The 72089-nt window shown below is 39.9% G+C and overlaps 2 protein-coding genes across 2 annotated transcripts in view; one reads left to right on the plus strand and one right to left on the minus strand.

Annotated features, from left to right (window-relative positions):
• The first annotated feature begins 40204 nt into the window (after positions 1 to 40204).
• lfng (LFNG O-fucosylpeptide 3-beta-N-acetylglucosaminyltransferase) lies at positions 40205 to 49019 on the plus strand. Its single transcript, XM_053612323.1, has 8 exons — positions 40205 to 40753; positions 45139 to 45187; positions 45464 to 45566; positions 45651 to 45804; positions 45891 to 45976; positions 46510 to 46675; positions 46763 to 46848; positions 46949 to 49019. The coding sequence occupies exons 1-8, from the start codon at positions 40307 to 40309 to the stop codon at positions 47013 to 47015; spliced, it is 1158 nt and encodes a 385-aa protein (XP_053468298.1). The 5' UTR covers positions 40205 to 40306; the 3' UTR covers positions 47016 to 49019.
• A 20508-nt stretch (positions 49020 to 69527) lies between these two features.
• Positions 69528 to 72089, minus strand: part of ttyh3a (tweety family member 3a) — a 62473-nt gene continuing 59911 nt past the window's right edge. Inside the window, exon 14 of the mRNA XM_053612320.1 lies at positions 69528 to 70774. Coding sequence (XP_053468295.1) covers positions 70700 to 70774 — 75 coding nt within the window. The 3' untranslated portion in view covers positions 69528 to 70699. The remainder of the gene's footprint in view (positions 70775 to 72089) is intronic.

Raw genomic sequence — 72089 nt, forward strand, 5'->3', positions numbered from 1 at the left:
TGCATGTCAGATCCGATCATACACATACGACAGAGAGATGTTGCATACCTTAGCTGGCCTGATCCCTTGCTTCCCTTATCATTCCCAACATGCACACTGTCCTAAATCCCTCTGCTCAACCCACACACTTTAATCCTCACGTGGAATGCAGCTGACCCTTGCCTGTTGCCTGAAATGTGCCCCAATGATGGTCGGGTCAGATGCTACAGTTCAAGTTAATGTTTCACACATACGCCTGCAAAGATAACTCGAAAAAATCAAAATGTATGGGTTAGAAAGTATCACGAGACACTTTCTTACTTAATTAAGTTAGCATGACAAGTAATTAGCCTTATGCTCATACCCTATCTGTTCTGCAGTGGATTGTGTGAATTTGATCAAGAGTTTCAATTGGGGTCGCGCTTACAAAGGACCTGAATGCATCTGCAGATCTCCTTTGCTGATGCCAGATTCTTTTACACATTGTGTTTGTGCTCTTTAATCCACAATCTGTGTTTGCCAAACAAAAGAGGACATTGTGTCAGAGGATCAAATGGTTGAAGCACACCCAGGCACTCCTGGAAATAGCTTAGGCCACGATCCCATTCCTGAGAACAAAAGAATAGAAAGAAAGCGGGGTAAAGAGATAATAAAGAGACCTCCTAACCTGCTCTTCTACACTACTGAAAGGTAACACAAAAGTCTTTATCAAATTCAATAGTACTATTTTGATCATAACTGGGATATTTACCGATTCACTACAGATAATTTTTTTTTCTAGACATGCATTAATTTGAATTGATTTGGTCTAAAATATATATAATTGCATAAATATAAAGAAAAAAAAAAAACCCAAACAAAACAAATTGTTGTGTTTTAAAGCTTAAAGAACCACCACCTTAGATAGCCCTGTCCCGAGAAAGATAATTCATTTTGTATTTTGTATCATCTATAAAAATCTCTTCCTCAAATTTGTGTCCCCATAACGTTTCTTAGGCAGTTCATCTGGCCTGTCTCTCTTAGGAGTCTTTAGAGCTGTTTGTGCTCACAAAAATGATAATTAATTTAGAAGTATACACTATACACTATAATTAAACCGGCATACTTTACTTCAACAACAAATAACACTTTAATTGCAAATGAAAAGTGTGGTTTAATAAGTGTTTATATTAGGAAATCAGAATGTGAGCTTCAGTCTTATATTAACTAAGAGTGGTAATAATAAGGGTCTCAAAAAATGTTTTGTTAATGTATTGTTTTCAAGAGACTCTTAAAAGCCTTTCAAGTGATTACGGCTATAAAACATTTCACATTAAAGAGTATTTTCAGGCAAAGGATAAATAAAGCCACAAACATGCAAGACATATATGTTATATTAAGAATGAAAATAAATAGGAAATTCTAATAAAATCCCTTTCATGTAAACATTGAATGTAGTCAATATGTATTGAGTTTCACTACGGAAAGGGAAAGAAATCCATTGTAGATATCACAAATGTGTTGCATGATTTGAACACTTTATAATTTTGGTATGGATTGCTATTGATGGTTTCTGATATGATCTGTATGTAAACAGTGTAAAAGGAGCTCAGGAATGTCTGGAATCATCTGCGTCTCTATCGAACCAGCGGCAGCACAGTGAGAACAAGGTGTGAGGTGTAAACCTCTACCGCCAGCAGGTCATGTCACCCCCTCGTCTCCATATATTACCGCCACGAAAGAAAAAGATAAACATGCTTATCATTGTGACTACAGAGAGATAAGAGCCACTCTGTTCTTTCCCGGTGTCATAACAAACAGGCATTACTTTGAAGATAAAAAATCTCTGAGATCACAGTCACACAGAAGGATGAAGTAGTTCTCATATCTCTTGATGTTGACATGGTATCTTTGGGGAAGTGGAAAAGCTGTTATTACTTTCATGCATCATCGAAGATTTCAGAGCTAAACCCAAAAGACATACAGCATCCACTCAGGATAATCTTACAGGCAAAAAAAAAAGGATATCTGGGGGGAAAAAAGAAAGAAACATATCTTTAGGATAATCAACAAGATTGCTGCCTGTATGGCTTCTTGTGGAAGTCTCAGTGCCACTAGAAAACACTGGGAAAAAAAAGAAATAAACAAGAGAAGGAAATCTGTAATTGGCACTCTGCTGTAAAACTGACAAGCTGGTATTTTCAGGCAGGAAGTTAGCCTGATCCCTAAGCCTCCCGACTCTTATCAGAGCCTGGCCAGGCGCCTGCACCCAGTCCACCAGCGGGAGTCTGAGGGAGGAATCAGATGCATGCTGGTATCTTGTGAAACACAGCTAGTGGTCATGTGTTTGTGGTCATGCCTCGGCAGCCATTAGTCAAGATTTACACCACTTTGTTCAGAGGTATGACCTGACCAGTATGACCTGAGGACTTTTCGTCAACCTTCATCTGTGACCAGAACTAAGACGAATAATTGGGGTTGTTCTGGAATATTCTCTGGAATAAAATTAAATACATTCCAATCAGTGAGTAGGCCTACTGGAGTACTTGACTCAAATGAGTGATTAGGATATATGGTTTGGACTGAAAATACGCAATAACAGTCTAAATGAATCAATTACCGTATAGTTGCTCAAACCAAATCCTAAAGAAAGCAGAAAATGTTTTGTTTTTTGGCCTTGATCTGGTCTCAAAACTCTTTGAAAGAAGATTAAACAAACCTAAATGATCTTTTAATTCAGGGCCTGGTATCAGCATGATTAGACACGAAAGCTGTGGGACATTTATGAGGCATACCAATGGAAAAACAACAAAAACATCAACTAGATGTTCCACAGCAGCACATCCGGTGCAGTGTGGCCGTCCCAGAGTCCAGCAGCGTTGATCTGTTTGCTTTGCGGCTATCGAGTGGAAAAAGTGACTCATGGTGTGACTCGGCAAGTCACAACCCACTGCCACTGTTGGCCTCGGTCCTCAGCTGAGCCCAGCATAAACATCACTCGGTTCAACAGCACGGTGCAAACTTCCCCTCTATGCATTGATGCACACACTTCCTGTGTGCCGGATCAGCAGATCAGTGTCTGCTTCTACTTTATTCAGACTATCAGTTAAAGAGTTAATGGCTGAAGTACTAAGTACTAAGAAAAGCAAAGGTGGTTTAATGGTTAAATATGCAGTAAAACTCCAAGGAGATAAACTACGGTGAACTGTCTCATCATAGCCATATTGAGCACTATACACTAGCAACTGGTGAAGACAAATATTTGTGTAGCAAATAGGCACACAGACTGGGTTATTCTTTCTACCTAAACAATGAATTGTGCCTGTTTGGTCACTTTATTAGGTTATTTGCACAGTGCTGCTGTGTCTCAATGACAGTGGAGTGAATGATGTCTCCCCCTCCTTCATCACTACCAGCTACTTTATAACGTGTTTGCTTATTTAGCATTAGCTTAGATAACTGCATTATACTGTACATGCTTGGATCCTAAAATCCTGTCAGAATCCTGAAATCCTGTCAGGTTAACTCATGTTAGCTACCTGACTATCCTTAGCAGTGAAGATTTAAAAAAAAAAAATCTGTATATGTTCTAAAATTCCTACAGAAATCATGTTAATGTGTAAGTATAATGTGTAATCATCTTGTGAATATTACTATGTTTTATAAAATATATTCCTATATTTTATGTTAATGTTCTTTGATATGGGAAGCACAGTGACTTAGTTGTTAGCACCATTGCTTCACACCGCTGGGGTTGGGTAAATTGGCAGGAATCCTGCCTCTGCCCTGCATGTGTGGAGTTTGCGTGTTCTCCTGGTGTTTCGGGGGTTTTCTCCGGGTATTCTGGTTTCCTCCCCCAGTCCAAAGACATGCACTTTAGGCTGATTGGAATTTCCAAATTGTCTGTAGTGTGTATGTGATTGTCCTCCATAAGCTCCAGGCTCCCTGCGACCCTGTGTAGGATAAGCGGTACAGAAAATTGAAGGATGGATGGGTGTTCTTAGATGCACAATATCTGGTTGTCATGGAGCAGCGAAAGTATTTGAAACATTCCTGCATGTATGTGCGAAATATTCAGGTAAGCTTCCATTTTTAGTAGAAGAAATGACATTGGGTTCATTGATTTGTACTTTTTGCAGTCTCCTTAATTTTTTTTTTTTAAGTTTAGGTTATTAGCTTAGTAAGACCAATACTGTATATACTGTAAGACCAATTCAACATATAAAGATACATATGAAGTTCATTCTACAGACGCTAAAGGGAAATGTCATGGGTACCTATAATGCTTGTAAAAAGTAGTAGCTGACTTAAAAAAAAAAAAAAAAAAATATATATATATATATATATATATATATATATATATATATATATATATATATATATATATATATGTTTATATATGTTTATTAAATGAAAATATTGTATTATTTCTAATTCAACATTAATTAAAATGCATTTTAAAAGCCTTTCAATTGATTACAGCTACAAAACATTTCACATTAAAGAGTATTTAGCGTTTAAACGAGTTTTTTTTTGTGCATCAGGCAAAGGCTAATCAAATCCACAAAACATGCAAAAGTGAGTTATATTAAGAATGAAAATAAAATGTGAAATTCTTATGAAATCCCATTAATGTAAACATTAAATGTAGTCAATAATGTATGCATTGAGTTTAATCATGGACAGTGAAAGAAACAATTCACTGCAACAAAACCACTGCCGTTGTAGCATAGAGAGAACGAGGTGTGAGTTCTAAAACCTCAACCTCCAGCAGGTCATGTCACCTGAATATGATCCAAAACTGAGGTCGAATAGTCTCTGCATGCTGGGTTAAATGAAAATATACCCAGCAAACTGTTAATTGAAGAACCCATCACTCTGGTTGTTTTTCACCTAGCTATTTTTCCCCTGCAGAAAATATGTGCACACTTACACAGCTCCAAGCAGTCTCATTTCTGGTGTTTTTGATTTGATTAATCAGTGCATTTAAGCAAGTGAAGGGCTATTATTCATTTCCCGCCTTAAGAGGCAGATTTATATCTCCCATGGCACAGAACTCACGGAAATAACAGCTGAAAACTGCAGACATACGACTGATAGAATCTGCAGACCAGGACATTATGCAGGTTCTACCCAGAGGAAGTAGTTTATTGTTGGCATTACTGGGGAACATTGCTAATGTGTGGTGTGATAGATAGTGTGCGTGATTCCAGGCGGCCCTACGAGGAAGTGTGGAGGAGGGTGGTCAACATCTCCAGACCCTCATCACTTTCACCCTCATCAGTCAGAGATACACCACAAAACCTCAGGTTAGAGCTCCCCAGAAAGCACTGTAAGCCATTTTTCATTCTTTGATTTAGCAATCAAAGACAAACATACTGTAAATGACTGATTTGGACTTCTGAGGACTGTGTTTTATTTGATTTCAAATGGAATTGTCCCCTGCAGAGAAATTACTGTTGATGCTGTGGTGGGGAGACAATGCTACATATATGTCATTTTTTTAGGTTGGGGCTTTCAAATCCTGCCCTTTGCCCTGTGTGCATGGAGCTTTGGGGATTTCCTCCGGATACTCTGGTTTCCTCCCACAGTCCAAAGATGTGTGTTGTAGGCTAATTAGCATCTCCAAATTGTCCGTAGTGTGTGAATGTGCAATTGTACCCAGTGATGGATTGGCACCCCATCCAGGGTGTCCCCCGAGCTCCCTGGGATAGGCTCCAAGCTCCCTGTGAACGGTGTAGGATAAGTGGTACAGAAAATGGATGGATGGATGAATATTCATGATGCAGTGTCATTCATTACAACAAATTGGGATAATTAGCACAGGCTTTAGTACTAAGATTGTTTTATAATCGTCACACCATGTTGCTTGGTTAGAGAACACTGAACAACAGTCTTTGTGTATGTCAGACACCAAAATAACAAACCAGTGAGGGCTCAGTTCTGGCCACCATCTGGCAAAGATAATTTTTTAAGTAAGTGAACAGGTAAGGAGTGAAACATGAGTCCATATTTACTACATTTTATATTATATGTACCTTAGACATGGGTGGCATGATGGTACAAACAGTAGGTAGTGCAGTGATGGAGTGGGCAGAGTTTCTGACTCATAGCTTCAGAGTCTTCAGTTTTTTCCTGAGAAGAAACTTTCTTTCTCTGCTCAGGTTACTGTATGTATACACTATACAGTTTTGCATGTTCTTTCCTTGTCCATCAGGGGTTTCCCCTTGGTTCTCTGGTTTCTTCTCACCTCCCAAAAATATGCCTTTTTGTCTACTTGGGAGTGACTTTTCAAAATTTCTCATAGGTGTCTGTGTGTGTGTGTGTGTGTGTGTGTGCGTGTGTGTTTAAAATATATTGCGTTACATTACTGCTTTATCAGAAAAAGTCATTAGATTACAGTAATGGTTACATCCAACTCTGGTGCCAACCCATCACAGGGCACAATCTCACATTCATACACTACGGACAATTTTGGAAATCAGCCTACAACGCATGTTTTTGGACCGGGGGAGGAAACTGGCGTACCCAGGGGAAACTCACAGGGAGAACATGCAAACTCCATGCACACAGGTGGAGGCGGGATTTGAATCCCCAAACCCAGAGGTAGTTGCTTGGTAAATCCAGGCTGTATAATGCATATAATGATCTTGCAGTACTCTTGTCCTTTGTTGTTGTAGTGCTTTAAAAGCACTGGAGAATCCTGACTAGAACTTGCAGTCCAGTGCCCTTAGGCAAATTTAGAAAGCTGGACGATTCAGTCCTATAATGATTACTACACAGCCGTAAAATGGCTCCTCAAGGACACTTTTTGTACGTTTGTGCCAAACAGGGTTTCTTTTCCAAATGGATGTGATCAACAGTTCCATGTTGTAGGCCAAGAAGCAGCAGTGATATAAAAAAATAACACTCGTAATCCTGTCTAGAAACCATGAATCCACAGACAATGGTGGGAAACAGATGACTGAATCCAAAAAAATAAGGAAAAGCTTATAAACCGCTTAGAGCTTTACTGAGTGCTTTTGTCGTATCAGTTGATATTGTGTACAGCAATGATCGTGGTGCATCCATGTCCCAGGTTTGGTCTGAGGAAATGAAAAAGGTGGAGCTGAATTTGACCACTGGGTATTGCTGTAATCAAGAGTCTTCCGGAGGCTAGCAGGTCAGAGGAGAAGTATTTGGACAGGTTGATAACAAACACACCCGGAGGAGCTTCCTGTGGATGACATGACCTGGAGGTATTGTTTTGCTGCATGTCTCTGAATGGACAGGATGAGTATATTGGACATCCTTGCTCTGCTAAACAGAGAGTTATTGGCTGGATGGAAAAGCCTTCCCTAAGCACAGTGGCTTGACAATAATATAGATAAGATCCCTTTGTTTGCATTGGCCTCAAATTAAAAACAGGAAGAAAAAGGATGAACATCGCATCTGGGTTGCTTTTCTAATGCGCTAACTTATATGGTGGTTTATAAATGATTTCACCATGATCACATTCAATTTGCTTTAAATCTATCCTAGGCACTCAAAATCTCTGTATATTGCTTCATAAGCTCTGGACTAGTAATAAGAGAAGGCATGCCAGCAGTATTTCACAGCAAAAAAAAGACACGCATTGTTATATTCTTCATATCGAAATATTAGGAATCATGCCTAAGCACTCCGTAAACATTAACCCATCGAGATCAGATTTGTAATAATTATATTACAAATACTAGCTAAGTTTTTAGGTAGTATAGGCAGCATTTTTTTATTACCTTCCTGGCTACAGAGAATAATACTCACAGCCTACGATCATTAATCTGCAAACATGCATCACTTTTTTCCCCCAGTAAACCCACACACGTGTTATTTTCCACCATAGGAGGAGTGACTTTATGCTCCTACACAAAGTCAAAGTTCATAAAATGGTCATGGAGTGTCTCATATAACAGAACCATTGGCTGCAGCTGCCACTTGGTAACTAATACAAAAGGCCCTTCTGACCTCCAGCATACAGTGGGGAAAATAAGTATTGAATGCGTCAACATTTTTTTCAGTACATATATTTTCAATGAGGCTATTCACATGAAATTTTCACCAGACTTTGGTATTAACTCAAGAATCCACACATATAAAGAAATCCGCAAATGTAAAGAAATCCAAACATTAAAGTCCATAAATTAAGTTATGTGTAATAAACTGGAATGACACAGGGAAAAAATATTGAACATGCTAACTGAAATGTATTTAATACTTAGTGGAGAAGCCTTTGTTTCTAACAACAGCTTCAAGACGCTTCCTATATGAAGAAATTAATCGGCCACAGTATTCAGGTGTGATTTTGGCCCATTCTTCTAAACATTTTGTCTTTAAGTCTTATTCAATTGGATTCGAGTCAGGTGATTGACTGGGCCATTCTAAAGCCTTGATTTTTTTTTTTTTCCTCTGAAACCAATTGAGAGTTTCCTTTGCTGTATGCTTCGGATCGTTGTCCTGCTGGAAGCTCCACCCACGTCTCACCTTCATCATCCTGGTGGATGGCAGCAGATTCTTCTCAAGAATCTCCTGGTAAAGGGCTCCATTCATCATTCCTTCAATTATATGAAGTCTGCCAGTACCATGTGATGAAAAACAGCCCCACACCATGATGCTTCCACTTCCAAACTTCACTGTTGGTATAGTGTTTTTAGGGTGATGTGCAGTACCATTTCTTCTCCAAACATGGTGTGTAGTATGACAGCCAAAAAGTTCAGTTTTGCTTTCGTCTGACCAGACTACACTCTCCCAGTATTTCATAGGCTTGTCCAAATGAGTTGTAGCAAACTTTAAACGAGCTTTGACATGCCTTTTCTTTAGTAATGACAAGACTTTGCAGGGTGAGCGTGAGCAGTGGAGTGCATTGCCTATTGTTTTCTCTGTGATGATGGTACTTGCTGCCTCCAAGTGTTTCTGGAGCTCTTTCCGAGTGGTCCTTGGCTCTTGAGCTACTCTTCTGACCATTCTTCTGACTCCCTGGTCAGAAATCTTGTGAGGAGCTCCTGTGCGTGGCCGGTTGATGACGGAGTGATGTTGCTTCCACTTGCGGATAATGGCCCCAATGGTGCTTACTGGAAGATTCAGAAGTTTTGAAATACGTCTGTATCCGATTCCATCAATATGTTCTACAACAATAAGTCTGCGAAGGTCTTGGGAGAGCTCTTTGTTTTTACCCATCATGAGATGTTTCTTGTGTGACACCTTGGTAACGAAAAGCCTTTTTATAGACTATCAATTTACTAACCCAGCTGATATTAATTTGCACAGATAGGGGGTATAATTACTTACGGATTTCAGCTGGTTCCTTGCCTTACCTTGTCTTGGAGAACTGCTTTTTCTTAGCGTGTTCAATACTTTTTTCCTGTGTCATTCCACTTTATTACACACATAACTTTATTTATGGACTTTAATGTTGTGAATTCTTTATATTTTCATATTTCTTGAGTTAATACTGATGTCTGGTGAAAATTGCATGTGAATAACCTCATTGGAAACATATTTACTGAAAAAAATGTTGGCACGTCCAATACTTATTTCCCCCACTGTATCTGTACTGTCAAGCACACCATTTCAAGACTAGCACACAATCTTGGAGCATGCAAGCTTATAGTCAGTAATTTGGCTGATTTTACTTCAACTAGTGTGACCACTAGCTAAATTTACTACTTAACCAACGTTTATGTTTCAGTTAGTGCAAGAAATCCTCAAACTCAGCCAGCCTGCAATCATAACTGGAATGGAAATTTCAGTGTGGTGAGTTTTTTTTTTTTTTTTGCTAAAATATAATCCTTCTTTCCTGATACTGTAATGAGACAGCCTGACATTTTTCTCTTTATTTGAAGGCATGGCCCAAATGTATTTTATAGTTTGATTGTAAAATACAAAGTGAGCATTTTGAAGGCTCTGTGCAGACTAAGTGGCCACCCTGAAAGCCAAGCAGCCTTGCCAAAAGGCCTCCATCTACGATTTGGCATGTAAACCAAATTACATGGAAAATCAACACTATGTCATTTTCTAATCTTACCAAGCACATAAAGCTACAGCTCATATAACCGGAGAAGATACCCGAAGGCACACGAAATATATCTAAACGAGACTGTAAAAGCATCTGTCAACGGCAGGGTGTCAGTATGATCCAATTCCATTTGATGCTTTAGTCTCCTGAGAATGCTGATGGAGAGGAGACTGCTGGTTCAAAAAAGGTGAAGGTTTAGACTTCCCTCATCTCCACCACTGCATCGCTCTGCAGGGCACCATCTCAACAGCTGCAGCTCTCTCGACTTCTATGAATGCTTCATGGAGTTCACTTTTGAGGTGGAAATCTTGAAAGCGATCCTGTTGAACTCGGAAGAAAAGGCTGGTCTGCTAATACAGGGCAAGAAGGCGTGACCTGACTCGCGCTTTCACTCACCGGCTGAAGTTTGAAACTTGCCCCACTGCATTCACTAGGCCTGACCAATGCTTTTCTTCACTCTGTGTCCCCTTTGACCCAAGGCTGTCTGGCCAGAGGGGCTCAGCTAGCGCTCTTCTATCATGCACTGACAGATGTGATACAAACGGCCAGCAGTAACTGTGAGCAAGCTGCCTGCTGACCCTCTGCCACTGTGATGAGACCTCTGGCAAAGTACCCAGAATCCAGACAAAGGTGGAGACTAGCTGGGGTCATCCAGATAAATACCCAGACATTTTGAGGCAGTGTTTTTTCCCTTTCCTTCCCAATTTACTGCCTTTCCTGAAACAACTATGACCCCATCTCACCATCTATTTACATGGAGGGAGGACTGTTATTCTTATTTGCTTCCCTCTCCACCATCCTCATTCCAAGGCTTGCCTTCAATAACAGTTTCTGAAAGCCAGTACAGGAAAGAGGACAATTTAGTCTTTTCACAAGAGAACTGAAAGAATCTCACTGTATGGGTCTTTTGTCATCATTATTCTCTTAGCCCTATTGTGTTTATTGAATGCACACATTCACATTTTTCTCCTAATCTTTTATTGAATCTCAAGCACGGCTTTGACTAGCAACTGTTTTTGTACCCTGAGTGACACTTGTCCTCTAAAGCACATTACTCACAGTGCAGTGTATCCAGTTTACATCAATCATGTTTTTATTCGTAATGTCCCAGTGAAAACTACTAATTTTTAAAGCAGGAATGATTAATACTCTAATTACATTCACCGCACTCCCATGCCTTTCCTCATACAGTGTCGTTCCAAGATATCCCAGTAAAACATTTTGAAGTTAGCCAGGCACACGAAGCCATTCGCTCTTTATTTGTGGAAAAAAAAGAAAAAAAAAGTGCTTTGCACGTTAGTTTCTGGGTGGTTCATCTTACAGATTTATAAAGGATTTCAGCAACACCAATGGCCTGTTGTCGGTTTTCTTTTTGAAATATGACGGTATGTTATTGAATTATTGACAGTATTCAACGGACTGTGTTTCCTGTGGAATAACCGTTAACTCCTGCATGCACTGTTGCTGTTTTATTTGGTCTTCGGACACTTCCAATCTAGCTCTGGGCGACTCTCACAGTGAAATCTCAAATTCCACAGAAGCCATCTTCTGGTAAACAGCCCAGACAACAAGCTGTGTCTTTCATCCTTGCCTTGTGTCTGTGGATCTCTGTAGCTTTGAAGTGAATGCAGTTTTGTAGTGGAGTTGTCCCTGGCCAGCACATTCCACAGCCTTTTTGTCAACTGGTGCCAGTCACTGTGCAGCATGTGCTCCTAGCCTTGGGTCAGGGAACAGCAGCAGGCTCCATGGAGGCTCATCTTTCTGGCAATCTGTATCAAAAGCTAGTCTGAATATATAATAATAACATATAAGCATGCCAAAGGGCTGTTAATTGGACAATGGCAACCTTTGTTGTACCAAAATTGAGTACAGTTTTATACTCAATACTTGTGGGCCTTAAAATAAATAAATAAATAAACAAAGATTCCAGTTTTGACCTCGTCAGGGCAGCCCTACACAAAGGGTAGAACTGAGGCTTTAAGAGCATTCAGGCTGTAGATATTCCATTCATTCATTCAGTGTTGCTGTCACAGCACTAAGTTACCATGGAGATAGGGTTGAGTAGATTGTGTATGTTTTTTTGTGGGAGCGCTGTTCTATTGTATCACCCTCCCTCTAGAGCGGCGGCACACTTTTCCCTGGGGACTTCCCTATAAAACATCTGTCCCTCTAGCCACCTCCTCAACACACTCTGGAGCGTAGAACAGGCTCCTCTTCATTAAAAACCCAGGCGCACACACACCTGCTGAGAGGGTCAGAGGTCATCCTCGAAGCGCACACGAACTATAGTTGCTCTACTTGACTGACCGCAGTCACCCAGTGCACAATCATAGCCCAAGGGTTTGCTTTTGTCACTTAGTTTAATATTCCCGCTCTTTTTGCAGACCCAGTCCCGCACTGATTCTTTACATTTCTCAGAAGGCCTCAGAGGCTCCAAAAGAAACACAATGGCTGTTCTTTCACCAGAACATCTTAAGCACTGGCAATCATGCAAAAAAATACTCACTGAGTGCATTCTGTAACTAACTGACATTAAGAATCCTCATATCCTGTACAAGGAGGCCAAGCATAAAGAGCTTAGAGAGTACAAAAGCTGCTCTGGGGGGAACGGAAAAAAAATGTTATCTGAAACAAGTGCTGACTTTAGGTTTAAGAGGATTAATGGTTAAGTTTCTTTTATCTGAGATTGGTAGCAGAGAAAGTTTCATAGAGAGCAAGAAAAAGTGACGTACTAGTGATCTGAGATAAGATGTTAAGGAAGCTGAAAGAAAAAAAGACCCATCAAGGTATAGGGACATATCAATATAACTGAAATGCATTCAGAGACTCGGAAGTTCCCAAGAGGACGAAGACCATTGTTGCACATGGTGATGTCCCTGAAGGAATTGCATGAACCTTCATGTGCTTAAGCATTCCTTTAGGAAGAGACACTATCAACCTTTCTCTGACTGTGGCAGATGGCTTGCCTTGGGCTATCCAAGCCAAGCCAAGCCCCCATTGTTTATCTCTTACGCACACACACACATGCACACACACACATACACATACACACAAACCCACATTCACACATTATCACTTATCCCCGCTCTGTCTTGTACACACCAGGAGACAGGCCATAGGTCTTATCTCTGTGGGTACCATTATATCAAAGGCTTAAGCACGTCAAGTGTTTGCTGTCTCAATGGTGCATGAACCAGAAGTGGTCAGTCTTAATGGTAGCGGTTAGTCACTGATGGCTTGCAGTCATGGAGCATGCTAAGAAGAAATGCCTTGTGAACATCAGTATCCACATGCCCTCAAGGCTGAAGTTGTGAAGTTGTGAATTCGATCTGCACACACTGGTGCCAGTCTGCCCCTGACATGGAGCCAAGAATTAGTCACTGTGGTGGCATTGTGAAGTAGTTGTATCCCATAGCATACTCAAGGCACGATATCAATGCTGCAAACGACCCAGTGTGGAAATTAGCATAAAGCTGAAACTGACAGGAGGAGGGCAGTCCATTCACAGAGACCTGGTGATGGGCAGCCTGCTCTTTCTTTAATACATCTGCCGTGTGCGTGTTTGGGCAGTCCTCAGACAGGTCTGCCTGCAGCACGTCCTTTCTAAGGCCATGAATGGAGGCTCTCTGTGCTCTGATAGATGGCCTTCATTTCAATAAAAATGGCCTTCCTGCAGAATAGGGAGAAAGGAGAGCCACTACACTGCATGGCACGCACCACACAAAGACCCTCAACCTCCCCCTTTATAGAAACTAAATCCCCCTCTTAACCAGCCTGAGACAGAGGCTAATCGTATATATAGTGAGAGAGAGAGAACGAAAGAAAGAAAGAAAAAAAACGACAACGAAAGAGCTTGCGGCTGAACTTTACTTTTTATATGCACCCTTTAAGCAGAACCCCTTTTCTTAACACTTTAGTCTTGACATAACACTGTAAACAGCCACAGTAAAACCCTCGAAGAAAGGGATCTCCACCCTGGCTGTTATAAACAGTTCGGTCATTTTCCGAGAGCCAATGCAAAAAAAAAAAAGAGACGAGATCAAACTAAACAGCAGAATGAGTCTCTTAACACCAGCGTTTGATGAATGCAGTGCCGGATAACAAGGTTTGGCAGGTCCATGCTAATTCAGTTTCACCAGGCTCTCAGTATACATACCAAGGATGATGTAAGGCAGCTGGGAAATGGATTGTGTGTTCTTAAAAGTGCTGGTGTAATCACTGCTGCAGGTCTAAGTTCATGGCTAATGTCTCAAAGTTACTCTGACAGATCAAAGCCCAAGCAAAATAAATGCTAAATAAACGAGTATGATAAAATAAATAAATAAATAAATATATCCTTGAGTTTTCAGGCTCGGGATGGGAATGATTTATTTTAGAATCAAGCATACCATGCAATAAATTTAGTTTCCAGCTTTTTAAAGATATTACGTTTCAAAAGTTGAGGTCAAAGTGCAAATTTCATTTATATATATATATATATATATATATATATATATATATATATATATATGTGTGTGTGTGTGTGTGTGTGTGTGTGTGTGTGTGTGTGTGTGTATATATATATATATATATATATATATATATATATATATATATATATATTACATTAGCAATTATACAGCTGCAATGCATTGAAAAGTTGGTCGCTTGTTTATCCATGCCACATATAAACAGAATGTAGTCCATGCCCTACATTGTAGATATTACAGTATAAGGATGCAATGAAGTACTATTAAATGGAGGAAAAGTTCAAAATGCAAAAATAAAAAATCAAAACCATCTGTAGAATGATACTGGACTTAGGTAATAGTAAAGACTGTATGGATTAAATTATAATATATGCAAATGCTGGAGCTAGGGCATTAAACCACAGCAATCATGATTTTAGCGAAAGCAACCAAACTGTTGTCATAACAAAAGTACAATTGTATACGAAACATATTTTTGCTTCAATGTAATTGCTTTTCCATTGGAGGAATGCAGTGCCAGTGTGGATCCTTCCCTGATTTTGTTTAATGATATAACCCAGATCTAATATCTCATATCCATAGCCAAATCCATTCAATTACTACAGCTTGTAATGGTTACCATATACCCCTAGATGTAACATAGACCAGTAAAGTTTAAAAGCATACAGTCTCCACAAGTAGGTCTACGACTGCATGACTGAAGGGATTAAAGAAAGGAGTCTTTTGTAATGTGTCTCATATCTTGTGCTGTGTACATGTGGCCCAGTGTCCAAACTTGGATCCCTTTCCTCTGCGTTTCAGTTGTGCTCATTAGAGACTGCCTTGCCATTACTCCTGCATTGTCTTGCTGTCGGAGACCCATCCTAAATCTCAATAGACAGCTCTGAAACAACACAATAGCCTTCATTGTTGGAGCCTGAAAGGCGAGCATGTGCTTTGCTAATGCCATACCCGCGACAGCCAACCTCCAGGACAACTTCTACATTCAGGCTTTGATTAAGAAGGCACATTTAGGCATGGATGACTTCCTCAGAGGTGCCTGGAGGTTGTGGGAAAAGGGCGAAGAGTGAGCATGGGCTTATGTAGTCCTTCTGCCACCCTCAGTGAATAGAAGCTGGAGTTATTGATACACGGATCAGTCTGGCCAATCACGAGACGGGGCTGGAACATGTGACTGCTTTGGATAGACCACAGAGGTTTTTCATATTTGAAGTTATTATCTGCAATGTCCAATAAAAGCATGTGCATCACATGAATAGTGCAGAGCATAACGGTTTTTAAACAAGAATCAAAAGAAGTATTCTAACAGTTTTATTTTTGTAGCACATGTTCTCACCACAGTGTCATGATTTATCTCTCATAATCACGATAAGTGTAGACTAATCTGGAGGTAACAGTTATCTCTAAAAGCTTGAGACTAAACATTTTAAAAAAGAATAAACAAAGCTGGAGGCATAAGGGAAGTATTCCCACACATAGATATCTCATGATGCTTTATCACACTTGCATGATCTCTCAGGATCACACCCTAGTCCAGCAGCTGGCTCACAAAATTGAAAAATAAACTAAAACTAAAAAACAGGCCCTTGTGTTAAAAAAACCCAAAACGTTTTCTCTGCCCAAATGGTCAGAGTGACGACATCTGAATGAAAGCATTTGTGGGTTCATGGTAGACGGTGTGGTCATGAGTATGACTGAACACTGTACATTTTCCACTCAGATTCATTCCATTGTACTTTTTAAACTGAAGCTCAACACCTCCCTGGTGCTGGTGTATGAGGATAACACGTGGATTACTGTGTGTGGTCGGTCTTCACACCAAGATCTGGTTTAAGTCTCTGGCTTCAGTGAAAGGCTTGCTGAATACTGCTGGCTTGTTTTCAGTGCTGACAAGTTACTCGCCTTTAGTTTCACACAATCCCCATACCATCATATTTCTCCTACGAGAACCAGTGTTCCCTATAAACGCTTCTGACTGGGCCTGCAATTCAATTCAATTCAGTTTGATTTGTATAGCGCTTTTAACAATGGACATGGTCTCAAAGCAGACTTGAGTGCAGAACTGCATGTGGTAATTGCAGTGCAAGCCATCCTCAGCAATCTCCAGGCTGTAGCCTCCAGTTGATGAGTGCTTCATCCAGAGGTAGGGCATCAGGATGAATCAGGCAGGCCAGAGAGCAGAAAGGGTCAGGATCACTGGCATCTCCATAAAATCATGTGTGGCTCGACAGAAGGAGAGAGGGAGAGGGAGATAAAGAGAGGGAGAGATTATTAGGTATGCTTACTATCCCGTAATGGTTAAGACTGTGTACTTTGTGTAAAAGAAAGTCTATTCATGGTAAGCTTGAGTAAACAAATATGTTTTCAGCCTAGACTTAAACAGTCTTATCGTAGCGTCCTCACACACCAAGCTGACACTGAATAAAAACTAGACCCAACTAAGGGTGATTGAGGATCACCTCATGTTGCTTCATGAACATACATTCATGTGTCTACATGAAAGGAAATAATTCTCTATAAATATCTGTACTGGGCAGTAGTCTCAAAATATAATGCACTAAGTAATATGACAAAATAATATGTCACCCAGTCACCCATCTGTGTCAGTACCAATAGTGGTAGATCCCATTTAAAACAATACTGTGTGGGGGAAAAAATTTGGTTTCCATTTTTATGACATGCTGCATTGAGAGTTCATTTCTTTGCTGTTCTTCCTGTACTAATGTGCTGAGCAGATAATCAGTCAGTGCATTTACATGGACAATAATAATCCACTCAACCCGATTAAGACCATACTTTGATTAAGAAACTACTATGTAAACAGCAATTTTTAATTACCTTAATCTAATTAAGGTCATACTCGAAGTAAGCAATTATCGAATTAAGACATGTGGAGTACTCCTGTTTTAGTCGCATTATGGACGTGTATTACAGACACGTAAACACCTTAATCACATTATGAACGTCGTGTGAGAGTTTTCACCGCATTTTGCGACAGGACACGATCACACACGGCAGTTTTACGTTTTACGGCGAACAAGCGAGTTCGGCTGCGTCCCAAACCGCATACTTGCCTACTATAGGCCTGTAGTGGGGAAAAATACATGTATCTTGGCTACTATATAGACGGTAAGTATGCGGTTTGGGACGCAGCCCACGGCTTCAAGCGGTTGTCTATTAGCACGTACAGCATTACAAATAATTAACTGCACTTAAAGCGTTCGTAAAAAAATTTAATAAAAACACCCCAAACTGTATACGGTACCATAACGAAGACGAACTGTATGTTGATACGTGAAATTCTGGAGGGATGTCGGACGGCGTGGCGCGGTGACTTAATGATGTGGGCTGTTAATCTAATTATGTTCTAAAACATGTAAAACGGGAACATGACAGGAGTATTCTAAAAGCGACTCATGTAAACACCTTAATCACATTATTATCTTACTCAGAGTAAGGTCAATAATTAGATTACTGCTGTCCATGTAAACGTAGTCATTGTCTGATTTGTTCAACAGCTAATCAAAGGCCTCTTATCTTTGACACTGATTCAATATGGAATTAAATTTGTGCCAAAAGCATTGAATGTAACTTTTGAAGAAACGAATAAAAATATACAATGAGAGAGAAGAAAAACACTCTGAAACTGAAACAGGGAACTCAAAGGCAAAAATGTAAACTGGTCTTCAAATAATCAGCTTTCTTTGTTAACAGTTTTATAAGCTTAGTTTTCGTTAACCATGGTTTATGAATGCACTGCCAGAGTGTTCATTTACCCTTTCAAACTTTAAGTACACCATTCTAGTGTGGTTTGGGCTTAACAGCGATTGACTCTCATTGGCTAGTGAGATTTGGATTGACAGCTCCCTGACCTGGAAGTAGAGACTTCAATGTCACGAAATTTGGAGAGCGTTCTGGATGTGGTTCTTTGTATAGTTATAGTGTTTGTAGTTTGTACTTTGTAGTGGAAATGACTTACTTAGTCAGTACATTAGTTCATAATTAATATTTGAGGTTTGGTAGTCTCATACGACTATTTTATCGAGATGAGCTCTCAGGATCAGCACATCATCATCATCAACGTCATCCTCCTCCTCCTCCTCAGCTGGACACTTGAGCTGTCGATCCAAATCTCACTAGCCAATGAGAGTAAATCACTGTTAAGCCCTGCCCACACCTGATGTTTGTGCCAAAATGCCGAACGTAAACTTTGAAAGCGTAAATGAGCGTAAACTCTGGCATAAACTATGATTAGCCAAAAGGAAGCTAAGAAAACAAAAAAAAACAACAAAGAATCCTGTTTATTTGAAGAACATGTTAAAGTTTTTCCACTCAGTTCACTCTTTTCAGTTTCAGGGTGTTCTTCTTCTTTCTCATTCTATATCTTTCTCATTAAATATCTTGAAAAGCTACGTTCAATACTTTTGGCACAAATTCAATTCCATAATTCAACACACTCAAATTGAAAAGGCCAAACTTATATCGCACACAGCACAAAGAATTCCATCAATACTTAACTGCATCTGATGACCAAGAGTCAGTGAGGTGTGTCAGGGCCATTAGTGTTAATCTTGTATTATTCCCTTTGGGAAAAGATCATAATGTCTGATGGTGTAGAACAAGCAAAGACAGCTGGTGAGAGAGGTGTTGGTTTTTCTATCTGAAAGTGAACAGTACAAGGTGCTTCTTTGTGAGTAAAACACAAAAGCACATACATCAGCAGGCATTGTATAAACAAAATTAGACCTCTGAGTAATTTGTACCACTTAACCACTTAATCTGTAAAACATAAGGAGCTGTTCAGACATCTATGGAAACCGTTTACAGCTCACCTGAGTCACTTGGTTCCATCATGTAACAGCCCTAGATGCTCACAATGCTTTCCTTAAATAGCTCCAAATGTGGAGAAAGTTAATCGACTTCTTGGCGACGCTACCCATGGGAAATCAGGATCTCTGGATCCTGAGGTAATACAGTGTTTCCCACAGTCACCGGACAAGGGTAGCCTGCTCTCATACATATGTGAGCTGACCAGCCTTCGACAGGCAACGTCAATCCTCGTTATGGGGGAAGTATATGCATTCTGCATTAATTATGACCCAAACCTCAGTTTGAAAATTGGCCTTAGATTATTCATACAGCTCGTAATGAGAAACATAAATTTCATGAGGCTAAACAAAAAACAGTGGGACAAAATTGGATATGGTTCTGGAAAGGTTTTCCTCACACACTGTCTCTGAGAGATGGACTGGCAATGTTAATTGGATGAATCTAAACAAGAGGGCTCCTGGTTAATTATCGGGATGGATCAGGCCCCAGTTCTCTTTAAAAATCTTTTCAGTGGCCTCCGTGAAGGCTGTCAGGTCCTATTGAGCATGCTCAATGCCTGGACGGCTGCTGGTTTCCACCCACTCAAAGCCTGTTTGAGGAGAAGATGAGCCTGCATATTTACCGCTTACACAGGAAATGAACCTAGATTCAAATTTGAGCAGCAAATAGAGCAGAAGATTCTATCAACTAGCCAGAACGAATGAGCAGGCATGTGTTTGTATTTGTAAGAACGCGTAAGTGCCAGACAGCAGGCAGGATAAATCCATGCCTAACAGGTGGTGGTCATTTCCCTGTGTTGTTTCTTGCTTGGCTATGCATATCTCTAAGTTGCTGCTCTCATGGAAAAGCTGCCTAAAGCATTCTTTATTTATGAACTAATGAGGAAGTTAATTACACACTTCATTTTCACCTCTCACAAAATCCAAGCGTCCATTATGAGGTAAATAATACCAGAGGTAACCGTCTCACCGATTTATGATCACATAAACAAGAAAAACAGAAAACTATTTAGAATATTCACGGCAAGTCTGAGTTTCCTTTCTGGTCCCGAGTAGACAAGTGATTTTTTATTTTTTTTGGATAGGTTTGAGAGCACAACAACTGTACGGAAACCAGGGTTGCGGTCTGTTTGCTTGAAAAGTACAGAATTATAAGGAATGAGTATCCAAACTACTTCAAAAATTGGTCCTTGCATTTAAGACAGAAAGGATTTAGTGAGCTCATCTTTGTGTTCCTGGTTCTGCTTGTCTTGTGCCCTTTATGTTGTAAAGCCATTGAAGAACAAAGCCACCGTGCCTGCTTCATATCACAGGGACGTAATACTGCTGGCCTTACATGGAGCACACATGTGCTGCTTTCTGCTCTACGTTCCACTATTCGTTTTCTTAAGCCTGAAAACAATTTCTGTAAATGCTCAGAGATGGCAAATACAATGTTCTTGGAGGATCATTTTACAGGTCCTAAACTATAAGGCACTTATGCTGTGACTCTTAAATAATCTATTTTGATCTATTTTGAAATATCACTGTCTACAGAGGGCACGGTGGATTAGTGGTTAGTACGTTTGCCTCGCACCTCCAGCGTTGGAGGTACGAACCCTGCCTCTGCCCTGTGTGTGAGTAGCATGCATGTTCTCCTTGTGCTTGGGGGTTTCCTCTGGGTACTCCAGTTTCCTCCTCCAGTCCAAAGACATGTGTTGTAGGCTGTTGGCATTTCCAAATTGTCTGTAGTGTGTGTGATTGTGCTTTGCGATGGGTAGGTACCCCGTCCAGGGTGTCCCCTGCCTTGTTCCCCAAGTACCCTGGGATAGGCTCCAGGGAGTGTATTACAGAAATATCCTAACTTAAGAATCTTAACTTATTTGTTTGGTAACTATGGCAATTTCAGTTAGGACAAAAGCTGTTTCAGAATAACATTTCCTAAGTGCATTATCTTATCTTAACTACAGATAGGAAAAGGGTATTACAGAAGCATCCTAACATGACAAAAAACCCTAAAAAGTATCTTAATTTTAGGACAATAATGTCACATTACAATAACCATGTCTGAGAATGGCGTTACATTTATTAATGATACAAGATGAAGAACTGTGATATTTGATGGTGGAAAGACTTTTGGAGTACCCAGATGATGTTCTGTGCTTTGACAACAAAACACTGATAAATAATTACAGACTTCCATGAAATATGGTAGTGCAGTTAACATTAGAATTGCAACCGTCACGGAGCAGTACTAGTCATAGTGCAAGTGATTTAATATTCAACATACTCTATTTTAATCGAAAGTTTACTTCACAGTTCTTGGTTGTAGTTAGTTGCTTGGTAACAGATTTGAGAGTTGATTATCGAACTTGATGGAGCAGTTTCAGATTTTTTAACTAGAGATAAGATTTTGTAAGATAAGATAAGAATCCTAAATCAAGTTAAGGTTTGCTTCTGTAATACGAATTTGTAAAAAAAAAAAAAAATCCTAATTTAACTTCTCAAAGCTTAACTTAAGACTTAAGCTAGAACGTTTCTGTAAATGTTCCCACGTGATAAGTGGTACAGAAAATGGATGGATCACTGTCACATTTTTTTTAAAAACACATCTTAACCCTACATAGATGGCACAATCTCAGTTAACTCTAATTCATGCAGCTTTCCATAATATCTTGTGTTTGAACTGCTAACGAGCCTACATAGACTAAAATGTGGCTAATTCACATTATTTTTGCTACGGTAATATTTATCAATCCTGGATCTGCACACGTTAATGTTTTCCCTGATTCAACTTTTAGAGAAGGGCAGGCCAGGGGTACTCCATTTTTACAGGTTGCAAACTATGATGCACTTGGGGACAGATTGTCTCAACCGTTATATACAACATATAAGAAAAAAAAAGCTCAGCAAAGGAATAAAATACATGAATGAGACCACAGAGTGGAAAACAAACACTGAAATCAACCACACATGATATATCATATATTTGTAAAGGTTGCAGAGAATATTTATGAGGAATTACTAGCACATGCATAACGTTCTTTCTTTGTGGAGTAAAAGGGATCCAATTCATGTTTGGGTGCAGGTTGATGAGCCACATTAGCCAGTCTAGCATAACAGTCCAGGGCTTCCTGCTGTAGTGAAAACTATTGGCTCCTGAGGGGGTGGAAGTGAGGAACTCATAGGAGCCAGAATCAGCAGGAGGCGGATCAGATATCAGGCTGGTGTGAGGCTGGGGACTTTTACGATCTCGGAGGAACTGTGGCAGGTCAGGCCACTGACACCAAGGCGCCTATAACTGAAGGTTGACCTCAGGGCTGCTTACCTGTCAGGAGCACAGCTATTAATACAAGGGGTTGGCTTTCAGCATGGGAAACATTGCACCCTCTGAGAAACAGGGGCTCAAGCTTTGGCCCTTGACCTCATGCCGAGCTTTCTCAAAGCCTGTGATCTTTTTCAGTGAGCAGTCTTCATTATTAGTACAAACAAAATGTGGTCATGAAAGAGATACATTGAAATGCTTCATTTCTCTTCAAAGCGGCCTGTGATAATATTTACAATTACCGGGATGAAGTATTGAAGACGAACTGTCCCAGTTTTCTCATTAAGTCCCTGTCAGTCCGTTCACTGTGCTAAAATTAACAACAAAAATGCTCTTAGCTGGAATTCAGTTTCAGACAGTATAATGAATATACATGGAAATTGTTTGTACTGCTTGCAATAAATTGTGTTTTAGGCACACACACACACACACACACACACACACACACACACACACACACACAGAGTATGAATACTACAGTGGTCTAAGTTAGAGAAAAAGAAAGAATAATAAGAACAAGCACTACATATATAAAGGGTAAAGATACCCATGTACATTATGTACACGACTAGGCAAGTTTAGTTTTGCTGGACTGCCATCTACAGTAAAGCATTTATTATGCAAAAATCAATGGTACTGCAATGTCTGAAAACACCTAGAAAGAGAAAGTGGAGACAAGACATAAGGATGAATCATTTTAAAAAACAGCAGTGACTACAATACCGGAATTTAAAGAATAATTTTCAGTGTATATATACATATCGCATTACCAATAATCCTTATGTGATACTGTATACTTGAAATACATTTGAAATAAACAGACAAACAGGAGAAAGGAGGACTATCAGTGAAGTCTCCACAGACTAATACTGTCAGGCCCTGTTTACACTAGTGCGTTTTTTCGTTTTAAAACGCATAACTGTTGCTACGGTTACGCCTGTCGTCTACACTACTCTAGCGTTTTCCATCCTTGAAAATGGAGACTTTTGGAATCGAGAGTGTGGCTTCACCCACATTGGCCCCCCTAATTGGATCTGGATTATTGCGTATCCTTCCTTGATTCGTCAAGCCCTACCATATGACCATTACACTCAATAACGCGGAGACTGAACCGCAAGCTTTGCTAGCTTTGTCGTCATTCTTAGCAGCCATTGTGCAGTTAAATTCTGTATTTTATAATACTGCAGCTGCCTACATGCACAAGAGGTGAGCTATGATTAGAGAAATCAGCAACAAATCTCATTTCGAGCAGCGTGAGCCCTACATAGAATGCCGGTTTGGACTAGCAACCAAACTTCCTGTTTACACTTGTATGCCCGATGTGCATGAATGGTCATGCGACATGCGTATTCGTTCGTGTAGTGTGGACGGAGCTCGTTTCTGAAACACAGCGGAAGCGCCAGTGTGGACGAGGATCGTTTTCATTTAAAACGCACCAGTGTAAACAGGGCCTTAATGTCACGTCAAAGCCGGTGTTCTGGAAATCTGTCCTACCTCTCAGAATGTTCTACTCATACATACTGCGTATGCGCAAAACGTTTTCACGCTTCATTACGGCATATCTGAAGACCAGCACATAATTCTGAGCTACCTTGCCTTTACAATTACAAATTTGGATGTGAAATGTAAGCAAAATCAATCTATCTTGGATTCAATTGTATTCTTAAATTAAAATGCTAACATAAATAGTATTTTATAGTAAAAAATGAGTCTTTACCAATGTAATACTTTTGTGATTGTGATACGTGGTACGATCAAACACCACCACAGATATTTGAAGCTGACAAGATGTGCTACCCCCCTTTCTACATCCTTTATTAAGGTGGTAGTTCATTCTGAGAAAGAAGCACATTTTGTTAGATTAACATGACAATTTGAACTACCGGTAGCACATCCTGAGCGGGTAGGACAGAGTGTCAGAACACCGATACCATCAAGACTTCACTTCACTCCACTTCCCAGAATACAACACGGCCATCAAACATGGTTGCCGTGCCGACTACATTCCCCAACACCTCACTCCACCAGCACAGTTAACATGTACCTTTAAGGTTTATGTGTAACCAGTAGCATCTGTTAATGATAATGTTACACAGTTATTTGATTAGGTAAATGCTTCTAGTAGCAGAACTTTTAGTGCCAGAACTGTGTCATTTTGAAAACATGGTACAGTACATTTTGATAGTTCTGTGGTTCTGTTGGTCGTGTTCATTTATTTGAAGTTGTTTTTAAACGTCTGAAACAAAGATGCTGCACAAATACAGATATATGTGTTTCTTTCTTTCAGTGTATTTGTAGAATCACACTTTTATTGTAGAAGCATTTTTTTTTCAACAACACTAACTCTAACATTCACATTTAATACAGAACATGCAATCATGTGCCTAGTATGTCACACTCAAAATGATAGTCTTACCCAATGAGAGGGAAAAAACCCAAAAGCCTCAATACATCTCAGTATCAGCCCTGGGAATTTCCTGTGTATCTCTTTTTTATAAAATATTTCGATAAAACTTTCCCTAGGCATACATAGATGGCACAACTTCATTTAAGTTCATCTGACTATATTTGCTGATTTTGGAGGTCCAGGAAAAAAACTGTGCTTGAGTTTATTGAGAGACTGAAGGCCCACGTTAGACGTATACATATCATATTGGTGTCCTGAATGCTTTGTACTGCTGTAATGGTGCCACTGGTGCACATGCACGTTTCAGTAATGGCAGTTAGTCAAAGCACTTTCTGGAAACATTCACTCAGTTTCCAGTGCAAAAGTGCCAGTTTTTCAGTTGGCAACATCAATTTGGTTCCAGCACCAAACTGCAGCCGGTCTGAAACCAGAAACCAGTGACATCAGCCACTTGGAGCCCTGCACCGTTTTGTAACCATGACGACAACTGTACTGAGCAACTTTTTGATGTTTTTTCATGACAGACATTAAAATATGACATGAAAGATTGTTAAAATTAGCGAAATAATGTCCATATTGACAATTACAATGTACTGAACAAAATTGTAATGCTAATGCTAACATCGCTGATGCTAACAAAACAAGCTTTAAGCAGCCACACACTAAGAAGAAATAGCTAAAATCAATAAAAACACATATGACATCTTGTCCATAATTACTGTACATGAAGAGAACTTAATGCTGAAACAGTTAGCTTTGGACAGTAGAATATTTTCTGAAGGATAGGGGTACAACTTGTAAAATTTTTTTTTATAAAAAATTAAACACTACAGGCTTATTATTTTTATGCAGTAGGAAACCCCCATATCCTACATGCTATGGGAGCTACAGCTCCCTCCAAAAGTATTGGAACATCAAAGCCAATTCAATTATTTTTGCTATAAACTGAAGACATTTGGGTTTGAGATCAAAAGATGAATATGAGTGTTTTTCAGGTTTCATTTCCTGATATTTACATCCAAATTTGTTAAACAACTTAAAACATATCACATTTGGTGGCAGACCACGCAATTTTTAGATGTGAAAAAGTATCAGATCAGATAGTCTTAAAATAAATAAAAATAAATAACACTTAATTTTTGGTTGCATATCCCTTGCTTGCAATAACTGCATGTGGATTGTGATACCTTCACCCATGCTCTGTGCAGGTTGTTGATAATGTCACTGACTGTTGTTGTTGGGGTTTTCTTCACAGCTCTCACAATGTTTCTGTTACTACTGCTGTTGTTTTCCTAGGCTGTCCTGTCTGGTTATTACTACACCAGTGGTTTCTTTCTTTTTCAGGACATTCCAAATTGTTGTATTGGCTATGCCCAATGTTTGTACAATGGCTCTGATAGATTTCCCCTCTTTTCCCAGCTTCAGAATGTCTTGCTTTTCTCCCATAGACAGCTCTCTGGTCCTCATATTGGTTTATCCTTTTTAACAAGAAATGCAGTCTTCACAGGCAAAACCTAGGGTTCAATACAAGAGTAAACATTTAGAGCTATTAATTATTATTATTATTATTTTTTAAAAATCTATTAACAGGGCACACCTGCACAGTAAGAACCATCTTTCAGTCACATGTTCCAATATTTTTGATCACTTGAAAAAAAAGTGTGGATTCATGGTGCCATGTTCTAAGAAGCTGAAAGAAGCTACAGTAAAAGCCTGCAAAAGCAACATGTCAGTGGATCACTAGATCGATGCAGTTATTGCAAGCAAGGGATACGCAACCAAATATTTAGTGTTATTGACTTTAATTTACTTCAAGACTATCTGTTCCTATACTTTTGCTTGTCTAAAAACTGAGTGGTCTGTCACAAAAGGTGCCACATATTGGCCATGTTCTAAGGTGTTTAACACATCTAGATGTAAATATGAGGAAATGAATGTTGTGGGGGTATGATGTTTTTCAAGAACAATTTTTATGCAATATAGTGTATATATATATATATATATATATATATATATATATATATATATATATATATATATATATATATATATATATATATATATGTGTGTGTGTGTGTGTGTGTGTATGTGTGTGTGTGTGTGTGTGTGTGTGTGTGTGTGTGTGTGTGTGTGTGTGCGTGCGTGTGTGTGTGTGTATTACTTTGTGTGTGTGCTTAGTCCACAAGGAATTGTGGGTGCTATCAGATGCTTAGCTGTAGGCTAGGTATTTAGGAATGGCAACTCAGGAATACTTACAACAACCATGTATACAGGAATATTCCTGTACGCATATAAACACTGTATTCGGAATATGGCTGCAATCCGAATATAGACATCAAATGGAATTTGATCTGCATGTAAACATAGTTTGTTTGGTCTAACTAGGTATCATTAGCCTGACTACGACTCACTACCAGCATCACTAATGTCTTAAAAAGCATTTATGGTACAATGCCCCTTGTTTGCATGTTGGTATTACATATCAGGGTTGGTTATTGTTGTCTACCTCATATACTGTACATATTACAATACATTACAATATAGCATCATATCCTTTTCACATCAAGATTGTTACTGCTTAATACCAGTCCTTTTACTGTTTAAATGTTTTATTGTTTAAATGTAATAAAAGTGCAAATTTAATTAAATGACAATTGACACCAATTAAGGAACAGCATAAACCAGTCATTTCTATACAGATTTTGAACATTTATTTGTAATTTTGCCAACACAGTATGAACATGGGGGAGATTTTAACAGTCAGCATCCCGTGCTGTAAACAGCATTCAGCGCCGTGCTAACTTTAAACAACTAATATTTAGTTAATTCCTATCACGTTTCCACTAAAATCCTGGGCATTTTCCAGGCAGAAAACATTCTGAATGATTAGCCCTAGCGACACCCCTGTCAAACAAAAGAATTGGCCTTGCTGTTCCAATACTTTCAGAGGGGACTGTACATTGCTCTCATATATAGAGCTTATGAATCTCTGTCACATTGTGCTGTATCATGGGATCCTTCTGCCATTTTGCTATGGTTAGTTCTAACTTCTCATGCTTCAAACTCACACTGTGAGAGCTTAAAGGGATCGCTGTTTTATTGTGGATTTTCCGACTTGTCATGCTCCAAAGGAGAAGCAAAACAAAGGAGAAGATGTTGTGTGCATCGCGACAAACTCCAGAGTGAAACCAATTACCGTGATATGGAAACAATGGGTCTCGTTGATGGAGCGGATTCAATACACCAAATATAGTCGCGTAATAATCTGTAGTCAAGATATAAGATAAAACACTTTTTACATACTAAACAAAACAGAGTATTATTATATCCATCCATCCATTTTGTGTACCACTTATCCTACACAGAGTCACAGGGAGCCTGAAGCCTATCCCAGGGGACTCGGGGCACGATCACACACACATTCACACACTACAGATAATATGGAAACGCCAATCAGCCTACAACCCATGTCTTTGGACTGGGAGGAAACTGGAGTACCTGGAGGAAACCCCCGAAGCACATGAAGAACATGCAAACTCCGCAGACACAGAGCAGAAGCAGGATTTGAACCCCCAGCCCTGGAGGTGCGAGGCAAATGTGCTAACCACTAAGCCACCATGCCTCCTGAGAATTATAATATAATAATATCAAATAAATATCAACAAGTGTATAATTTCACTTGTAATTACAATATTTCAGCTGCACAAATAAATGTGTTGTTCAGAATACTAATGGCACACTGATGATATGTGATAAAAATCTGCCAAATAAAATGGATTTCAGTCGGTAGGTCAATTTTCCAAAGCCCAAGCATTAACCAATATTCCTGCAAGGCTGAATACTGTATGCCAGTATGGTGTATGGAACATCATTATCCAATGCTACCTCTTGAACTTTTCTTCCTTGAATTTTGCAGTCCATTTTATATTTGTATAAAGACTCTGACACTCATTTTATGTGATTAGCTAGGCTGGCTCTGTCACTACATGACTGACTAGCCATACCAAAGTGGTGGTTCACCCATCAGACACTGCATCATGACATCACATTGCCAAGACTAATTATGTGTAATCATGGCCTGTAATGATGTGTGTGTAGATCCTGAACATGTTGACTTTGGGTGGTAAAATATCTCCTCAAAACCGACGAAACTTGTAAAATTCTCCACGGTTGTTATTATTCTAATTACGTAAAAGGTTTAATGTTGGCCTTTAAAAAAAAAAAGAAAAGAAAAGAAAGAAAGGTTCTCTGGTTCCCAGCACTGGCTCCCGCACTACCACTGGCTCCAGAGGGTTAGAAGTAAGATACAAAGCCAAACCTTGGCTGACCCACTTTAAAAGTCCAGTAATAATGTAGGATAAAAGCTGGGAGAACTCTATGAATGACCACTGTGGTCTGGTATAACGAGATAAAATAGCAACGTTTTTTAAGAAGAGAAGCGTTTAGAATCAACAGTGTGCTCAACAGATGCCCCTATCTGTGTGTGTGTGTGTGCGGTTTTCCCACGTCTCACACCTCTCCCTCAGTGTGTGAACTATGTGATTAGCATCACACACACAATAAACACACACACTGAATCACTCAGCGTTTTCCCAGCACACTCACTCTCTCCAGCTCAGCAGTTTGGGAGGAATCCCTGTGAGATTCTCACACACCACCCTACCATGTCATTCTACTCCGTCTACTCCATCATGGCCATCCTGTCTCTCTCTCCCTGCTCTTTTTGCCAACTGTATCAGTTCCCAGTACTTCCATTCTTTCCACTGGCAAACACTAGTAAGTTATGTCTCCTAAACACAAAAAAGCCCTGAGAGAGAGCGAGAGCAAGAGCCAGAGAGAGACTGATTAACTATTATTAATGGCTTCCATTAAGGAAGTGTCTGGTGTCACCACTAATCTTTTCCTATTATATTTACATAAACTTTAGATACGGCGGAGCATCCCAGCCTCAAGGATGTGAATAATCAGGTTCTTCCCATAGAGAAGCGTCCACAAACAAAAAAAGGAACTATGGGAAATAGCAGGCTGGGTAGAAATAGGGCAAAGACAAAGACTCAGCCCAGTAGCAATCATGCAAATATATTGCTCCAAATAGCAGAGCACTGAATTAATGAATGCAGATCAGTGAGCCATGCTGAAATGCCCCAGTGTGACAGGTCAACCATGTTTAAATCTAAAATAAGAAGCCAACCTAAAAAAAGATAAATAAATACATAATAAATACATAGAGAATTAATAATAAATAAATAAATAAATAAATAAATAAATAGTTTTACTTCAGTGCCCCACTATTCTCCAGAGTCACATCATCTACATGTGGTTTTCATTACATGCAAAAAAATATAAGAGCCTCTTCTAAAGTTTGCTCTAGTTAATTGGTGAGTTTAAGTCTTTAAGTTCAAGTGTGAGATTCATTAAACAGGTCTGAGATTTGACACACTCCATGCAGAGACTTTCACGCCTGTGTGACTGCCTTCCTCACCTGCCTGAAATGACCAGTGTGTGGAAAATGACACTTCTGACCCACACACCAGCTTGTAGATCTAATCATACTCCCTTTCCTCACCACCCAAAGGACAGAGGACAAACTCTGTCACTGTGAGATACTAATCCTGCATTTTACTTACTTTGGAAGTGAGAAGTCAGAGATGATGTTTCAACATCTGTGTATTCTGTCTACAAATGGGAAGAAACAAATAATGCTTCTGTTAGCAAGAGGCTAGCCTGCTAACTGTGAAGAGTGATGGATATTTTCCTCATGAATTTTATAGTCAGTGTTATAGGATTAACAAGCGAATATGTCTGTATGTTAACTGATCTAAAGCAAATACTTGTACATACCGTGTAACTCATTTAAAGGTAAGAAGTGCTGCTGTGTTTACTGTTCATGCTGTGAGCAGCCATGTTGATTTGACGTAATTTGCTGAATTCGGGAATGAGGAGACCATCCTGAGTTTCCGTTCAGGAATTATGAGTTGAGGGAGCATTTTTTTTCCCAGTTGTAGGTTGGAAATGAGGAGTTACAAAACAAAGTAGCACCTCTTACCTGTAAATGAGTTATACTCTATATACAAGTGTTTGCTTTAGATCAATCAATATACAGGCATATCCATCCATGCATTTTCTATACCACTTATCCTTCTGGGTCATGGGGAGCCTGGAACCTTGGAGAACAAGATGGGCACAATCACATACACATTCACACACTGTGGACATGCCAATCAGTCTATCACTGGGGGAGGAAACCAGAGTACCCAGAGAAAACCCCCACATCACAGGGAGAACATGCAAACTCCGCACACACAGGGCTGCGGCGGGAATCGAACCCCAAACCCCAAAGTGAGGCAAACGTTCTAACCACTAGGCCACCATGCGCCCCATACAGGCATATTTGCTTGTTAAATCTATAACACTGACTATATAGCTCACTGTTTTCAGGAGGTAAATATATAGCATCACAGTCAGCTGGCTATCTTGTCGCTACCAAAAAAAAAAAAAAAAAAAAACACGAACATGAAGGTGTCTATTGTTTTTTCCGACTTTGTAGCTTGAGAACCCAGAGGTTGAAAATGAAAACTTCCCACTTCCGAGCTAAAGCGAACGCAGCATTATAAAATGTTGTAGAGAAAAACCATTTGGACCATTTGAATATGAATAGTGACTTATCCCTTAATTACAACTGTAATAGGGTGTCCACATAATGAAATCTCCTGTAGCCTTGTCGATGAGCTCTCTGCATTCCTGAAAAGTCATTTCCCTCTGTAAGGGCCCTCCACCCATCCAGTGTTGCTTAAGCTTAATCAGCATTAATAAGTCTCATTTTATTGGAAAAAAGTTGATTATTGCACAAGTGCATTAAAAGTTAATACAGCCTGTTACTTTCATGTTGGCGTTTTATTATTTGAGCATGTCCTGGCCAGATATTTAAGTAATCATTGAACAGGTATTAATTGAGAAACCTTGTTCACTTACACCAGGGTGAGAGAGAGAGAGAGAGAGAGAGAGAGAGAGAGACAGAGAGACAGAGAGCAACACTTTTGAGCCACAAAACGGATCTCGTTTACTGTTGCCATGCAGCTGCTGTTTCTAGAGGCCCATTGAGATGCACTGAGCCATTTGAATGAGAATGTGGCTCTGATGAGAGAGCGCTACAGTAGTGCTTTGGGTCTTAATGGGCTCCAGGCAGTGCAGAAGCATGGCTCAGTTTCCAATGGCTCCCCCATTGTCCAACTCAGCAAGGTGGCTTCTAAGCACAAAAGGGACCGGTATAGTAGAAGAAAGGCTTTCTGTGGGCTTTTGGGCCAATTCATCTGCACACAGCCACCTTCTTGTCTGGGCTTCTCCATGCCCAGGCTTTAGAGACAAGGCCAAACAGCTACATTCCCATTGCACCTTCTTTTTTTCTCCACCTGAGAAGCAGCACAAATGATCACCTGTGAACACAGATTGTTGATGAAATCTTATGCGTCTTCTATGACATGGCTGCACAGATAACACTGGGTAACACTTTCTAGATATATCTGTGATTATAATTCATTGTAAGTCATTAATCATTCCTTTTTAGAAACTCCAATATATACTGTATGTAATTACTTGATAACTTATAATCATGTAGCATCGCATTTACCTGAAGCATTTCTCCCAAGCAACATACAATAAGATAGGATACCACGGAGCAGTTGAGGGTTAAGGGCCTTGCTCAATGGGCCACATGGGACAATGCAATTCATGATATTCTGAGCAGCAGCCCAATCACTTAGCTACCTCTAGCTCTGAAATAACAAACACATAATTAGTCCAAATCACAGTTCAGCAAACTATCTCCAATATGCTTAACAGACATGTAATTCTGGCCAATATGAAAGTTGTCCTTTGTAATGACAAAGTTTGTAGCCTGTCCTTAAAATCTGTGCCCCAGGTGAGGCTTGAACTCACCACCTCAGCATAGCTTCACTTGTACTGTTGTATAAGTACCGAGCTTGAAACGATTGCACTACTGGAATGCTGGTTAAAGAGTCAATAGGCATTATAACGCCATGTGGTTACTTATAGAACATTAATCAAGCTTTGGTAGGTTTAAAAAATGCAAACAAAGAAGCATTACCCAACATAGAAAGTGTTACCCAACATTGCCTACAAAGCAACGTTATCATATACATTTACATTTACGGCATTTGGCAGATGCCCTTATCCAGAGGGACTTCCAGAAGTGATTTGAAGTCTCAATGAATAAATACATCCTGATACTGGTTCACTAGGTCATGGACTAAGAATACCATCAGTCTACAAAACTCTGTTGGGGAGAGAATATAGTAAGAAAAGCACACAGACAACATTGTTTTTTTTTGTTGTTTTTTTTTTAAAATTAAAGTGCTAATTTAAGTACTTCAGGAAGATGTAGGTCTTTAGACATCATTTGAAGACGTTGGAAGTCCATTCCACCATCTAGGTGCCAGAACAGAGAAGAGTCTTCACTACTGAAAAGTTATCGAAAAGGAATAAATCACTATTACAGTCCATTACAGAGTAAAGCTTAGTGGACACTATGTAACTTTAAAAATCCAAGAATTGTTGTACTACGACTCAAATATATCGGTTGTGACCTTTTGTAGAAAGGGGGGGAGTTGGGGTTGGGGGTTGGTCTAAGGCCATCTTTATGTAGAGCAACAATTCTTTTTTTCAGATCCTCTGAGAGTTCTTTGCCATGAGGTGCCATGTTGAACTTCCAGTGACCAGTATGAGGGAGTGTGAGAGCTATGACAGCAAATTTAACACACCTGCTCCCCATTCACACCTGAGACCTTGTAACACTAGCAAGTCACATGACACCAGGGAGGGAAAATGGCTAATTGGGCCCAATTTGGACATTTTCACTTAGGAGTGTACTCACTTTTGTTGCCAGCAGTTTAGACATTTAAACGCAGGGTCAGCCATGATACAGCACCGGTGGAGCAAAGAGGGTTAAGGGCCTTGCTCAAGGGCCCAACAATAGCAGCTTGGCAGCGCTGGGGCCTGCACCCCTGACCTTCCAATCAATAACCCAGAGCCTTAACCGCCAAACCACCACTGCCCAACTTAACTACAGACTGCCCAGCTTAACTACTAAACCCCACTGGTGTCCTAACTTAAAACATATTTGAAAGCCAGCGATAAAAGTCACATTACAATAGTCATGTCTGAGAACGGCGCTACATTTATTAACGATACAAGATGAAGAACTGTGATATTTGATGGTGGAAAGACTTTTGGAGTACCCAGATGATGTTTTGTGCTTTGACAACAAAACACTGATAAATAATTACAGACTTCTATGAACTATGATAGTGCAGTTAACATTAGAATTGCAACCATCATTACAGAAGCCAACGAGCCGTCACGGAGCATTGTGCAAGAGATTTAATTTTCAACATACTCCATTTTAATCGAAAGTTTACTTCACAGTTCTTGGTTGTAGTTGGTTGCTTGGTAACAGACTTGAAAGTTGATTATCGAACTCGATGGAGCAGTTTAAGATTTCTTAACTCGAGATAAGATAAGATTTTGTAAGATAAGATAGGAAATCCTAAATCAAGTTAAGGTTTGCTTCTGTAATACGAATTTGTGAAAAATCCTAATTTAACTTAGACCTTAACTTAAGATTTAAGATTGAACGTTTCTGTAATACGCCCCCTAAACTGCTGTTAAACAACTTACGTCTGGTGTAATCTGACCACCGCAGACTGCTCATCCAACCTATTACCATATTGCTCCATAATCCATTGGACATGGTAGAAACAAAGCACAAGTCACAACTTCTGCAGCTGGCTCCCTCACACACCCTGGGCTTCAAACATCTGCAATAAATGCTTATCAAGCCGTCCACACTTCTCCAAAGCCAAAGCCGTTTGGTATGCTGGTTTCTTCCACAAAGCCATGACAGAATTTTTGAACAGGCACATGCCAGGACATATGCTTTGGTGGTTATAAGCGGCCCACAAAGTGGAGAAGAAGCACAAATTTCTATGCTCGATGGTCAAGTGTTTGTGAGCTGCATGAGAGAGGACCACAGCTAATTCAACGGGGCCCAGTCAGAAGCAAATAGCTGTATTTATTCTGCCAGCATGGCTGTGCTAGCACTGATAGGATTACAGGTCACAGCCGAAGTGAGAGCCAGGGGACCCTGCGGCCTCTCAGATGCCGCTTCATGTTCTTCTACTCGGGGCGCCACTTCAGAAGATGCTCCCCACAGGATTTATAACAGGGGAAAAAGCATTTTGATCCAAAGACAAATAAATAAAGTATGTTTTTGTTCATCTTGCTACAGTATACAGATACTTTTTCCATCAACTGGAATAAATGTAGGCCAGATGGGATGTAAATAGTCTCGGCGCAAACATGTTATTGTACGCCAAGAAGTCATGCATTAGACATCTAGTCTGTGGGGAGACACTACTGTCTGGAATCAGTGTGTTGAATGAGAATTCGTTCCGTGGTCATCCAATCAGATGGATAAAAATCTGACAGATAGAGACAAAGAAAAAGACGAGTCTTCTGAGGTCTCAGTGTTGACTTGTTACTGTTTAAAAAGAGTAACTCAGAGCTGAAAGGATTACCAGGCTGTGGACGGCAATCCTTTGTAAAGATTATTCACAAGAAAAAACTAAGTGTGCCAGTCATTTCATTGAAATTATTTGCTAGGAACTGGATAAAGAGGTTACTAAAAGTGAGAGCGACTGAGAATAAAATTAAGCTTGAAATCATGTTATGGTCAATTCACAAAGCATGAGACAGACAATTGCCACCAGATAAATGTAAGATTTGAGATGGTTTGATATGTGAACTGGAATAACATACAGTAGATTGTGGAGAGATATCTCAAATCAAAAGCATGCACTGCTATCCAATGTGCGGTGAGATAATGAGAAACCTCAGACCTCAGACTTCAGACCTCATCCTCTTATCCAGCTGGTGCGAGTTTAACTGTTATCTTCAAAAGCAGCGTACCAGCTGAATGGTCGGAGGGAAGAGAAAACACAAGGATGAAAACATAAATAAGACCAGATGAAAGAAGGACATTTTCAGTTCATACATGCGGCATGCTTACCTCAGCGAACTCGCTCTAATTACCTGTAGTCTACGCTCTCTTTCTCTGTTTCTGTTACTCTTTCTCATGGAAACCATTTAATCAGGGCCAGTCCAGAGTTCCACTGTGTTTCTGAAACAGCTCAAATTGAATGGTAAGATAAGATAAGATAAGATAAGCATATCCCTGTATGTTGAGTATGCTACCTGAAACACTTTGCATTTGAGAGTGTTTGTGGTCACTCACGGCTGGCTACACTTCTATACCATTTAATAAATAGTGATGGTGTGATCATGTCTGGCCCAAAGAGGGCACACAAGCTTCCTGTACCAGCTTGGTGGGAGCGGTTGTGGGCAGCATTGGACATATTTATTAGCTTTCTGTCTCTTTCTCTCTTCCACTAGGCATTCTTGTGGGTAAGTGGGTGGCACACAAGCGGGATCTTTCATCCCAAAGGAATTCAGCAGTATCATAGTGAAAGAGGAAGCATCCGGGATGTGGTGCTGGTGGTTTGCGGGAAGGCGGGGGGCTGCTTTGAGGAGAAGAAAAGGAGAATGAAAGAAAGGAGCTTTTTTTTTGCGAGTCTTGTCAGAGGAGGTGGCTGATAGGGTGGGCTCGCAGTACTTGAATACGGAATCCGAGTGGAACCTTCACGTTGTGCAGGCTTAGCACCACTTTTAACCACAACTATTGTTCCCAGAGTCTAAAGAAAGGGCCCTTACCGAAGTGTCTGTGCAGCAAGAAGAGAAAGAGGCCAATGATTCAAGAGGAACAAGGGCCAAGAGGACAACCACTCTGCCTGGTTTCTCATACTTGTTTTAGTGGCCTTTTTTTGTGGGCTGCATGAAGCAATGATAAAAATCTGCTGTCTGTTGGTAGGTGACACTAAAACGTTAAACCATACCATATAATTCTTCTCATCTGGTATGGTTAAATCATACTTTCATATAATAGAAGTGAATTCATTCAAGTAAAATTCAACTACAACACAGATGAAACTACATTACAATACTGCTAGGTATTGCAATGATGCTAGGTAAAACTTTAGGCTACTTTTGTGAGTTTTGTTTAATATGTCTGTTGTAAAGCATCCGGTATTAAAATCCAAATGAAATCTATCATAATGTCTACTGCTACTATTAGTAGTGGCTACCAAACACTGGACTTTTTATAGTAGTGAACTGGCAGTTGTAGGTTTTGACAGGAAACAGGCATTCCATCCTCGTGTCAGCTTGTGCCAACAGCAGCTGCTGCTGTGTGCAGTCTGCAGAACTCATGCTTGGGGTCAATCAGTATCCCACTAACCCAATGGCCTCTCTGCTAAGGGAGCAGAGCCTTGAAGAACCATGCAGAGCACAGCAATGTTTAGTCCAAAGCAAACAACAAAGGCCAAAGCTAATGAAATGTGACATGACATCAACGCCACATTCCCTGTAGCAAGCGCTATGGATGCACGCAAGGATGTAAGGACCCCCATAAGGACAGCTGGAAATAATTGGTCATGACAGAGAATTTGAATGGGCTGTGGTTGAGGAATGGCGGGAATCTGGAGCTTATATATTACAGAAATGTGTAAAACACAGTGTATATTAGCGGTCAGTAAAGGTGGTCATGTGACAGTGATAATAATCCAACATGTTAGTCTTTAGAATGATTTTGAAGATTTATATTTCAAATTATATTCTTTTTGATTTGAGATAAAGATAGGTCTAGCTGATATGCACAGAGACACCTCCAGACACGGGGTCTCATTAATAAATATTTGCAAATCAGTCGCAGGAGCATTTGCACAGGACATGTCGTATTTGTGACTTCCTAATGTTATTACATGAGTTATTGTAACTTAATATACAGATTATGTTGTCAAGTTAAAATTTCTTATTTATATCAATTACACACAAATTTAATGAAAATTCAGAGCTGAAACGCATATTAATGGCAGAATCAAAACAAAATAATACATGAAGACAATTAAGACTACAGATTCAATTAAGCCAAAAGAAAAGGCGTCGATATACTTTTTGTAGAGACAATGTTCATGCAGCTTCGCAAACAAAAGGAAACGAACCACCGCTGATGTCGTTCAGCTCTCCGTGAGCTTGGCCTTTTATGGAGCTTCGTGGGTGTCACTAAATGTAAATAAGCTATGCCACCAATTTTACTTTGCAGGTACTTTACAGGTGATTGTCATTTATCAACATGTGTAAGCGAGTATGAAGGAAATCAGCGTTACCGAAACCTTTTGTAATTTTTTAGTCCAGCCTGGTCCATGAAAGCATTTACACACAACTTAAGTGAAAGATAAACGAGCAATAAATTGTTGAAATGCAACTCCTAGGCACACTTTATAACCAACTGTCAACTATAAGCCATGGGGTCCTTGTCACAGAGATTAATTTCTAAAAAGATCTTATCACCCAGAGCACCTGTCTTCTTATCTTTCATTTTATTTAGTGTCACCTGGGTAGGTTTTTGATCCTTCCAACATACACGATTGTTACTATCAGACTGATATTGTGCAATAGACTGTATGCTTAATCTAACTGACAAAGTACATTCAAATTGTGTTGGTGATTCAACAAATAAGACATTGTTTAGGAGTAAATATACAGAGTCCAAAAGTCTGAGGCAATATTGAAAATCTGGGATTTTATTTATTTATTTATTTATTTATTTTTCATTTAAAATTAGAAATAATCAGAAGGTTTTAGAATTTTGTAATATTTAAAACTAAGAATGAAATATATAATATTCAGGATTCTGCACCATTATGTCCCTATTTAAATCTAAGCAAATGTCTGATATTGACCATGTTAACTGCTTTGTACAAAAGGTCAGATTTTCTTCTGTTGAAGAATGTGTTCAGACAAAACTCAGATCTATTTGATCTAAAATGGATCATCAGTTTTTGCACAAACCTGTAGAGTCCATGCCAGACCGAGTGCACACGGTCATTAAAGAAAAAAAGTGGACGAACCAAATACTAAGAAACTCTAAAAGTCATGTAAACATTCAAAGAGTCTACTTTTCACTCGAGTTGTTTTCAATAATATCATTTGTAATGAAAATTGAAAAATAGAAGCATTTTCACTAGTGCTCTCAGACTTTTGGACTCCAATATATGTGCAAGAAGAATGTAATATAAACTCAGTGTGTCCTCAGACTATGGACATTTCCAAATCCCATTGCATGACACAATACAACACTATAGACCTATGGTTCAAAGGGAGGCCTGGGGACCCCCAGGTGTCTGACATGGTCATGGTGGAAATCTCTATTGTTAAACTTCAATTGTTTTGGTGTCCCAAAAGCCTCAAAGGAAAATGAACACTTTTTAGCAAAATGTCTTCCAACATTTTTCATTAAGTTTATATTATATATGTTTTTTTTTTTTCAGACAGCCTTTAAGAACGACTTCTTGAAACATGGCGAGCACATCACACACGACACTGTCATCAAACTTATTATCAAATTCAAAAAGACTGGAAGTGTTGTGGACCGACCGAGAAGAAGTGGACGCCTACGAACATCCGCTGACGAAGACACAACCCACAAACACAGTCCCCTACGTAGAGACTTTTGAGACACCCTATATTTACTAATATACTAATGTGTCACACTAATGTGTTTCTTCTTCACGTGTCCATTTTTTTATTCTAAAGCTCAACAATTGAAAAACAAACAAACAAACATATATACAATCAGACTATTAGGAAAGTGTTTTATAGGCTACAGAATATTTGAAATCTCTTTAACAGAGTGTAAGTGGTTTGGGTTCTGGGGTGAAAATAAAAAGCTGTAATGACTCCAATGAATAAATCTGAATACACTAAGTAATGTTCTTAATGTTACAATTATAACTTGATTATATAGTAATGCAATTACTTCAATATAGTTTTCTGCAATAAAAACGTTTCTGGATCTCTGCAGAAGCCTGGGGTTGGGGGGGTGGTTAGGCTTGAGTGGGGTTTATTTGCCCCCAGTTGCCTCGACAATAGTGTGTGTGGGCGGGTGTCGTTACAGAGTCCTTCCACTGCCAAGCACCCGCGGTACTTCCCGCTCGACATCCGCTTTAGACCCGCCCACATGGGCGTGGGTTACTTCACAGGCAGCTTATAAAAAAGCTTCACAGGCTCCTCGGCGAGTTTTTCCCCCGAGTGCTTCAATAGGGACAGTGTTGACACAGTGTGTTATGCGGTGGTCATCGCGGAGGAGTACAGCTTGGTTTTAGAGTTCTTATCAACATGTTAAAAAGTTCCAGCAGGAAAACTGTGCTCTGTGCATTAGGAGCAGCCATCACCTGCGCAGCGCTGCTTGTGGTAGTCGCTCAGCAGCAGCGCAGCAGCAGCGCGCACGGTGACGCGCACGGTGACGCGGAGGTGGGGATGCGCACCTTACAGAGTGTAGCCGAGTTGGAGGTGGATGGAGGAGTGCAGAGCGACCAAGCAGCAGCAGCGCAAGACGGAGGAGGAGGAGGAAAGAAGGGATTTTCCGCCTATTTTTCCAAACTGACGCGGAGCAGGAGAGATGCGGAGAAACCCACCGCGGCGGTCGCTGGCGCTCCGTCCAGCGCGCCGGCTGAAGAGCTGCGTCCTGAGGACCTCTTCATCGCCGTGAAGACCACCAAGAAGTTCCACCAGCCACGGCTTGATCTGCTTCTGGAAACCTGGATTTCAAGGAACGTGCAACAGGTGAGTCTTGTCTCAGGCGTATTTCTAATCTTGCCTAACACTATGTTCTTCTTAACCCTTCACGTGAAGAGTCTTATTTGTAAAGTTTAAGTGGGTAGGATTAATGCTATATGCACCCCTCATCTTTGGCAGTTCAACCTCCTCCAATACTCTGTGAACTTGCAAATAAGGACATTGTAAAATTCCCACTGATCCCTGATTCCGTAGGTTTTTTTTTTTTTTTTCCATCTGGCTGGATCAGAACCTTTAAGAGACACATAATACATAGAACAGTCCCCACTGCACTCCCTCCTCTTCTGCGGTTCCCTCAACACCCTAACACCCCCCCCCCCCCCCCCCCATCACCAATTGTTTGTAGCTGTCCCTGTGAATGCACAAGGCCGGAGGATGCATCACGGCTCCGGCCCCTGGGCTGTCCCTCTTTCCAGGGCTAACAAAGCATCCTTCTGAAGGGCAAAGAAAAGCTTTCCCAGGCCTTTGCTTCCCGCTCTCCATGGGAACCAAGGATCCGAGGCAGTGGCCGGATCAGGCAGGCCTGCACGGTGGGGAACAAAAAGCAGGGCTTCGTTAAGACAAAGGCTCAGGATCTATAGGCAAGTTTCAGGGATCTGAAGAGCATGCCAAGTGACGCACAGTGTGAAAACACAGTTCTGAGAAACGAGTCTCTTTTATAGTGGGCCACAAAAGCATACTTGGCAGGACCATGAACAGTCAAAGTGATTTTATCCACCACTGAGAATAGTCATGCATTCTTGAGCAAAAGTCATTTTAATTCGCCTCACACATTGTTGAAATATGCGTCCTGAGATTTGTTTCCAAGCTCGAGAACACCGCTGCTTTGATCAATCATTTGAATATGGTTGTCAGGGCAATAGATACAGTCTTTCTTATTCTTTTACGCTTTCAGCCTCATTCTTTATCTCGCTCAGAACAAAGAGCGTTTCAAGGTTTCCAAGAGCATGAAAAGTACAGACAGATTAGGCTCCCTGGGCTAGCAGGTTCTCTATGTTGTGCAAGTAATGAGCTGAATAAGAGCACACAGGAGCTCAGATAAGAAGTCTAGCTCAGTTTTTCATGCTTTCGTATCCCAACGTCTGTCCGTGCTTAGAGGTGCTTTCCAAAGTGAATCTTGGTTCCCACTGATTCTGTTCTGCACAGTCAGTGAGTGATGCAAGTTAAGTTGGCAGCAGAGAGAGTTAACAGAATGCTCCTAATGTGGACAGCTGCTAGAGAGCGCTGCAGTCATAAAAGACCAAAACAAGCCCAAATACAAGTGGGAGTTCCTAGAGAATGGGTGCCAGGTGGCCCGGCCTGAGAGAACAATAGACTGAGTGCTAATGAATCCTCAGATTCCCAGTGTGTACATATGGGTGTCTGCATTAAGGACATTTCAGCGTTGGGCCCTGCAACACCTTGGCATGTGAAATCCCAGTAATTGTCATCTGAACTGTTTTGGGATTAGCCCAAGGTCTTTTCTAGCAACAATGAAAAGGCCGGTGTTTAGAGTTGGCCATGCATTGTGTAGCATGGGAACTGCGCAGCATATGTCAGGGGAGGCTACCAGCTTGGAAAGCATGATGAACAGGGCCATGTGGGCCTGTGATTGTATCCTGAGACATATCTGGCTTTAGTGAGTGCTGTGAGCCATCTCTAGTCACATTGTGTCATGCTTTGTGCACTCCTATATGGGTGACGAATAGTTCCCGCTGCAGCACTGTTTACATGTAAATAATGCGGATAGATCCAATCAAGTCTTTATGTTGATACTGTACCTGTGAGTGTCCCAGACCGGCTGGGAACCAGAACTTTTTTCCAGATAAGGTTTAATCAATCCTACCCCATTCTTCTCTGATGTCCTTGCTTTCAGAGATCTTTATTATTATTTTTTTTCTTTTAGAAATCAGACCTCAGTTGTTAGTTAAGTTTTCAAAAGCCCTTAACTAGAAAAGCTTTTACGCCAATTGTCCTGTAGGTGGAACACGAAGTCCTATCATTTTTATCACAATGGGATAGATAATACATGGCAATCATTTTCGAGAAGTCTGTTCCTCGGAATAGTGTTATTCTTTTCGGTCTGATTCACTGCTGCTAGGATTGTTTCAGACCACAGCTCCTGGTTTCCGGTGTTTCTCTAAATTTCCCCCCTGGAACAATGGAGCTTCCCTCAGTGAGTGAACTCTACAACAATAAAAAGAGCGTTTTGCCTGTACTGTGCTATCCGGTGTCCAGTTACACACACACACACACACACACAGACCCTGAGTTATTACCTTCATTATTTAACATAAAAAGCTATACCTTGACCACATACTACTGTACATGTGTCATTTTTTTCAGGTATCTGAAAAAAATACCTGATCTATATTAGTCCATTTCTCATTTTCCTGTTCAGTCGTTTTAAATAAAGGGAAAGGGGTGGTAGTAGACTGTGGTTCACCCTGGCACAGGCAGGAAAGCAGCCTGTGCGGGTGGCTAATGGAGGGAGGAGCGTCTGTTTGTTTCCTTCCCGGGGAGCTGGAGACAGCCAGCCAGGCTCCTTGCTCTCTCTCTCTGTTCAACGCCAGCTCTGGAGATGGGGAGGGCCTCTCTGGGATCCCCAGATCTTATTTGGAATCCATATACATCTCCAGAAACCCCCTAGGTTTGGTTTTGTTTTACCTGGAATAATACGGTGTAAAATAATTTATATTCCAAAGTTAGGAGTCTGCATCCGTACACGAGAAAACAAGCTGACGTGAATCATCACTTGGTGTCTGGCTTAAAATGTCTTTGATAATTGGATAGTTCAGTTAAAGGGAGAATCCAAGAACAAAGGGCTTGCTATGGGGAAACTGCTTTTTTAGTTAACCACTGCAGCTGTATGCAAATGCAGCCAAACATATTTCTAGTTTCCCCCCAGCGAGGGCTTCAGTCGTCTTCAAAACACTCTGCATTGTTCGGCGAGAGCCGGCCAGAGAATGGTACGAAAGGGAGGTGTGGGTGTTGATGGAAGTGAATTAGGGGTAAATGGCCACACAGACATGCACAAAGACAGGGGCTCACACATACTAATCAGCTCTGAGGTTTCTTTTCTGTTTTCTGGGCTGTCTGTTAGTAGCTAGTTCTGGCAGCTGCTTCTGTGATTAGACGGGCTTTTCAGAGGAACTGAACGCAAACAGCAGTGGCCTCTGATCCTTCAGCAGCCAGCCCTTGCTGTACAAACAGAGGCAGTGGGCACTGGACTCCAGCATCTCCCGCTGAACATCTGCTCAAAGTTTGCTCTGCAAACCAATCAAATGTTTAAAAGGTTAAAAGAAAATAAAAGCCATGGCAGAAAGGAAAGTGTGTGGGTGTGTGTGTTTGTGTTTATGCAGAGCAGGACGTTTGACAAAGCTACCTTCTGGCATGAGTTCAGGCTGTTTTTGACAAACTGAGCACAAAGGCCAAGCAACAGTGGAGTCAATTAGACCGCAGTTAGAGCGTGTGTGTGTGTGTGTGTGTGTGTGTGTGTGTGTGTGTGTGTGTGTGTTTAGGAGGCCATGGCCAGGCAGGCCTGTTCTGACACGTGGCTGTGATAAAGCAGCAGGTGGCAGGTGTTGTCTCACCTCAACTACAGTGTAAACAGGTTAACGGTGGACACTCTTTCATCCGGCTGTGTGAGGAGTGTGGCAGCAAGGCGCCTTTAGACCCAGCCTTCCTGCCGCTGCCGAGCACCTGCTCTGTCTTATCTTCCATAAAGAGTGTCTAATCCAGCCCTTCTCCTCCCACCATCCTCTCCTAAAACAGGGGCAGGATCACACCTCAGTCTGAATGCACTACAGCTGCATGCGTAATGGCTTCTATCTTGACCTAAGAATGAAACTTCAAGTCTTTCTGTCACTCTCCTTTCCAGCTTGCATGATCTGTGGATCAATTTCACATGTGCAGCCTCTTAAAGAATTGTATGCGATTTATACATGTGAAGTGGATAAAGTGGTGGTGGTGGTGGGGGGGGGATATGAGGATAGAGAATAAATTGGTGGCTATGGTGGGCTTGTAAAATGGCATGGTGGTGGTGGTGGTGGTGGGGGGGGTGTTCTGGGGGTGGGTGGGGTAGTCCACTGTCCTCTCTCTTTGTTCTGTGTCTGGGATACTTTGGGGTTCTGGAGCAGTTGCCATGGAGAGCTTCAAAAGCAGCAACAAGGCCTCTTTTATGCAGTGGGGTAGAGCTTGGCTTGTTTAACCACCAAAGTTTTCCATGGTTTAAAACGCAGACAATGACTCCCAATCAGCCTGTATGAAATAAATAGCACACAAAGACACATTTAGACCAAGCCAGTTCCTGTTATGCGTTATCTTTGTTGTATTGATTCCATGACGGACCGCCAAAAATAGAGCTGACCGCTTTATGTTCTTTGTTTCCACAGACGTACATCTTCACAGATGGCGAGGATGAGGAGCTGAAAAAGAAAATGGGTGAGTACAGTCTCGATATGAACGCCGTGACCCCAGCAAGGGCAGGCATTCCTGGTTGTTGAAAGTTGGAACCAGTTGAAAGCAGCCATATAATCCCCATGAACATCTTGCTCTGAGCTCCAAGCCAAATGGTATCAAGAGTTGTACAGTGATTCCTGATCACTCTTGGCCTGAAGTGATATGCTTTAGTCAAGAGATAGGACTTTGCGAACTGATGAATGGTTTGTGGGGTATTGTGTGTGCACTGACCCAGATCTACCCTCTTGTTCCATGCAGGAAACCATGTCATCAACACCAACTGCTCTGCTGCTCACAGTCGCCAGGCTCTGTCCTGCAAGATGGCTGTGGAGTACGACAAGTTTATTGAATCAGGAAAAAAGTAAGTGTGGCAATTTTTTTCAACACACCCTTGTCAATCTGGCAAACTTCTCTGTGCCTTTAATAACCTCGCTTTCTTCTTCAGGTGGTTCTGTCATGTGGATGATGACAACTACATGAACGTCAAGACACTTGTCAAGCTGCTCTCTCTATACCCTCATACTCAGGACTTGTACATTGGCAAACCCAGCCTGGACAGGCCCATTGAGGCTACAGAGAGACTCGGTGACAACAAGATGGTAAGTAGCTAAAGACTTCTTAGGATAAATATCAGTTCAGATTGATGTGAAGCCAAATAATGCTCAAACCGGTCCTTTCTTTTCAGCGACCCGTGAATTTCTGGTTTGCCACTGGAGGAGCTGGTTTCTGCGTTAGCCGTGGTCTTGCTCTGAAAATGAGCCCTTGGGCAAGGTCAGATATATGTGTGTGTATGTGTGTGTGTATATATGTGTATATATGTATGTGTATATATATGTATATATGTATATGTGTATATGTATGTATGTATGTATGTATATATGTATGTGTGTGTGTGTGTGTGTGTGTGTATATATATATATATATATATATATATATATATATATATATATATATATATATATATATATATGTGTATATATATGTGTATGTATATATATATATATATATGTGTGTGTATATATATATATATATATATATATAAAATATGTATATGTGTATATGTACGTATGTATGTATATATATATGTGTGTGTGTGTGTGTGTGTGTGTGTGTGTGTGTATATATATATATATATATATATATATATATATATATATATATATATATATATATATATATATATATATATATATATATAGGGTTAGGGTAACTGTTGGGTTTGCATTCATGTATCTATATAAACCTTTCTGTTTTTATACAGTAAATGGTCATAAGTTGACCTGTAAATTCTGTTTCTTTTCCAGTGGTGGTCATTTCATGAACACCGCAGAGAAGATCCGTCTACCGGACGACTGCACCATCGGCTACATCATCGAGTCGGTTCTAGGGGTTCCACTGACACGCAGTAACCTGTTCCACTCGCATCTGGAGAACCTGCAACAGGTGTCCCAATCGGAAGTACACAAACAGGTGTGTTTATTAGACTTTTACTTTAAGCAAACTGACCTGTGACGGATGCCCGGTTGTAATTTCAACTCGTATTTGTCTCTGTTTCAGATTACACTGAGTTATGGTATGTTTGAGAACAAGAGGAATATAATCAACATGAAAGGAGTTTTCCCGGTTCAGGAGGACCCATCCAGGTAAGAGTTCTTTAAATGTTGCAAAAATGAGCCACTTAGGACTAATTCAGAGTTATTTAGGTTGAATTCAAATTCATTTGTCCCCATGTCTCTCTTGCAGGTTTAAGTCTGTGCACTGTCTGCTCTACCCGGATACTCCGTGGTGTCCTCCTCAGGTTACCTATTAAGGCAACCAGCTCCTCTCTTGTATCCTCGTCCCGACTGTGCCTCAGTATCTGAAAGGCACTAGGGACCAGCGTGGTATTGGCCCATGTGGCTGCTTTATTTGACATTGCAGTGCAACGCGGCCTCTTGCGTGTTTGTTTTGTTTCTTTTTGTTTTTTTTACTGGGCTGCTGTGCGGCCTGTCTACGGACACTTCCTTCCTGCCTGGTGCGTGAGCTTCCTGTCTGTGTACCAAGCAGTGGGGCCCACGGTCCATCAGGAAAACAGGCTTTCAGCACCAAGCTTCACAGGCAATCAGCAGTGCTTGCATCCTTCATATTGCTTGTATCTATTGCAATTCTCATAGAATGTCTTTTCTATTATACTATGTCCATGCCTTTCTTTCTGCCAGCTTTACTATGCTTAGTACATATAAAATCTTCTCTTTTTTTTTTTTTTTGTTCGTTTTCCAAATGCAATTCAGGATTTTAACTTCAGGTCTGAAGTAACAAGCCTGAAAGAGCGATTTATTTAAATGCGAGTGCTTTATTAAGTTGTAAAGGACTCCGGACGACATAATTAGATGAAGGGTAATTCCGTTGTTAGTTTCATTTTCAGTTTCAGCGTTTACACTATTGCTATTACCTTTGTATAAGCTGATGAGCTGATAATTTATTATATAATTTGTGCTGGCAAAAGGCAATTTCCATATGTGCCATCAGATTTGTTGCATCTGTAGTACATTAGGATGAAGCACTTTTCTCCCTTACTGTTCTGAAAATGATTGTGATGACGGGCCTCGAAGCTGTGTGATGCAACGTAACGTAATCATTAAGAAATGATTTATATTTCCAATGCCATTGCTTGCATTCAAACAATCTTGGCATAGATTTTTTTTTTTTTAATGAGAATTTGATGCATCTTGATTTGTTAGCTTTACTCTGAGATGTTTCATGGAAAGTTGCACAGCTTGGTTGAATGAACTGCTCATTGCTCTTGTAAAGGGTTTCTTGCTAATGTTTCATCGTAAGTAGACCAGACCTGCCAGCATGACCTCGGCCAATTTTTTGTATTCGATTCCAACGAGTCAAAAACAATCGACAAAATCTACAACATGTTTGAGTATTACAGTGTAGAGTACCTGGCCTGCTCCACATTGCTGTGTCATTTAGGGGTGTCTACTCTTGAAATCATATAGCTGTCATGATAAAACTTTATATGAGCAATGGCAGTGTGCCCTTACAGAGGCTTTCTCTGTTTATTACTATTATTATTTTTTTTTGCAATGACCCACATTGGGTAGACTGTACGTTATTTTAAAGCAGTATTTTATTTTACTGTGCCATGTTAAAAAAAATTGTACATAGTCGTTTAGATGGTATTATGCTTTCACCTGTGGATCAGACATGGTTCTGAGGTCTGCTTGTTATTTTTTTTGTATTGCTTAGAATTGTGCTAATGGCTGTAATTTATCCTCCAGTATCTGGATTCTCCAATTGTATAAATGCTTTTCTCTCAGGGATTAACGTCCTGATGGAGTTACTGTGGTACTCCACTGTGGTAACTGTGCATTAGCTTTCGAATAAAACGGCATACTCGCTGAGAAAACTATACATGTGTCTGTGTTTTACCTTTCCTCTCATTTCACACTCGATGCATATTTAAACACTCGCTGAAACAGGAAATGAACCTGACTCTCTGGACTGACTAAAGAAAACACTGAAATGTAACAGTGTATGAACCAGCATCTACATAGTGATGGAAAAATGGAGGGGGGGGGACATGCCGTTCCACATGTGACCACACTTTAAATACACGGGGTTGACCAGACTTCCTTGTGCATTGTTTATGATTTCAAAACTATTTGGGAGTGGTCTTTTGTAGAAGTCCAGCAAAACAAAGCCATATAAAACGACACGTAACCGAACATATAATTATTGCTAGATGTATAAAGACATGTTTTAGCAGACTTCTTTGTCAGTCTGGTCTTGTCCAAAGCAAAGTGCAAACAGCAATATTAAATCCCAGCCATCATTTTTCCACTAGAAGAGGACAGATAGTAAAGTCATCAAACAAAAACTGTGCCAAAAACCACAGACTGGAGATCTTGTGTGATCTTTACTTGGACAACAAGCATATTCCTCCTCTCATGAGCAGGTTTCCAGTGATGTTTTCCAGGTCATGTAGTGATAGCAAAGTTAATTCCATACCAATATTTGTTGAGCTTATAACAAGAATAGTTTTCGAGTGATGTAAGATAAGGAATTTGGCTTTTGACATAGACATACAGTACTGAATAATAGTCTTTATGACTTCTGCACAAAAACATTTTGTATCTCCAAGCATTACTTTTGTAAGAAAAAATGAAATTGTATGTTAGTAAAGAAAGCAACATATTACATAACAGACCACTTTTCAGACAAAAAAAAAAAAACGTGAAAAAGCTGCTCAGTTTTGCATGCAAAGAAAAGAACTGTTGCACATATTCTAAGGTGCTAAAACTTACCAGCAAATTTCCTTATAAAACTGCACAAACTGTACCTGAGACCATTATATATATATATATATATATATATATATATATATATATATATATATATATATATATATATATATATATATATATTAAGCAAATGGTTGTCACTCCAAATACTGACTTTGTTTAGTTTAATACAGATTACTGCTCTTTATTTGTGAAGGCATCTTTGCTTTACAGAATTTCTTTGCAGGCTGCTAAGACTTCTGCACAGTACTGTATTTATGGATACAAGCATGCTACAGTTGAGGTCATAAGTTTACATATGCCTTACAGAATCCGCAAAATGTTACTATTTTTTTTTAATTAAGAAAGATGCCCTGAATAAGCTATTTCACATAACAGATGTGACAACTGATAACAAGGACGACTGAGGGACTCTTACACTTTTACAAACTATTACAAAAGGTGCAAGCATTCACTGATGCTAAAGAAGGAAACACGATACTGTGTGGTGGTGGCGGTGGTGGGGGGGGGGGGGGGTAACTTTCTAACTTAATGATCAGTGTAAATTGTTATTTTGTCTTCTGGGGAAACATGTAAATATCTTATGTAGTTTCTGAAGGGCAAGAGTAAATGAAAATAAATAAGATCTTTAAACAAAATAATAATTTACACTGATCATCCTGTTGAAAAGTTTCCACCCCCCTGGCTCTTAATGTATTGTGTTGCCTTCTTGAGCGTCAGTGAATGTTTGCACCTTTTGTAATAGTTGCTCCCTCAGAGTCCCTCAGTTGTCCTCAGTGTGAAAAGATGGATCTCTACATCATATAGCCGCTGTTGGAAAGGGGTCAAATATGCAGAAGATGCTGGAAAAGTGAAGAATGTGCGGAACCTGGAGGATTTTTCTGAAGAACAGTGGGCAGTTTAACTGCTCAGGACAAACAAGGGACTCATGAACAACTCTCACAGAACATAAAAACATCATGTCAGTAATCATCCAGGTAACGACACACAGTATTAATAATCAAGCGTGTGTAAACTTTTGATGTTCTCATGAGTAGAACAGCAGTGTGGGAGAATATTTTAGTCTGAAAGATAAGCAGAACAATATTAAGTCCTGTTACCTAAATATCTACTGGTCCAAACTGTATTTCAGAATTAGGGCTGTGCAGAACACAGACAGTTCACATTTTGCTGCAAAATGAGGGGCTGCAAAGAGGTAGTCATGTGATAACAGGTTCGTCTGGTAGTCACAGAGCATCAGACATGTTGGCATTAGTCTCCTCAGCCACAACACAGAAATGGACCAAAGTAGTGGTTATGGGCTCTGCTTGGGAGTGTATCAGCTCAGCAGATTGTTTTATCTAGATGGTTTGAGATAAGGTTTAGCACCTTTTTTGACTTGGTGTGTGAAACTAGCATATGTGAGACTCATGTGGCTCCCCTGAGATTGAAATAGAAGGTAGAGATTAGACATATTAGATAGTATGTACTGCTGAAACCGTTGCCAAGTGTGAACAACAGGATGTCACACTCTCTCTCTCTCTCTCTCTCTCTCTCTCTCTCTCTCTCTCACACACACACACACATACACATAGTGGTGTGCTTTAAATGCATCACTTGGTGTAATGACAGTTTGAAGTCATTATTGTTGGTCAGTATTATGGCTACACCCTGAGAACAGCTTTTAGGGAACATAGTTTGTTTTCCGTTCTCATCCGTACTTCAAATTCTCATCTATAATTAGGGCCTCGGGGTCTGTTGTGACTGTTTCTGCAGCGAAGCGTCAAAGAGTTGGACCACACAATGACTTGACACAGTCTGACTAGAACAGGAGCATAGGCTGAGTCGCTGTCGGTTGCTTTATTTCACGACGCACAAATATCCCTCACTCGGCTCAAACGACGCCAATGCGGAGTAAACACAACGAATGCTTTAGGAGCGTGGAAATCTAAATGTAAGATGATTGCTCGATGCCATGTCTTGTTTGATTAAATGGTTCTGCCTATAAGATTAATGGCAAATAATGAACATTTAGGAGACTGGGGGAAAGTAAATGGTTTCATATGTGTAGAAACGGTTGTGTTTCATGGAAAAATTAGGTCTATTTTCATTCTGAGTCAGAGTGCCCCAGGCATCTAACACCTTTTCAGAGTGAAAACTTTTCAATTCTTGTTATACCTCATCACGACGAATTTGCTATTTCTAAACCAGACGTCACCTTCTTAATTACATGCTAAAGGAAGATTGCTGTCCATCAGGGCTCCATTTACATCAGCGGCTCAAGAAGGAGATTCAAAACGAATACGGTTAACTTTAACTTCTCAGATGTGATGTCAAGTAGAAAGTGTGACAGAGATCAGATCACATCAGCTTCCTGCTACCTCTAATTTTGGAAGTGTTCCTATCTACATTTTAATCACATATTCTAAGAAAAGCTCATAAATGCACCAGCATTGAACCCATCCTAGATCTAGTAAACGGTGAGGACTACAGGGCGTCCCAAAAGTTTCCATACACAGGGGGAAATTAACGCTTTTTAGCAAAATGTCCTCCAAAAGTTTTCATACTTAGTTTATATTATATTTATATATTTTTCAGATAGTATTTAAGAATGTCTTTGACAGGAGAAGAGCATATTAAAATCATTCTCACGGCTGGGTCGGGAAGCTGTCGCAAGGTTGTGATGAACATAGCAAGCACATCACACACGACACTGTTGGCAAACTTGGAGCCAAATTTGCGAGAGACGACTTTGTGTTTGTTTACAAAGAAATGGCAATCATGTAGAGCATGTTTTGTACATAAAGTTACATTTCGCTAAAAAGTGTTAATTTCCCCTATGTATGGAGACTTTTGGGAAACCCTGTAGGAAGACTAGCTCCAGGTCTCCATGCTAGTGCACTAGTAGTTCTTAACAGCCAATTTCCAAGCCCTATTGGACTGTTACGTGCCCTCGTCGAGAGATGTCATTTCCCTGAGCATGTGCCACATAATCAGTCATGCTTAATCTGCCTATCAGAAAACTTTTACTTCCCCATTACTGTTCTGCTGTCCTTTTACAACAAGCTTGCTGCGAAATTCTACCGAGTCCACTGAGAACCGAGTGCCCACATTCAACAGATCAATTTTATACAGTTTCTTAAACATCATTATTGTACAACCCCAATTCAAAAATCATGGGATGCTGTGTAAAATGTAAATAAAAACAGAATGCAATGATTTGCAAATCTCATAAACCCATATGTTATTCACAATAGAACATGGAAACCATATCAAATGTTTAAATTGAGTAAATGTCCCATTTTAAGAAAAAAAACATAAGGTAATTTTGAATTTGATGGCCGCAACACATCTAAAAAAAAGTTGGAAAAGTAAGTGTTACTAAAAAGAAACAGCTGGAGGTTAATTGGCAACAGGTCAGTAATATGATTGGGTATAAAAAGAGTATCTTAGAGAGTCTTTCGGAAGTAAAGATGGGAAGAAGTTCACCAATTTGCAAAAAAAAAACTGTGTCTACAATTTGTGGAACAATTTCAGAATAATGTTCCTGAATGTAAAATTGTGAAGACTATAAATATCTCATCATCTACGGTACATAATATCATCAAAAGATTCAGAGAATCTGGAGAAATCTCTGTACGCAAGGGACAAGGGTGAAAATCAATATTACATGCCCGTGATCTTCGGGCCCTCAGGCGGCACTGCATTAAAAACAGGCATGAGTCTGTAATGGAAATCACTGCACGGGCTCAGAAACACCTCCAGAACTCAGTGTCTGTGAACACAGTTCGCTGTGCCATCCACAAATGCTGTTTAAAGCTCTATCATGCAAAGAAGAAGCCATATGTGAACATGATCCAGAAATGCAGGTGTCTTCTCTGGCCAAAGCTCATTTAAAATGGACTCAGGCAAAGTGGAAAACTGTTCTGTGATCAGATGAATCAAAATTTGAAATTCTTTTTGGAAACCATGGACGCTGCTTCCTCTAAACTAAAGAGGACTAAAGAGGAGAGGGACCATCCGGCTTTTTATCAGCGCTCAGTTCAAAAGCCTGCGTCTCTGATGGTATGGGTTGCATTAGTGAATATGGAATGGGCAGCTTGCACATCTGGAAAGGCACCATCAGTGCTGAAAGGTATATTCAGGTTTTAGAGCAACATCTGCTTCCATCCAGATTCCATCCCATCTTTACTTATGAGAGACTCTGCCTCTCTAAGATACTCTTTTTATACCCAATCATGCTACTGGCCTGTTGCCAGTTAACCTAATTAGTTGCAAAATGTTTCTCCAGCTGTTTCTTTTCAGTAACACTTACTTTTCTAACCTTTTTTTGCCCCATCCCAACTTTTTTGAGAAATGTTGCGACCATCAAATTCAGAATTACCTTATTTTTTCCCTTAACATGGTACATTTCCTCAGTTTAGACATTTGATATGTTTTCTATGTTCTGTTCTGAATAACATATGGGTTCATGAGATTTGCAAATCAGTGCATTTTGTTTTTATTGACATTTTACACATCGTCCAAACTTTTTTGGAATTGGGGTTGTACAATAGTCAAACCTTAGTTGTCTTTTGTCTCTAAACCATTTCTGCAAAACCCTCAACCCATTTTTTTTTACTAGAGTCAAAATGCTATTTTAGATAGACATTACATTATATAAACACAGTGCAAAGAGCATACAGGTGAGTGCAAAAAATTTATTTGACATTAAGAATGATAGTCAGCAATATATGAATTTATTTGTGATATAGTTCTTTTTTCTCTCACTTGACTCCTTTTTTTTTGGGGGGGGGGTTGAATGTGGTCTTTTTTGGACTTTTGTAAATACCTCCATTGGTATCTCAAAACATTTTGAATAATTTATTGGTGCATTTAATGTATGAATAAGTAAATGAGTAAAGGTAACATGAAAATAACAAACAGCCAAAGAAATAAAGGGGGAAAAAATCCTTCTACCTCCCAAAAACATCCAGCATGTAGATGGATTGGCTATGCTAAATTGCTCCTAGGGGTGTGTGTGTGTGCACGTGTGTGTGTGTGTGTGTGTGCGCGTGTTTCCTTGTACTGGCCTCCTATTCAGGGCATATTCCCGCCTCATGCCTAATGTTCCTGGAATAAGCTCTGAATCCACCATGACCCTGACCATAACAGAGCGGGTATTAAGATGAATCAATAAATCAAGTTCATGATGAATCAAGTTCATGATGAATCAACAAATCAAGTTCATGATGAATCAATGAATCATGTTCATGATGAATCAACGAATCAAATTCATGATGATGATGATGATGCTAATAATAATAATAATATAATAAACAACTTTATTTTAAATAGCGCCTTTAAAAAGGCCTCTCAAGGTGCTTAAATAATCAACAAATCAAGTTCATGATGAATCAATAAATCAAATTCACGGTGAATCAACAAATCAAGTTCATGATGATGATGATGATGATGATAATAATAATAATAATAAGAAGAAGAAGAAGAAGGAACAACTTTTATATAGTGAAATTTTATATAGTGCCTGTATAAAGGCCTCTCACAGTCCTAAATGAATCCACAATGAAGTTTAAGATGAATAAACAAATCAATTTCATAATAATAAAAATAAATAAGAATAGTTATAATAATAGTTATAATAATAATAATAAACTTTATTTTATTTAGTGCCTTTAAAAAGGCCTCTCAAAGCGCTTAATGAATCAACAAATGAAGCGCATGATGAATCAACAAATCAAGTTCTTGTCCATCAATCCTTTTTGAAAATGGCATTTTTATCATAAAACATGATAAAGATGCGGAAAGAAAGTCTCTTTAGTGTTTGACCTTTCTCTAATTTCCTAATGTATGTGTTTCAATTCTCAATATGTCCCAAAATGGAGCAGTTTGAAGGAATGTGAGAATGAATTCCAGTGAAAATGTGCCTTGAGTTTTGCACTAACGGCTTGGCCAAAACACAAATGTTTTTGTTATTCAGAGTCATGTGCCAGTGTGCAATTAAAATCTGTAAACAACTATGGAAAAACACAGTATTGACATTTGTTTACTTTGTCCTTGTAATGTTAACAATAAAGTAAAAGAAAAATGTAGGTCACCACAAAAAATACACCCACATGAATGACAGTGAATGAATGTAAATACTTCAAATCAAATCAAACATTTAAAAAGTACACAAGAAGAAAAAATATAAAACCTACACTGGATCTCTCCTTTATATTTGAAAACAGAATTTTGTTTAAATCACTGTAAAAATGTGTGCCTTTCTTATAATGACATGCTTAAAAAGTTCAGTTATCTGTTTTTTTTTCTTTAATTCTTTACTTCCTCTTCCTTTTCCTGTTTCCTCCACACTCCCATGTACAGCAGTGTGCGACACAGCCAATATAGTTTTTTTTAAATTTTAAAATTGCAGGGTTTTGTAATATAAAAAATGAAACAGATAAATCATGACAGATCTTTGTCCAAGCTACATGTGTTCACACCCCTTAACTAATACTTTGTTAACGCACTTTTTGTAATATAGTGCTCGGTCTTGCACAAATGCTTCAAATCTATCAAACTGCGAGTGAATCTCTTGTGTACAACCCTGCTCAAGTCATTCCAGAGGTTTTCAATCGGATTTAGATCTGGGCTCTGACTGGGCCTTTCCAAAATGTTCCAAAATCTTCTTCTTCTGAAGCCATTCCTTTGCTACCTCAGATTTGACCTCTGCGTCATTTTCATGTTATTTGGTATTTGGAGTTATCCATGAATCCCTCTATCTTGACTAGAGCCTCAGTTCCAGCTGAAGAGAAGCAGCCCCACAGCATGATGCTGCCACCACCATGCTTCACTATGGTTATGGTGTTCTTTGGGTGATAAGCTGTCTTGCTTTTGCATCAAACATATCTTTTAGAATTATGCCCCAAAAGTTCTACCTTGCTCTGATCAGACCATAAGACATTGCCCCACATGTTTTGTGGTGATTTAATGTTTTTTCATGAGAAAGGGCTTCTGTCTAGCCACCCTACCCCATATCCCAGGCATGTGAAGAATACAAGAGAATATTATCACATGCAGGGAGTGACCAGTACTTGTCAGATATTCCTGCAGCTCCTTAAATGTAACCGTAGGTCTCTTGGTACCCTTCCTGGTAAGGCTTCACGGTGTTCCTTGGTAAGTCTAATGTTTTTTAAATTCTTTTGTACCGCTCTTCTAATCGATACCTTTCAACAATGAGATTCTGTACATGCTTTGCAAGCTCTTTGTGGACCAAAGAAAATCAAGAAAAATCAAAAACGTCAAGAAAATCCGACAGGAACAGCTGATCTTTATTTGGTATTAATCAGAATCACTTAATTAAGGAAAGGTGCATGATAATTACTTTTGAACACGAGTTAAAAAGTATGTGATTGGTTCGTACTGAGAACAGTCACATGCCCCATTATAAAAGGGTGCACACACTTACAGTATACACCCAGGTTATTGTACGTTTTTTTTGTTTTTTTTTTTCCTAAAACCTTTCTATTTGTTTTTCACTTGAAATTTATTTGGTTGCTATATCACTTTAAAGGTGGGAAAAGATCCGATGGGATCTGATTTATATCACAATAATAAGACAAAGGTATTATTTGACATTTTACGTCGTAGAAAGGTCTTTGATGGAAATAAGCACTATATCAAAATATATGTTTGAATCACTTGCACGCATATTAACTCTTCAATGTTCTTCAAAAACTATTTAATTTAGCATTGGTAGTGTTTGTGGTTTGTCTGCTCTTAATATGTGCTTTCAGATTTGTCATTGTTTTTCCTGATTTGCTTTTGTTGTTTTTTGGATTTGAATTTTTTTTTAAATCCAAATTTAAATGTAAATGTTGTGGGTAGTCAGGCCTTTCATACTGGACTGCTTTAATGTGGAACTGCAGGTATCTACCCTGTGTGTGCGAAGTTCGCATGTTCTCCCCGTGCTGCGGGGTTTCCTCCGGGTACTCCGGTTTCCTCCCCCAGTCCAAAGACATGCATGGTAGGCTGATTGGCATGTCCAAAGTATCCGTACTGTATGAACAGGCGTGTGAATGTGTATGTGATTGCGCCCTGCGATGGAATGGCACCCCGTCCAGGGTGTACCCCGCCTTCTGCCCCATGCTCCTTGGGATAGGCTCCAGGTTCCCTGTGACCCAGTAGGATAAGCGGTATAGAAAATGGATGGATGGATCTTAAAGGAAAGCATTGTGATGCCGTTTCACTGAAATGCAAAACAAGATGCAAATAAGCAAATAATTAATCACACTAAAAGCTGTCTTCCCAGGTGTGTCTAACGGACGTCTCAGCTCTCAGAAGAGTGATAGTAAGAGGATGAGTGAGTGTTGGCTTTCAGTCAAAACACTTTCAGTTGGGCTAAGGTATTGTTTAATAGTCATGCAAATAGGCTCGTAAGAATATCATAGCATTGCAAAAAAGGGGTGTCATTGAAACAACAAAGAATCTGTGAAAATACAGTATAAATTAGTTAAGTAGCTTTTGTAAAGGCTCTCCAGTACGCAGCACAAAGAGGCAGATTTTGTCGCTTGCATCATTGAGGATCACTGGTGTGAGTTAACGCAGAATTACGTCTTGGTAACCTTCTTTTGTCTCTTGGCAGTTAAAGAGAAGACAGGGTTGTAAATAGAAACACAGAGGCTACACAATTGGGATGGCCTTGAGCATAAGCAAAGTGTGATGTCTTTAAAGGACGGGGCCATGAGGTTAGAGGCTGGAAGAATTGTGCCTGCATTTGTGTGCTTGTATGTGTGTAGGTGGAGAGTGTGCATAGAAACCATGTAGCAGTGGTAGAGAAATTTCCACACACACACACCTCAGTAAAAAGTGGAGGGAGGGGTGGGGGGTAGCAATCATTCAGAGTCGTCCGCCCGGTCTTTCCAATGGAAGGGTGCGTTCAAAAGAGCCGTTGGTGTGTGAAGAAAACGTAGGCAAACACAAGCACACCCCACACACAGCTGCCCCTCTCCATGGCTCCCAGCAACAACATGCGATGTTGCATGAGTCTCCGACTCCACCCCGAAGGTCAGGACTACACAAAGTAGCGCAGCTGCTAATGGTGTAAATCTGAGAGTTAAAAACCCCTCCTGTTGCATCCTCGCAACAAGTGACATCTGTCGAGAAAGAACCAGAAATCGACAGATTTCACTTGTAAAGCAGATGGTGGCTGGATTTTTTTTTTTTTGATCAAGATGATAATGATCCACCTGCAGTCATTCTGAAATCATCACCATCTGCACAGATGTTTCCTTTAGAGTATGATGCCCCTGATGGCTTGATGGAGTTGAGGATGCTGTTCAGCCTGTACCTGATTTTACATGATTCAATATCAGGGCTTTACAGAAGCTCACTAAAAGTGTCCTTGCTGTATTTGGTTCACTTTCCTGCCAGGGAACCAGAGTAACGAACAGGGACAAATGGCTATCATCACAAAACCACAATCAAAATTTCAAAATGGCGGTCAGACAACTTAGCTAACCCCGATTGTTTTTCAACTTGCCAATACAGCACATCCTCCATTTTTTGCTAATGTTGGTTTTTTTCCGATTCCCATCCACTACCTAACTTTCCCCTCTCACAGGATATCTACCAACCCAACCACGGAGGACAGAGCAAGCATGGAGCATCACAAGGCAGCACAATACACTCTGAGGAAAGCCTGGAAATCTGCCCTATTCTGCATTCATGAGCTCACAGACACCCACGATTGGCTAGTGTTGCTGTGACTGACAGGGGACAGAGTGTAATCAGAGAGTCATCCGAGAGAATCCCCCCCCCACCCCACCAAGACAACATGGCCACCGATGGCTGTGACACCATTGGGATTCAAACTGGCAATCTCTTGACGATAGGATGAACACTTTTCTGTCGTGGCAATCGCGAACCGGTGCACTACTAGCGCTAGCACTCGACTCTCTAACATCCTTAAATTAAGGATATAATGTAGAACCCTACAACTGTATTTTTTAAAAAATCATATAGGGTTCGAAATATGAAGATAAAAACCCTAAAGAGTCCAAAGAATCATTGCAGAACCAGTGTAGCATTGTATTGGGACATTACATGAACCTCCACAACCTGCAGAGAACTCATCCTACTTTCCAAATGAGAAACAGAAACAGATACTGGAGCAGGGTATGGATAGTTCTGGATTAGGATACGTAAATGTACCACACTATACTGCATTATCTGACAGAAGTGGACTTGTCCAGTTTTGTATTGTCGTACGGCCCAAAAATGCACTCTAGTCTGAATAGAAAGAGAAAATAAATGATACAGGACAATGTAATAAATTAGATTACACACAGTAGTCATGTAGATAAGCTCCAATTTCACATGCCTGAGTACTGAGATCTTACTATATACTGAGTTGCTAAAAGCCTACAGCAGCAGTTCAATATGACAAGTCGAGATTAATGCTCAGTCTGGAGGACCGTTTTGTACTCCCGTTCAGTTTGCACTTAAGGGTGATCATTGTTTTCCCTATAGTTAGCTGCCTTCCCGTCCCCTCACACACACACACACACACACACACACACACACACACACACACACTGAAAACACAAAACACAAGCCTCAGGGAAGCAGCAGCTGCCAAGTGTGCTACAGGAGGAAATGTTCTATGGCGGCCCTCTGTCCTGTATGTGACACTGACCTCCTGACAGCAGTCACCCTACTAGGGTCACCAGCACAACACAGCTTTTCTGACTCCCACTCAGTGTGTAAGTATGTATACGTGCAGCACATTCTTGTGATTGTAGCTGAACAGTACACCATATACAACAACACATCACATACAATAGGCTGCATTTTGTTTAGCTTCGGTAATCAGACCGCTCATCTTTTAGATGTTTGTGTAGGTATGTAACCTCAGCTCGCAAATTTCATTAAGAAACATCTCAAAGCAGTCAATACACAGCCCCAGACTCAAACTCTCTGAGGCCTCTCTGGAATAATTTGAATGATGTCATTACTTCCCACACACTGTTAGTTATCCACAGTGTCTACAGAGGCCTGAGCTACTCGAACCACAGCCATACGCAAACATGTAGGACTGGGGATTTCAAAATCTGTGAAAATAATCCCTACCATGATGTTATTAGCTGTTTTGATCAGAATGCCATATATAAATATGGACACCTAGTGGTTGGAAGTATCTTTCATAGTTCTTGTTTTCTGCAAATTCTGTAGTCTCTTCCTCAGACACATCTTGAAAATCAGTCTGGGTTGCTATGCTAATAAAACGAATGACTGAATTGTGCTCAGTTTTGTGTATTGTGCACATTTGATATTTCACTCATTACAGCTTTCATGTATTTAGTCCACTTAATAAATGCATAGCGGGTACACACACACAAAAAAGTGCGTTCTTAATTACCATAATAAAGAATAACAAAGAAAAGGAGATACTAATGTTAGGTTTAAAATGAGGTCGTCTCACAACAATCAAATTTGACAACAACAACAACGTTCTGAGTATGCCGTGCTGTGTAGTTATTTTGAGGAGTCCAGTTAATTCCTCCTGTATGTAACACTAACAATAAAGAAGGTTTCATTTCTGTAACTCCAACTTGCAACATAGTAATGAGCAAATTAAATATTAGGCCTAACCTGTGAAACCAGCCAACCCTAATGACCAGTGATGTCTGACATTAGATGGGAGGACTGGCTAAAATGTATTATTTATCAATAGCTTGACAACAAAATCTATTAGGGCTGAGCAATGCATGACAAGGTAAGATATGATAAAAAGACTTTACTGATTGTAAGGGGAAATTAGAGCATTCCAGCAGCATACATAAAAGACAAGGCACAAATACCAACAAGAAATAAAGTCATACGTTTACAAACGCCTTGCAGAATCTGCTAAATGTTAATAATTAAAAAAATAAGAGGGATCATAAAAATTGCATTTAGTTTTTTATTTAGTTCCGCCCTGAATAAGCTATTTCCCATAACAGATGTTTACATCTAGTCCACAAGACACAATAATAACTGAATTTACACAAATGAACCAGTTCAAAAGTTTACATACCTTTGATTCTTAACACTGTGTGTCGTTACCTGGATGATGAACGACTGTGTTTATGTTTTGTGAGAGTTGTTCATGAGTCCCTTGTTTGTCCTGAGCAGTTAAACTGCCCACTGTTCTTCAGAAAAATCCTCCAGGTCCTGCACATTCTTTACTTTTCCAGCATCTTTTGCATATTTGACCCCTTTCCAAGAGTGACTGTATGATGTTCAGATCCATCTTTTCACACTGAGGACGACTGAGGGACTCGTACACGACTATTACAAAAGGTGCAAACATTCACTGATGCTCAAGAAGGTAATACGATACATGAAGAGCCGGGGGGGGGGTTCCCAGAAGACAGAATATTAACCATTTACACCGTTTATATTTTTTTACAAGTGTTTGTAATAATGCTCTACAGGGTTCATGCCATGTTTTGTCAGAATGCCAAATATTCACTGCATCTTCTTAATCACTGCTGCTGATGTGTTATGTTACGAATGCGCCAGCATCATGGGCTGAAAAATATTTGCCAATATGATGATCAAATCTTGGTTGCCTTTCTCTCTGTGTAATCACCTGACACCTGACAGTCTGAGCTAAGAACAAATCAGGCTCGGCCTCGCTTCTTCATACCATTCTGTGTATTTGTCTTATGAGCCACTGCTGGTGCTGTTGCAATTGGTTCCACAAAAAGCTGGATATCCAGCATGCATTATTTGAACTATAAAGATCATGCTGAACTCAATGTTATTATTTCTAGCAAACCTTAACATCCTCAACCTCAAGAACAGCCTCAGTCCTAACCAACGAAAATAGCACCTGGACCATGTAAACTTTTTAAATAAAATAAAATAATAATAAAAAAAAAACAATGCCAAATTGACTAAATTTGTCCTGTTGACATTTATCTTACTCTTTTGAATATTGTGAAAAACAGGAACTGAAGTAGGGGTCACTGTAGATTAGTCCAATCATCTATAACAGAATATTACATAAAAGAAAAATCGATATTATTTGTTCCTTTATATATTTGCCAAAATGAAGCCATCAGTATCACAGCATGTAAAATATTTCCTTTTATTACTTTTGAAAGACACTCTTAACTTACAAGCCTCAAGAGAGCCCAGAATTGAGGTAAACTTGGTATGCCCAATATATCTCAAGCTCCCATCTGTTAGAATAGCTTTTTTTTTTAATCACGAATGAGCACTTTGGGTCAAACTCATGTTACTGTCACCTCCTCAGCTCCCATGATATCAGAATATGAACACTGATGACATCCTGGAGGTCACAATACTTCCTCCCCTAGCTTCCTATGACAGCTTGTTTAGCTGTCTTAAGATTCAGTTAAATAAGCTGTTTCATAAGTCAACATTCAATCAACCCTGTTACCTGAACACATAAACCTGGGGGAAGGATGTTCAACTCATTATTATTATTATTATTATTATTATTATTATTATTATTATCATTATGTCAGTGATATTGGGATATTGACATACAAAGATCACTTTGCAAGTACAGCCATATAAATTAACGAAATTATAGCTTGAATATAAGTTGTTTATTTAGAAAATTACATTTTAAGTAAATCGTTAGTACGTCTTTAATCTCCTCATACCATTCGCATAGATGCTAGATAACCACATATTGTGTATGTGCCAATTCTATGCTATAAAATTCAACCCTGTTACTAGTTTAAAAGCAAAAAGAAGACTTGGAAAAAAAAGACATGTTGTTGCCAGTGATGGGTAAACACATTTTAGAATGGGTAAATGCATTATTTTTTTTTTTAGAGTCAATGTTGAAAATTGATGGGAAAAAAACCCCTTTTGTAATGTCTTTTTTTTCTGCCTGAGTGCTGTGCAACAAAAGATGATTTGTTATAAGAAGGGAGTCACAGGATGGGAATGACTAATGAGAAATACACCTCTTGTGTGTTGTAAAAGGTAACTCTGCTGGGGAAAAACAAAAAAACGAAAAACAGCACAGACCAGCATGCTACTTGAATTCTGGTGACCTGTATTTGTTGTGTTTTGAATATGTCTGTCTGGTTTTTGCTGGCTTCCCAGTATGACCATGCTTACTCACCAGCCAAACCAGCAGTAAACCAAAAACTGTGCAAATTAGGTGAAAATGGCCTTGCTGGTCACCCAGTAAGCTCATGCTGGTCAAGCTGGTCTCCCAAAATGACCTTGCTTACTCACCAGGTAAAGCAGCAATAAGACCAGAACCATAACAGTGTTGACCAGAAGAAGAAAAAACAAACAGCTTAAACTAACAGCCAGCTAACACTGATCTGTGCTGTTTTTTTTTTTTCAGTAGGGAAAGACTAATAAACATCAGCTGGATTTGTGGATTGTTATAGATGATTTAAATGGAAAATTAACTTTTCAAACTGGGCAGATTTTGGTCAACTGGTGAACCAAAATAACCCTCTATTAAAGAGGACTGTGGGATGTGTTCAGTGAGAAGTGTCTGAGTAAGGAGCCATGCCTGTGTCAAATCCAATGATGATCAGAACTAACAGTGAAATAATAGTGGAACTAATAACCCAGGTGGCAAACTGACGATGAGCCGACGTTCAGCCGTCAGCCATTGTGTTGGCCCACTGTGGTTGTTATGAAAAATGCTCCTTCGCTAATTTTGGCCCAGCGATGCATCAACTTTGGCAAGGTTGGCCAGTATTGTACAGGAAGAGCCAATATACACTGCAAAAAAGGAATTTCAATTTGTTTTTGGGAAATGAGTCTTATTTTTTGTGTAAAAAACATAATAATCTTGTCAAGCATGTTTTGCATTAGAAATTGCATTAGAAAGGTAATCTCATTTTAAGAAAATATATGTAACTTTGTCTTAATAAGATCTTCCAGCTAATATTGAGCTAGATTTAACCAGGAACAAGCTACAACAAAGGTTTGCATACTCTCCCAGCAGAGGAACAAGATTATTTTCCTTACTTTAAGACTAAGACCACTTGCACACTTCAATTTTTCAATGAAGCAGCTATGTGTCATGGTTATGCTGAAATCCGCACACATTATCCATCAGCCCTAGCATGTCACATGACCATGTCACATGTCCCACTGATCACTCTCACCTGTTCTGTGTTACCCCTAATAAACACCCCTATAGAAGTTCTAGTTTTTCAGCACATAATTGTCAAGCTTTTGTTATCGTGTTCATGTGTGCTACAGTCGCTCTCATAGTCCGCATGGTTTTAACCTTGTGTCCATTGTTACTTTTAGGGTTCTTGTTTTCACAGTTTCAGTTGTGTTTTTTTTTTTTTTTTTTGCACTTTATTTAATAAAAATCTGCACTTGCATCTGCCGTCTTCTACAATCCCCAATTTGTCTGTTGCAGAGGGTTTTTTTTTCCCCGTTTAATAAAAATGCTAAAAATAACAATACTTCTGGTGCCTTAATTTAAGACAAAGTTGCTGTTTGAAGGAATTATTGAAAGTTTTTTTTTTGTTGCTAATTATTAATCTCAGATTAAGGGATACATTCTAAAGTCAGCTCAATCAAGAGACCAAAATACTCATTTTTAATTAAGTCGATCTTGAATAACCGAGTTTTCATTGCGTGTAATAAGCACAACTTGCTTACATTTTTGTCTAGACTTAAGATCCAATAGCATTTTTTAGTCACTAAATATTTATGCTATTTTCAAGAATTCTTACCGTCTCGGTTTTGCTTACCTCATTGGCACATTTGTTTTGCTTGATTTCAGTACTATATTTAAGTGTGTCTTGCTTGCTTCAAGAAAGGCATTTTTTGCTGTGTAGCTATCCAATATACACTTGGGCCAACATCAGTTTCCTACCTGGTGAACTTGTTTGTTCTAGATTCTTTCAAAATGACTCTTGATTCACTGTTCATTACAAATGTTACTTTCGAACACGAACCTGAGTTTGCGACCACTGTTTCTCTTACGCTGCCATGATTTCTGAGACTGTTCCCCTTGAAACATTAAAATAATCCCATTAACTAAACGTAAGGGAAAAGTCTAGACACCGTCAATGAAATACCCCCATCTTCTTGTATTCAGTCCAGTTTACATGTAACCATACTGCTCTCTAGTGTTCCTTTTCAAGTAATTACTTTGAAGTCGGCCATTTTGTGTGTCAGTTCCAGGGAAGGGAAGATTTCCAGGAAAGCAGGAAGACTCAAGACAAACATGGCTACACTGCACATATAATCATTTTCAGACATGTTCTGTCTGGGTTTTCATTTTATCTTCAGTGTTTAAACAGAACAGAACCATATGGCACATATCTTGTTATTTCCTCTGGTAAACAGTGAACCGCAATCCAGTCTCGAAACTGGAAACCACTACAAAAAAGAGGTTAATGAATATACCCAAATGGATAAACTAACAAATATGTAAATAGATCAATATCAAGGATCTAATAAAGAGTATTTTGGAATACTGTCAGACTTTCCTGAATAGTTTATGGAGGGACGTTGGATCATTCTCTAATAAGAAAATGATCACCAATTATTTGGTGGATGAAGGAGATGGGGATCTGCTTTGCAGTTTGTTCTTATGTTTTTTCTATAAAGGTTCAGTGATGTTGAAAAACTCGCAATTAGTGAGGTTGGAGAAGGCGCTTGGCTTCATGCTGTTGTTCATCAAACCACTCAGTTAATTTTAGCAAATAGTATGAGAATAATCCGGAAAGGGCATTTGTACTACAGGGTGTACCCGGTCCTGTAGAACTGCCTCATCGTTTTTGGCTGTTATACAACCTGTTATATACAAAGCAAACATTTCCACCTTAATTATCATTATGGCTCCTCTGACATACTCAACAGTTTGCAGCAGACCTTGTAGTTTGAAGGCATCCTTTGGCTTCTTCCAAACACAAATCCATCCAGCTGTAGGAAACACGGTGGAAGTTGTCTCATCAGACTATATTACTTTTTTTTTTTTATTCATTGCTCAGGGCTCCAGGCTTTGCAATCCTTGCACTAAGTCAAAGTCTTTGTGCATTAATCTCTGACACAAAAGGCTTCTGAATAGTACCCCTGCCATGAATTCCAGCTTTGTGTAGGTCATGATGTACAGTTTTTGTTGGGACTGAGTCAATGAGGTGCCCATTCATTCCATTCTCAGGTTCCTGGCTTTGTGGGGATTTTAGCAACTATTCTGTAAAGTCTGTCTATCCCTGCCATGGAGCTTTGACTGGAGACCAGTTTCTCTTTGCTGATGCAGCTTGCATGTTATACAATACGCTGCCACGATTTCCCCTTGAAACATAAAACTATTGCAATTTGGGCTTCCACTATTTGGCCTCTTTGGAACTGTTGGTTACCTCATGTTCATCTGGAATCTCACTTATTGAAATGCTAATTGTCAAACCTGATACATGCCATTCATTAAAAATCAACCTAACATAACTCATCCGTTTAGCTATTTGTAGTTGCCAAGTCAAGATGCTGATATTTTGGTCCATCTCTTGTAGCTCACTAGTTCATTTAATTCTACACAGTGTCCAAAAATTCAGGAAGCGATAAGCGCAAAACTACATATAGTTAATTTTGTGTTATTATTTACAACATATGCTCTAAATGTTCACTCTTAGGCATTTTCTCACTCACTGTATCGCGTTTTTGTTGATTATTGATCTACGTATTCGGATCAACACACACTATTTGCTCAACATACTCCCATTGGTTCCTGACATTTCAGATACCCTGTACACCAGACGATCACAACCACATCAATTACTGCATCAAAATAAAAGATTGCTGCTTGGGGCAGAAAATATTTCTTTCCTTCATAATATTAATTGTGCATTTAAAAGTGAACACTACTCTATATAGTAGTATACAGTATAACAGTATACAGTATAGACTGTGTAAAAAATAGTTACAAGTCTGTTTTACAAAACACGTACAGTCCATAGAGGATACAGTAAAGACTGTCGTCATCCCCCCCCAAAAAAACCCACCCCAAAAACAAAACAGAGACAATAAAATTTGCTGTCAGTTCATGTTATTTTAATCTGAAAACACTGAGTTCAAGCTGAATAAAACCACAGGTTTAACATGTACAATATTTTAGTAAATGCCAAAAATTAAAAGGGGGGAGAAAAGAAAAACGGAAAAAATAAAAATGAATCAAATTTAAGTAAGAAATTTAATCAAAACAATTAAATGAAATGCCAAAGTCAGTTATTCACATAAGACAAAAAAAATGTAAAAATAATTGTGCTTACTAATCATTCTAAAAATATGACACGATGACTAGGAAAAAAAGTCAAATGAGATGAAGTGTGACATTTTGCACTATGGTACTGCAAATTTGTCTCGCGGTTTTCTTCATTTTGCATTGTAATTTTATATATATAGAGCATGTGTGTGTGTGTGTGTGTGTATATATATATATATATATATATATATATATATATATATATATATATATATATATATATATATACACACACACACACACACACACACACACACACAGACACTTCTAGCATTATGAAATTAACAGAGTATGATGTAAAAAGAATAAAATATATTGCATCACTAACAAATGGTCGTTCACATAGAAAAAAAAAATTCTTAAAAGCAGGCTCATGTTCACAGGTGACTCGCTCAGTTGCTCAGGCTAGGCTGAGCTGTGAATGTACAAAAAGGCCCATTTAAACATGTGAAACATTTAAAAGGTATGAGAAAGATTAAAAGTCATGGTTTGGTTGTTGGCACAGTCGAGGAACCTTGCCTCGTTATTGATTGCAATAATAGCATAATTCAAGGAACCCAAAAAATAAGCATCAGTAGCACACGAGAACACTTCACACTCCACATTGAAAAGGTCACCATGCCTCAGAGAAGTGAATGAACAAATGCTTATAGTCCAGAAAGCTAAAGATGTTCAGCTATGAGCTAAAAGACACAAATAACCCAGGTTCCATTCCCATTCCCTGCCCCCCTCACCAAGTCTTTCACAATCCCTTTTGCGCCTTTTTCCAAAAATTCGGATGTTCCTTCTAGTCCAGCGGGAGCTTCAGCTTGGTTATGCATCAGTTCTACACTTGTCCTTACTCAGGTTCCGTCCCAGGAAAGTGACTGTACATGGAACGGTTCGGTCCGTGTAGCATTTTGGGAACTTTATTCAGCCCCAGTCTGAGCTGGGAATGTTGAAGTGGTTTTCTGTTTGGCTCGCACCACTGCGCATGACATTGCATAGCAGGGTGCAGTTCAGAAGGACAGAGGAAGAGACGAGCTGAGCAAGAAATCAGGACACCGATGACCAAGTCGCTGCCACCCTCTTCAGGAGATCATCCACGTTCTAATCTGTGTGAGGAACCCGGTCATGGTGGACAGTCGATCATGCATCAACATGTGTGTGTACGTATATGTGTGTGTGTGTATGTCCTATGTGTGATCATCTGCGGAGATGCACGTTTCCATATAGCACTTTCTCCTTGGACCTGATGTGCTGCAGTTGCTGTTGGAGTCTGTGGTAGTGGACTTAGTGGTTATAACATTGCCGAGTAGGAGCAGAGGAGTCAGTGCGGAAGTTAAATGAAGCAGTCTTGGACATTTCATGCTGGAGTCAGCTGTCCTTATTCCTCTGAGAGTCCATCCTGCTTCGAAAGATTGGGGGGGAACAAAAAAATCGAAACCTGAACAACCATGTTCGGGTCCAAGCTTGCCCAGCAATACGTCCAAGTTCATAGGTCATGTTGATGTACAGTACAGAGAAGTTCTCAAGTACACGATGATAAATCCTCCTGTGGAGGAAAAACAGCTGCAAGCATGCAACACGTATGCTATAGATAACCGGTAACCTGTAATTTCCATGGTGGAGACATGTAAGACCAACATAATATCAGAAATCTTGCTATCCCAGGCCTGATGTCTGGTTGGTATGATATACAAAGAGAACCGAGGTGAATGGGATCGAGTGCCCAAACCCTTATATGCTATTTTGTGTGCATGTGTGGAACCTGAGCAGCTCTTACTCAGCAACGCTGCTGTTTTATATTGTGCGCAAGTCTCGTTTCGATCACACTACTCGGGACCTCGGATTGGTCATTTACACGCACGGTGGGGGAAAAAGGAAAGACAAGCTTACACCAGGCTTTCTAAAGCTGGCCATGGCTTTCATTTGAATTAACACTACTCCACCTAAACGAGAGCTGAGAATGAAATATTAAGCAAGAGCTAACACCCCCAAAGCCATTCCTCAACCCCAAGTCTTACTATTGCTACTTGTTTTCTTTCTGTATACATAATGGCAGTAAGTCTTTTCAGATTTCATTAGATTAGCTAGCACCACTGAATCAGTGAATTTAAAAACACACTTTGTTCAAAACCAGTCTAATCATCAGCATACATTCCTATTGCAGACGTCGCGCTCTTCTTTCGTGACGTGATACATGTAGATACCTGGCGTGGAGTTTAGATCGCGTTACTGATCCAGCTAAGCAGAATGGATGTTACTGTTTGTGTTGAAAGCGTAGAAAGTCTTAACCTGTCAAATAATCCTATATACACACACACGAGGTCACGTTATAGAAGTCATGCAGGAATGTGATTTAATTTGAGGCCAGTTACCCCGACTGGCTTTGTACTTCTGGGGCTTTAGGCTCTTCTGGCAAAAGCACCACAAGAAAGCAACGGCAGCGTGTATGAACAAACATGTGTACGTACACACACACACACACACACACACACACACACACACACACACACACACACACAGTGAGAGACCTATAAAACATATGCACGCACACACATACACACACACGTATGTACATACGTACATATGTACATACATACACACACACACACACACACACACACACACACACACACACACACACTGTACACACACACACACACACACACACATACGTACATACACGCATACACACACACACACACACACACATACATACATACATACACACACACTTGTCAGGAGTAAGCCACTATTTGGAACTGTGGCCAATCATGTGTAAACAAGGGGCCTCTTCAATGGTGAATGTGTTGATGTCCTTCTTGTCTGAAGTAGGATGGGCGGGGTCTGTTTGTGTCATAGGAACAAGGGCACATTTATGAGTGTGTGTGTGTGTGTTTGTGTGTGTGAGAGAGAGAGAGAGAGAGAGAGAGAGAGAGAGCGAGAGAGAGAGAGAGAGAGAGCAGGGACGTCCCTAGGAGCTCTCTAGTGTGCTGCAGTGCTGCTGTTGGGATCGGGCCGGGCGTTGGCCAGGTACTTGGCCCTCATGCTGGAAGTGTACTGCAGAGACACAAACAAAGGAAAGTTATTCAACAGGAGCATGGGTAACACAAAGGACACAAGTGACCGAATTGTTACACAAGCACGTGGACGCCTGACCATCACACTCGTATTGTATGTGGTTCTTCTCCAAACTGTTGCTACAAAGTTGAAAGCACACAATTGTACACGATGTCTTTTTTTTTGCTGTAGAATTACAATTTCTCTAACAACTAAGAGGCCCGAACCGGTTCCAGCATGACGATGCCCCTGTCCAAAGCGAGCTCCATGAAGACCTGGCTTGCCAAGGTTGGCGTGGAAGAACTCGAGTGTCCTGCACCTCAACCCCACTGAACACCATGGGGATGAACTTGAACCCTGACTCCACCAGACATCAGTCTCACTAACGCTCTTGTAACTGAATGAACACAAATCCCTCCACAACATGCTCCAAAATCTAATGGAAAGTCTTCCCAGAAGAGTGGAGCGCATTATAACAGCAAAGGGGGAATAAATCTGGAACGGGATGTGACGGTCAGGTGTCCATATACTTTTGGAAATATAGGTTATACACACCAGGTTTTAACCAGTAAATTCATTACATTTGTTCTGTCCATACAACGCTCTAATCTTCGCCGCATTACGTGGCTGAGCCGTTATTTCTCGCAACACAACAACCCAGATCGCATCATTGTCGAAGTGAAGTGTCCAGTCAATGTTGTGACAGTGCACAGAATGACTCATCATTGAGACCACTCCGGTTTTCAATAGGCTGGGAAACACTAGGAAGTGGGCATATTGTCAACTCCGAGCTTTCAACACTATCAGAAGTGACTCAGTGCTGCACTGAGACCAAACCGTGGAACAAACACATCCTGTGGTAGACGAGAATGATAGAAGCTTGCTTTTATTATACAGCGGGTGAAGTCTAAGGCAACGTCAATCAACAAAACAGCACATAATACAGTCAGAAGAGCGTGCTGAGCGATCTATTCATTAATAGATAGACTACACAAACTGGAGATTTTCTTCTGCTAGCTAGATGGATTTATTACTGTTAGATGAATGGGACGATATGATCCTTTATCTCGGTGATGTTATGATCTGATACACAACGAACACAACATGCAGAACTTCAGCTCGGTGTGATAGTAGATGTGAATGGAAAGGAGAAGTAATGAATGTTCTGGAAGACAGTAATCACAGGTTGGGGTTCTGCTGGATCAGGGGGTCGGTGTTAGTGTGTACTGAACGATGCGGTCAGTGAAAACAGGAACGTTCCGGACACTTCCAAAGTTTCAGAAAGTGAATGTTGACTTCAGATCAAGTCTTCAGT

This window comes from Ictalurus furcatus, chromosome 24 (genome assembly GCF_023375685.1).
Source record: "Ictalurus furcatus strain D&B chromosome 24, Billie_1.0, whole genome shotgun sequence".
NCBI lineage: Eukaryota > Metazoa > Chordata > Actinopteri > Siluriformes > Ictaluridae > Ictalurus > Ictalurus furcatus.

Coding starts and splice junctions, on each gene's coding strand:
- lfng (XM_053612323.1), top strand. CDS start 40,307: ATGTTAAAAAGTTCCAGCAGGAAAACTGTGCTCTGTGCATTAGGAGCA. Junction 45,188..45,463: donor GGAGCTGAAAAAGAAAATGG/GTGAGTACAGTC, acceptor TGTTCCATGCAG/GAAACCATGTCATCAACACC. Junction 45,567..45,650: donor TTTATTGAATCAGGAAAAAA/GTAAGTGTGGCA, acceptor TTTCTTCTTCAG/GTGGTTCTGTCATGTGGATG.